The 68,462-nt window shown below is 47.4% G+C and overlaps 20 protein-coding genes across 20 annotated transcripts; 11 read left to right on the top strand and 9 right to left on the bottom strand.

Annotated features, from left to right (window-relative positions):
- Positions 1 to 9,524: 9,524 nt before the first annotated feature.
- Positions 9,525 to 10,118, top strand: N7481_001634 (uncharacterized protein; the record flags this gene model as incomplete). Its single annotated transcript, XM_057260853.1, has 2 exons — positions 9,525 to 9,668; positions 9,738 to 10,118. The coding sequence occupies 2 exons, from the start codon at positions 9,525 to 9,527 to the stop codon at positions 10,116 to 10,118; spliced, it is 525 nt and encodes a 174-aa protein (XP_057128685.1).
- Positions 10,119 to 11,867: 1,749 nt separating this feature from the next.
- N7481_001635 (Gti1/Pac2 family protein) lies at positions 11,868 to 12,854 on the bottom strand (the record flags this gene model as incomplete). Its single annotated transcript, XM_057260854.1, has 1 exon — positions 11,868 to 12,854. The coding sequence occupies one exon, from the start codon at positions 12,852 to 12,854 to the stop codon at positions 11,868 to 11,870; it is 987 nt and encodes a 328-aa protein (XP_057128686.1).
- A 3,446-nt stretch (positions 12,855 to 16,300) lies between these two features.
- N7481_001636 (guanine nucleotide-binding protein subunit alpha) lies at positions 16,301 to 17,641 on the bottom strand (the record flags this gene model as incomplete). Its single annotated transcript, XM_057260855.1, has 5 exons — positions 16,301 to 16,642; positions 16,702 to 16,960; positions 17,012 to 17,175; positions 17,240 to 17,424; positions 17,485 to 17,641. The coding sequence occupies 5 exons, from the start codon at positions 17,639 to 17,641 to the stop codon at positions 16,301 to 16,303; spliced, it is 1,107 nt and encodes a 368-aa protein (XP_057128687.1).
- A 918-nt stretch (positions 17,642 to 18,559) lies between these two features.
- Positions 18,560 to 19,811, bottom strand: N7481_001637 (uncharacterized protein; the record flags this gene model as incomplete). Its single annotated transcript, XM_057260856.1, has 4 exons — positions 18,560 to 18,926; positions 18,983 to 19,100; positions 19,168 to 19,543; positions 19,647 to 19,811. 4 exons carry the CDS (start codon positions 19,809 to 19,811, stop codon positions 18,560 to 18,562), a joined length of 1,026 nt encoding a protein of 341 aa, XP_057128688.1.
- Positions 19,812 to 29,333: 9,522 nt separating this feature from the next.
- On the top strand, positions 29,334 to 29,805 carry N7481_001638 (uncharacterized protein; the record flags this gene model as incomplete). The annotated part of the gene is made up of 3 exons (XM_057260857.1): positions 29,334 to 29,399; positions 29,459 to 29,648; positions 29,705 to 29,805. 3 exons carry the CDS (start codon positions 29,334 to 29,336, stop codon positions 29,803 to 29,805), a joined length of 357 nt encoding a protein of 118 aa, XP_057128689.1.
- Positions 29,806 to 30,218: 413 nt separating this feature from the next.
- N7481_001639 (uncharacterized protein) lies at positions 30,219 to 30,838 on the bottom strand (the record flags this gene model as incomplete). The annotated part of the gene is made up of 4 exons (XM_057260858.1): positions 30,219 to 30,338; positions 30,399 to 30,622; positions 30,670 to 30,769; positions 30,830 to 30,838. The coding sequence occupies 4 exons, from the start codon at positions 30,836 to 30,838 to the stop codon at positions 30,219 to 30,221; spliced, it is 453 nt and encodes a 150-aa protein (XP_057128690.1).
- A 34-nt stretch (positions 30,839 to 30,872) lies between these two features.
- On the bottom strand, positions 30,873 to 31,412 carry N7481_001640 (uncharacterized protein; the record flags this gene model as incomplete). Its single annotated transcript, XM_057260859.1, has 1 exon — positions 30,873 to 31,412. The coding sequence occupies one exon, from the start codon at positions 31,410 to 31,412 to the stop codon at positions 30,873 to 30,875; it is 540 nt and encodes a 179-aa protein (XP_057128691.1).
- A 242-nt stretch (positions 31,413 to 31,654) lies between these two features.
- On the top strand, positions 31,655 to 33,392 carry N7481_001641 (DUF3723 domain-containing protein; the record flags this gene model as incomplete). The annotated part of the gene is made up of 3 exons (XM_057260860.1): positions 31,655 to 32,072; positions 32,125 to 32,423; positions 32,487 to 33,392. The coding sequence occupies 3 exons, from the start codon at positions 31,655 to 31,657 to the stop codon at positions 33,390 to 33,392; spliced, it is 1,623 nt and encodes a 540-aa protein (XP_057128692.1).
- A 159-nt stretch (positions 33,393 to 33,551) lies between these two features.
- On the top strand, positions 33,552 to 34,670 carry N7481_001642 (uncharacterized protein; the record flags this gene model as incomplete). Its single annotated transcript, XM_057260861.1, has 1 exon — positions 33,552 to 34,670. One exon carries the CDS (start codon positions 33,552 to 33,554, stop codon positions 34,668 to 34,670), a length of 1,119 nt encoding a protein of 372 aa, XP_057128693.1.
- A 2,536-nt stretch (positions 34,671 to 37,206) lies between these two features.
- On the top strand, positions 37,207 to 37,533 carry N7481_001643 (reverse transcriptase; the record flags this gene model as incomplete). Its single annotated transcript, XM_057260862.1, has 1 exon — positions 37,207 to 37,533. One exon carries the CDS (start codon positions 37,207 to 37,209, stop codon positions 37,531 to 37,533), a length of 327 nt encoding a protein of 108 aa, XP_057128694.1.
- Positions 37,534 to 38,327: 794 nt separating this feature from the next.
- On the top strand, positions 38,328 to 38,810 carry N7481_001644 (ankyrin repeat domain-containing protein; the record flags this gene model as incomplete). The annotated part of the gene is made up of 1 exon (XM_057260863.1): positions 38,328 to 38,810. One exon carries the CDS (start codon positions 38,328 to 38,330, stop codon positions 38,808 to 38,810), a length of 483 nt encoding a protein of 160 aa, XP_057128695.1.
- An 8,337-nt stretch (positions 38,811 to 47,147) lies between these two features.
- Positions 47,148 to 47,780, bottom strand: N7481_001645 (uncharacterized protein; the record flags this gene model as incomplete). Its single annotated transcript, XM_057260864.1, has 3 exons — positions 47,148 to 47,277; positions 47,381 to 47,401; positions 47,479 to 47,780. 3 exons carry the CDS (start codon positions 47,778 to 47,780, stop codon positions 47,148 to 47,150), a joined length of 453 nt encoding a protein of 150 aa, XP_057128696.1.
- A 948-nt stretch (positions 47,781 to 48,728) lies between these two features.
- Positions 48,729 to 49,281, bottom strand: N7481_001646 (uncharacterized protein; the record flags this gene model as incomplete). Its single annotated transcript, XM_057260865.1, has 2 exons — positions 48,729 to 48,847; positions 48,900 to 49,281. The coding sequence occupies 2 exons, from the start codon at positions 49,279 to 49,281 to the stop codon at positions 48,729 to 48,731; spliced, it is 501 nt and encodes a 166-aa protein (XP_057128697.1).
- A 966-nt stretch (positions 49,282 to 50,247) lies between these two features.
- Positions 50,248 to 50,739, top strand: N7481_001647 (uncharacterized protein; the record flags this gene model as incomplete). Its single annotated transcript, XM_057260866.1, has 2 exons — positions 50,248 to 50,462; positions 50,589 to 50,739. The coding sequence occupies 2 exons, from the start codon at positions 50,248 to 50,250 to the stop codon at positions 50,737 to 50,739; spliced, it is 366 nt and encodes a 121-aa protein (XP_057128698.1).
- An 898-nt stretch (positions 50,740 to 51,637) lies between these two features.
- On the bottom strand, positions 51,638 to 52,498 carry N7481_001648 (uncharacterized protein; the record flags this gene model as incomplete). Its single annotated transcript, XM_057260867.1, has 2 exons — positions 51,638 to 52,216; positions 52,328 to 52,498. 2 exons carry the CDS (start codon positions 52,496 to 52,498, stop codon positions 51,638 to 51,640), a joined length of 750 nt encoding a protein of 249 aa, XP_057128699.1.
- Positions 52,499 to 54,501: 2,003 nt separating this feature from the next.
- On the top strand, positions 54,502 to 55,317 carry N7481_001649 (uncharacterized protein; the record flags this gene model as incomplete). Its single annotated transcript, XM_057260868.1, has 1 exon — positions 54,502 to 55,317. One exon carries the CDS (start codon positions 54,502 to 54,504, stop codon positions 55,315 to 55,317), a length of 816 nt encoding a protein of 271 aa, XP_057128700.1.
- Positions 55,318 to 56,541: 1,224 nt separating this feature from the next.
- N7481_001650 (uncharacterized protein) lies at positions 56,542 to 56,934 on the top strand (the record flags this gene model as incomplete). The annotated part of the gene is made up of 1 exon (XM_057260869.1): positions 56,542 to 56,934. One exon carries the CDS (start codon positions 56,542 to 56,544, stop codon positions 56,932 to 56,934), a length of 393 nt encoding a protein of 130 aa, XP_057128701.1.
- Positions 56,935 to 60,444: 3,510 nt separating this feature from the next.
- N7481_001651 (uncharacterized protein) lies at positions 60,445 to 60,849 on the top strand (the record flags this gene model as incomplete). Its single annotated transcript, XM_057260870.1, has 1 exon — positions 60,445 to 60,849. One exon carries the CDS (start codon positions 60,445 to 60,447, stop codon positions 60,847 to 60,849), a length of 405 nt encoding a protein of 134 aa, XP_057128702.1.
- A 327-nt stretch (positions 60,850 to 61,176) lies between these two features.
- Positions 61,177 to 61,897, bottom strand: N7481_001652 (SUR7/PalI family protein; the record flags this gene model as incomplete). Its single annotated transcript, XM_057260871.1, has 2 exons — positions 61,177 to 61,383; positions 61,436 to 61,897. Coding segments are annotated over 2 exons (669 nt in total), but the record flags the coding sequence as incomplete, so codon positions are not given.
- Positions 61,898 to 62,585: 688 nt separating this feature from the next.
- Positions 62,586 to 64,624, top strand: N7481_001653 (uncharacterized protein; the record flags this gene model as incomplete). The annotated part of the gene is made up of 3 exons (XM_057260872.1): positions 62,586 to 63,003; positions 63,067 to 63,404; positions 63,467 to 64,624. The coding sequence occupies 3 exons, from the start codon at positions 62,586 to 62,588 to the stop codon at positions 64,622 to 64,624; spliced, it is 1,914 nt and encodes a 637-aa protein (XP_057128704.1).
- Between the last annotated feature and the right edge of the window lie 3,838 nt (positions 64,625 to 68,462).

Below are 68,462 nucleotides of genomic sequence, written 5' to 3' on the forward strand. Positions count from 1 at the left end.
CTTGCCGACCTCCGACCCATAGCCTCGTCGGCAGCCATGGCCGGTCCCATACTAGGCCGAGTGAGCCATTGCAGCATTCGACGACATCAAAGAGAAGTCCAGTATCGACGGCCACCAAGAAAGACCATGGTTTCTTTTCTCCGAGTGTAAAATCAGCCAGCAATGAATCGAGCTTGAGGCCAGCTCTGCCTGATTGCAGCCTGGCGTGCGACAAGCCAGGTCGCAGCATTAGATTTATCCCAGATCTCTCCCCGTGAGAGCAGTCGCTTTCAGGTCAGCTACTACTTCGCCCCAGACCAAATACCATGAACCTCTCCTTCAGTGGAACTTTGCCCTGACAGGTCTGAAGGTTTACCTCCCACAAGAAAACAAAGACGAAACAGCTATGCATTGGCGGATATTGCCAACATTCATTTGCAGCGATACGGAGTGATCCTGGGCCCTCCAGATGTAATCGAGCTGAGCCCGCTACATCTCTGGTCGGCTTTCGCTGATCCCAAACTACATTAATGGCAAGTCTGTACCACCCTTAGCCACCAGAAGTCTTGCTGATATGGAGAAGCAGTGAAATGCAGTACTGCTTCGGCTGTTCCTTCAAGTCCGATCGGGATAGCGTATTGCGGCTGGTATTGAGATTCTCATATAGGCCGCGAGCACGGTCAGTAGCGAACACCCATCTTGCGCCAGTTGCTGACTATTGGTGCTAGATCTACTATCTCCAACGGCAATCTGTTTGTCTGTGGTCAATGCAGACGGCGATTCAAATATCCCCCCGTGTGGCCTATATCTAGAACTACGTTCTCACGGCTGGAGGTTTGTGACAACTGACCTTTTTTTGCCAAACCGCTGGTATGAAGATAACTTTCCCTTCCAAACGTGGCCGCAAGCCAATCGAATGCTCCACAGATGAAGTCTGGCAATCCTTATATCACGCATCATGACCGAGTTCGCTGGAAAGTTGCTGCCAGTAGAAGGTTGTTGCATGGCCGAAAACAGGAATCGACCTAGAGCTGGGCGGGAATGCATTGTAGGGCCGACGGGTGCGAGCCAAGGGAGTCACTCTGCCATACTCGAGGTTGCTTCATTCCCGGCAATAAATCGCAATTTTAGCATTCTTGTGCCCCGGGTCACCACCGAACGGCACAAATTCACCAGTGGACGCAGCCTCGCAAATTACGGCCGTTCGATTGCCGCAGCGGTTGCAATTGCTCAATTATTACTCGAAGGATGCCAGGCGAGTTTGTGATAGCTGTTGACCTCGGACGTAGCTGTGATGTTCTGCCATTGTGGGCCTGTCACATGTGCCCGACGCGAGACGCTGCGACGCGTCAGTGCACGGCCTTGTCGCCTGTAGTATACCGCTGGGTGCTGCCGTAGGTCGGTGTCAAGTGACGACAGAAAACACGAGGCCCAAGAGAAAAAACACGCGAGACGAACCGAAAACAAGCGGGTTGTGAACACGATGCCTGAGCGAGAACCGTCTTTCTGATGTGGTCATCCAGATGCGCCCTGCGGGAATCGAACCCGGTCCGTTAAGGAAGCCAACGTGGCATATTCGACTAGACCACGGGAGCAGATGCGCTGAACGCGCGAAATCTGCCTCACTATCCAGCATCTTCTTAGAAATATCATAGCCACCGTTAGTCTCGACCCGTACCCAGCTACATCACACCTTTGAGCCCCACGAGTGTCTCTCATTTGGCCATGCCAATGTAATATGATATTCGAAAAGAGGGCCAGAAGAATGGACTTGAATCGCTGACATTTTGATGGTTTTCCAATTCTACTGCTACCATGTACGTGCGCATCTGAGGATATATATTATGCACATGATGATCATTTATCGATAATACCTAAGAGCTGTGTATCACCAAAGAATATGCGACGAAGCTCGAGCCGCGTAGAAGAGCGACCCGAGTGAAATAATGATTCAATCTATCGTCAATAGATGTACATGGTGTACCCTTTAACATTTTTGAATTGAATTGGTAACCAAAGTTGGTTGCACCATCACACAACTGCAAGCCCATAGTCGAGTTTTTCAGAAAAGACTATTCGCAGATGACTACATTACGATCTGCTGTAATGACAGATTCTAGTTGACGAACTGCATCATGTTTCACCGTCTTTCATCTTTTACAGTACATCCTTGGTGAGCCAACGAAGATCCCACGGTAACGGCGATGGGTAGTCACCGTTGGCAGCCACTTCACCGCTCGGCAGTTACGCCGCGCCGCAAATCAATTTGTTGACCCACTGGTTCCCATCGATATGTCACCAACTCTCAACTGTCACTCACCTCCGGCCCTCATCGCCAGCCCTTACCATCAACGTATCCTCACCATCAACGTGTCCTCAACATTAACACGCCTTCATCAGCACGCCAACACTACCTACTCACTGTCGAAAGCCCGCATTTCACCACGTCGAGACAAATTCTGCCTCAAGACACGCATTCACAAATGGAGACTACTTTGGATTGCACGCGTCGCCCAGATCGGCCACCAAGCTATCATACACTGAGATCCCCATGGCCCGATGACTCAGTGTCCTACTTCGCACTACGTTGAAGAAATGCCCATAGTCGAAAGACAGGGCGTGATTCAAGGCTCCATAACAACTTTACGCGAACCAGGAACATGGCTATTGAACTCTACAAACAGGCTGAAGGGCATGACACAACGTATACTGGATGATTCTTGATTCTTTGGAGCAGGTCTTGGCTTCTTCGAGGACTCCCCCGAATACTAGTCTCTGACACCACGAAGAGGTGCCTGCAATCGCCAGAGGATCAGGACGAGGACCGCGGCGCCACGGGTCGCCTAATGAGCACAAATTTGATAACGCAGGGCTCAAGGCTGCATGGAAGCTCAAGATTATACAATCACAGGGCTCAGAGCTGTGAGGGAGAACTTGGTGTCGCAGCGGTCTCCTGCGGAGGTTCTTGGTAACGCAGGCGTCCCTGCGGGTCTCCCTTGGTTTCGCAGCGTCCCCCTGCGGAGACTCTTGATCTCGCAGATGTCCCTGCGGAGGCTCTTGATGTCGCAGATGTCCCTGCGGAGGCTCTTGATATCGCAGATGTCCCTGCGGAGCACATTTTTACAACGACAGGGCTCATTGGCTGCGAGGGAGCACGTTTTCACAGTCACAGGGCTCATTGGCTGCGAGGGAGCACATTTTCACAGTCACAGGGCTCATCGTCTGTGAGGGAGCACACTCTTACAATCGCAGGGCTCATTACTGCGAGGGAGAACTTGTTGACGCAGCGGTCTCCTGCGAGGCACACTTGTTGACGCGGAGCCCGTCCCGCGAGGCACACTTGATCACGCAGAGCCCGTCCTGCGAGGCACACTTGTTGACGCGGAGCCCGTCCCGCGAGGCACACTTGATCACGCAGAACCCGTCCTGCGAGGCACACTTGTTGACGCGGAGCCCGTCCCGCGAGGCACACTTGATCACGCGGAGCCCGTCCCGCGAAGAGTACTTGGTAACGCAGATCTTACCTGCAAAAGACACCCAAGGCTGCGTGGCCCGGAGTGTGAGGAGGAAAGTCCTGCTTTTCTTTTCGACGGGAAAAGAGCGTCTTTTATGCTATTCTGATTAGGGGTTTCGGCAGCGACCACTTGCGTACATTTTGCCGGACCCAGAGATTTGACTCGAAATTCGCAGCGGTCGACCCTAATTTTGCAGGGTGTTGAGGCGGTTTACCAACGTTGAAATAAGAAATTTCAAGAGTTTGGAGTGGAGAGCGGTGGAGTGGCTGGATCCACCTGGAGCCGTGGTCTGCATGATGCGATGCGTGACAAATCATTTGCCTCATCAACGGTGTTGACAATGGTGAAACGGCCTTTAGCGCAGTTTTGTATGAGGTGTAGACCGAAGTGGCATGCCATGGGCTATTCGCCGTGGCAGCTCAATTTCTTGTGGCTCCAGAAGTCTGCCAATATTCGCTCGCACCGTAGCCAATCGATTTGCGAATCATTGGTCTCAACATTGCTCAACGATGTGAAACGGTTTTCACGCTGCTAATATGTAGAGTCGTTCCATGGAAGACTCGCCTGGCAGATCGGTTGCCCGCCCGCGGAATTTTTCGCCTGCAAAATTTTCTGCTCTCGCCTCCGTGAGAGAAAAAATGATTTCCCTCAGCCTAGCTAACATATTTCCCGCCGCAATTCGGATTCACTGCATCGCCTCATGCCGCCAAACCCTTTTTTTTTTTCACTTGCCAGCACAGGATGACTAGGGTACTTCGTGTGCCCACGCCCACAAGCCGGCCGAGGTACCATCGATGAAGAGATGTCGACGCCGAGTCCGTCGTCGGAACATGATTTCGTCACGCGCCAATAGAGACTCCGCCACTGACCAGGATTCATCGTCTCTACAATCAATCGGCTACTGTACCCGTAAATTACCTCGCGGATTTTCGAAATTGGATAATTTCATGAATATGGAATCGGTGATTTCTCGTCGATCTAGTTGCTCCAGCTAGCTCGACAGTCAAAAGAATCTCATAGACACACTTAAATTGCTAGATGCGTTGTGACCATCTACGATATGAGGCTGAATTCGACGAGAGAACCTCGGTGGCGCCATTCATTATGGGAGAAACGGACAAAGACTTCCCGGACAACGGCCAGATGTCACTTATCGTTCCACAAACTGTGCCCTCTCTATGCACTGCTTGCCAAAGCCACCGTCATCGCCTCCAGCCTCTTACGAAGGAAAGGAGGTGCTAATCTTAAGTCTTAGAGAAATACTTTCACCAAACATTCTAATAAAGCATCAGCTGAAGCTTAACCAGAGCCTCGGCTGTTTTACTTGCGGTTGGAGACTACGACCTTCTTGGCCGTCCCTGGGAACGTTACACAAGCTATATGTCACCGGATTGCTGAAAATGTCCCGTTTGAAGAACGCTGATCCTGCATCGTTTGAGGATGTGTTTTCAAGACCGGATCAAATAGGATGCTAACGGATATTCGAAAGCAATAAGTGTTGCTATCGTTCCTTGAGAACAAAGCTTGGAGGAAGTCTACAAGAAGTGGTACTGCATAAGTCTGAGACCTTGACCTCGTGTGACTACTTTTTGTAAAATGCTAAACATTCCAAACGCTGACGCATGTGAGACGGAGAATAAGTCTTGCTTGATTTATCTTGAACCACCTTCTGGAAGCAAAGACTAGACATCGTGCATTTCCTCTCTTTCACTATTTACGTCTTCCAAACTACCTTGTCTCCGGAGGCGTCTATTTTCCGCCTTCAACCCATCGCACATCTTCTGGAGCTTCTCATTCTCATTCTCTGACTTTTCGCAACGATCATCCGAAGCTAAAGCGAGGGTTTCATTTCTTTGTATCCAATAGGGACACTGCAAATGACTCGATTCCAATTCATCATATTTTCCTTGAACTTTGGCAAGCTTTTCCCGGATTTCTACCAACTCGGATCTCAGCCTTATGTTCGAGTCGGTAGATGCTTCGATCAAATGGTCGCAAAGCTGGTGGTTTTCAATCGTGCCATCAGATTCCTAGTGGGATCAGTCAGTCTTCTGGAATGGCGAGCGGACGTATGTCTGGTGTCTCACTGAGAGTATAGTGTGGATCTCGTCCCGGAGACGTCTCCTCTCCACCGGTCGAGACAAGTCATCTGACTTCCGGTTGGATAGGTTTGAAGTTGGCATGGTGTCAAATCAGAGGGTATACGCAAGAGGAGAGAGTATAGTGAGGCGAATGCTCGTCGATTTCCACTCAAAGAGTACAAGGAATAGGTCTTTAAGTTGTGTCTTTGTAATATGCGTGACCTTGCTTTTTAAGTCCAACGGAGAATTTTGGCCCCCAACACACTTAGCCATTGAAGCCCTATCGGGATGCTATGAAGACCGCTAGCTCTCTATTTGATTCCGCCAAGCTACGCAAAGCTAGCCGGCGATTCTAGCCGAAGCAATCCTATCAACGAGCTACAATCATGATTTCACCCACTGTATTCCGACCCCGCCCTCATGACATGTGTTAATTCTCCGGAACTTTGGAGCTTGGTCTTTTTTTTTAACCTACTTCACCCTGTTCCACCAAATCTTTGGCAGACTACGGAGTGAATTTCCTAAATCAGCTTCATTAGTCTCACAGCATGATAAAAAAACACTCGATGCTCTCAAAGTACTGCCTCCTCATTCAAGACCCAAGTAAATTCGAGTCGTAGTGGTCTTTACTATTGTTAGGAGAACCATGGTAAATCTAAGCCATCCAATAATTTAGGCGATATGAGGGGCGCTCTTCCTGGAACCATCATTCGTACCAATGCAGCTTTGGGACTGCCGACCGTCTGGGTTTAGCGCATTCCCCAACCCTGGCACGAAGACAAAAGATTGCCAACCGACGACTTATGAGCCATTTTCTAAGCTAAGTAGTCAATCAGGGCGGTAAACGGGGATCTACCGACAACCTGCTTCCAAAGAAGCCTAGGTCAGGTGTATCTCAAGCTCACCTCATCTTATTTCTGATCGCCTTGAAGTCCGTCAATTCGAGAGAAAGCACTGTCCTCTAATTAGTCAGGTGTACAAGGGAGCCACATGATTCCTCGGTGTGTATTCTAGCAATGACAACGAGACTTTAAGCGTTGTTGGAGATTGAAGGATCACCAAAGCGGTCACACGCATTAGAAGACATAGCCCTCAATCTAGACCCCGGCCATGCTTGCACTTTTGACCCCTCTTTAATGATTAAAAACCATTCATACCTCCCTTCTGACCAGAAACGCACGGGTTATAGTGGGAACAGACAAGTTCTGGGTCGTCGGGAGAACCAGAAGTCGTGTTCTGTGATCCGCGAAGGTCGATCCAGCGGTGGAGCCTGCTCCAAGAGCCAGCCAATCCACTTCACAAGGGCCCGACGATCGTTAATTTCGAGGAGCCTGAGAAATGGATCTCCACTTTTTAGCCCCGAAACACGTACTTTGTTGTGACCCAGACCTCTGAAGGCCTCTTGGCCCCGCAGCTGAAGTCGGCAATGGCTAAATGCAAAAACTTATAGTCAACAGCGGCCAGAACACATGCAATGGAACATCATATCAAATTCCAACCATTTTAGCTTTCGAATTCAATTATTGAACATGACAGGACCTATCTAGCTCGAGAAAATCTGGAGACATTTGAAGACAGTTCAAGTAACAGCGCTAATAGCGCTAGTCTCTTGGCTAACAAAGGGGGCACTGATCTGGTTGGCTTGGTAGAGTCTCATTGGGAAAATCCAACGGCGCGTAAATGGCCGACGTAGATTGGTTTGGTTTTTCAGGAAATGTGGCCCGTGGCCAATTGCGGGAGATATACATATGCGCAATGATGACCGTCACATCCGCATGCACAATCTCATGCGCCGATCGTTTCCGTTTTTTCACCAACATCCTTTGGAGTTGGGCCTGTGGGAATGATTGTCATTTACTTCTTAGCGAATGCGGAAGAGACGCGAGGCTTTCAGAGCCAAATTCATACCAATATGAATGGCTAACCTAGACACTGTCTATCCGTATACCCCCCTCCCCCTCCAGGTTTTCTTCTGGAGTCTCTTCACACCTATAGTCTTTGTAACGAAACTCTGATCATTCTCAAAGGCTTCAACAGTGACCCGAAGATGCTAGCTCGGGAGTCATCGCAGCAGCCTCTACAGAGCGACGACGTGGTCCTACAAGACGGTTCGGATAGGCTTAATACTCAAGACCTGTAAGCTTCAAGACCAGAGTCTATATCTACCAAAGGCCCAAAGCCAACTGACACATTGGAAGCCATACTCCTGAGAGCTCCACATCCATGATTCTTTCACCACCGACGATCTCGCGAGCCTCTGGTCAACAACAAGCACCTACGTCAGACGTGACTCAAGACTTGATTTCCAGGGGAAAATGTTACATGGAAGTGATTCGTTTGTATAGTGACTCATTGCGCAAGCTCCATCGTAAAACCATGGAACTAAGAGCTCGACTTGATACGTTGACACTCCACGCTGGTCAAATGGAAACCGTAGTGAGGACCATGGAAGATTGTCTCGGCTATATGGAGCATCATATCGGCTATGCTGAGCAGAGCCTTGCCGAAATTGAGCGCCATATTGGGCCTATCAGGCTGAATTTGAAAGAGCAACACACACCGGGTGATCAGTCTAGAGCCAGACTCTAGATATTAACAATTGCCCAGCCAAGGTCGAAGATAATTTCGCTCTACGTCTCTCTCCAAAGTTATATTTCTGTTAGCATGAACTCGACATAGGGTGCTCGCGGGATGGCTGCTGTACTCTGCAGCAAGCCCGGGGTCTCGGCTGATAGCTCCGATTAATGCCAGCTATATCCTCAAATCAAGAAATTATTGGATGAATATGGCTCATCATTAAGTTACCCTCTACTATTATCTCCATGCTCAGATCGCAGAAAGAGATTTGCAAAGTTTATACAGCTACATCACAGAGACATGAAGGATGCTCGACTCTGGGGATGCATTGTTTAATTGTCCATCTCATAACAAACAATATAGTTTGGAATGCATTATCTTGGAAGACGGAGTCTTATTCTCTCAAAGAGCATTTTTCCACACTGTGGAGCTATGAATGCTCCTGATTTCTCATTGCAATTCTCACCCACACTGCCTCTGACAATTTCCCTCATGCTAGTCTAAATTGAGGATAAGAACTACGTAAAATCGATCATGCATCGCAGAGTAATCTCTGCGACCCTAAACCCTTTGTCGTCACCCATACATATCTTTTGTTGGACGACGACCTCGCCGATATGGCAGTTCCTGTCATTATAGAGGAGGACTGAAAAAATTCAGCTGTGAATCTACCACTAGAAAAATAGTGACATACCTGAGCACCCTCGGTCGACAAACTCTAAGCTGGTGGAATGAATAGTATGATTGCCGCGAAATGGCACACACTGACCAAATCGGCTACCGTATATACCTTCTTCACCCAAACTATTTCCAAAACAGTGGATATTGTTCCAAAGGCGAAGTTGCGCAATCGATGGTCCAGGCCGAGGCTTGCAGATATGCACGCAAAAACGAGTAACTTCAAAGCGAGAGGCAGGCGGAAAAGCATGTCGAAAAGTTCGTCTGAGAGAATATTCTGTGAATGTGAATTCTTAGGCAGAGCCTCCAATCTCATGGGGCCAATTGGCCCTCAAATATAGAAACAGATTGAAGGCTTGCTACGATCTTCACCGCAAAGAATAGTAAAAGGCCCTAGATCCTACCAACTTCTGTGGATCAACACTCAAATGTGCATATAAGGATGTGCCGAGTGCTGTTTATGGACCTATTATACTTTGATCAACAAACATGATGTAACCGGGATGCAAAAAGAGCTCTAACAAATCAAGGCTTGATGAAATGTTTCGCAAATCTCATTGTTGAACTATCAAAGCCGCACCAGCCAACCGCCTCAAGTTTACGCCCGGATTTTCTCACTTGTGTCTGATAAGCCGATAATAGAGATATCTACAGAAAGGGATCTCCAGATCATCAGCGAGATCTAACTTTCTTCATGGCCGACACGGATATCACAGAAGTCATTCAATTCGGACAAGACGCGGAGGAAAGCAAGCAGCCTGATTTCACGCCGGATCACAAGCCAGACTGTGGCAATCCTGCCAACCTGGATGCAACCCCCGAGCAAGTACCCCCTGTGGTAAGTGACTGTGGCTTCCCGATTATGTCGACTTTTTTGGCTAATGACCGTATGCCACACTCATTGTAGATAACGGACAAGCGAGAATTGTTAGTGAATGAGCCTTTTGAGCGGGACGATCCAAGCTTAGCCTTCCAAGGAGCGCGACTCTTGGGTCTCTATCGAAGCCTATGGAAGTCGTCCGTGTCCAAACAACTCAATGGCGAGAGCCTCGAAAAGAACAACGAAACATCGGGAGAGGCCAACATGGATCTCAAAAGTGAAAGAGATGGACTTCAACTCCTGTATGACGAGCAGCAGTCTCGGTTGCTTCTTTTGGATCGAGAGCTGGAGCTTTCTCGACAGCGATTGATCAGCATTCTCAATCACTGGAGCCAGTACTCTCGTGGCGAGCTGACGGGACTGGGGGGGTCTGCGATAAAATCCAGACATTTCGGGCATTCTTCGTGAACATCGCTCAGTCGGGACGGGCGATGTTCATAAGGTACAGGTTGAACATAGTGCTGGTTCCGAGCCGGTGAAGAATTGCTACCTCCAAAAAGTAATATTGGAACATATCTCAAGGTACGAGAAGCTCGCTACTAGTGTATAGAGCTTAAGCATTGCAATTCTGTTTTTACAATCCTGTCGTAGGCAGTCCCTCGAATATAACCCATTTACTGCAATGCGGGCATTTTGAGCATCCACCAACTGTTGAGCTGCCACCGAAGTTCTAGCGCCGTCCAACCGGGTGGCCAGGGGTTGCACGGATTCATTCACGCAAAAGCTAGTCAAAAGAACGCTTCTGCCTTGTTTTTGTTATCAGTGAGCTGCATTCTATACAGTTTCGACCAGTTTTAGATTTATCGGAATGGCTGATGTGGGAAAGAGGATGAGCTCGTCAATGATTTCATCCTGTATCTCGAAGAAGGCTGGAGCTTTTTAAACGAAGGCGCGAAAGGCACAATGCGCTAAGTATTTGTTCAATAGGCTGATTCTATCCAGCCGAAAGTATTAGCACGAGATCCTGCGACTTTGTTTTGAGTAACTTACTCTTAGCAAATCTTCTGCGTCCGCCCATGACAGTCGAATCAATTGGTTTACTTTTTCGTGACCCAGTATTTCATCGATCCAGGCGTCTACTGCGTTCAAGTCCCACTGATTCTCCGTAGATCGCAACCAAGGAATATCTTTCTTTATTGAGATAATTTTCCGCTTAATAGCGCTTGCTGTTCGATCATGTCCTCGGCGAAGTAATAGACAGCGCAACGCCTGTGGGCAAACCTCTCTGGACGAAAAGTAAACCGTAATGATAAATTCATCTTTGGACCAACTTGATCCTTGCATCACGCCGGGAAACGCTGCCGCGGGCCGGTCGGCTGCCCCTCAATGTGAAGATGGCATGCGGGAAGCGGATGAGGTTTCTGTCGGTAATTACGTGAGCATCCAGCTACAGAATAATTGTCAGAAGCGGTGAAAGGCAATAGAAGAGCATACGGAAAAAATAGGGGAAATCTGTGTTATTTTCATGTACCCTCCCACCACCAGCGCATGACATACCCCACGCTTCGTGGCACAGCGCTCTAGCTCGAAGGCATTCGTATACGAATTTGTTGACTGTGATATGTACCGAATCTTTTATTTTACAGCCCTTTGCCATAAATAAGTTTTAGCTAAAATTTATCGGGGTTTATTTTACGCGGCGCGCTGGCCATGTTGTTGTGATATGAGGCTGGTGCAGATCAGGAACCAAGCCGAATCATCGGAATTAATCCCGAGATATCTATACGAAGAACCAAGTTGATTTCCAATCAACTTGTTCTTCTCGCTGTATATATATAGCCTAATGTTTCCCTCTGAACAATAAGACAAGATAAACCTCTGAACTACAACACATGTGTCAATCGGGAAGGCAATAGCGCCGGAGCAGACACGGAGGAGTGATGTAAATGGGTCTTCGGGTGACAAGCTAATATTCACTATTGGGTATTAGTTCTTGGTTGGCCCGGTGTATTTCTTTCTATTTCCTCACCTCCCTTCACCATTCACCACCTCTCGAGGTCGGAATTTTCGGCAAGAAAGATAATACACGACACACCCAATTAAGATGAAGCACCTGGGCTATTCCCCGGCAGAAGGCTCCAGCATATTCAGGATCACTATTACCCCGCTTTTTGACGATCAAGGTGCATGACTGAGGCCCTGCAAATCCATACCGTTTCAGTAGAAATCTGCACAGAATATAGTGTGTTCTTCGACATTGGGTGCCATGTTGGCTGGGAGTGGGCATAAGGGGGTGGGGTCGAATGTTTGTCGGCTGGACATTGGAGGTACCATCGTGTTTTCAGACACCGGCCACATAGGCGCTGAAAAACTGTATGGGCCGATGTAGTTGGAGAGTTTGGCTAAAGGATAGAGCATGCTGGAATTTGGAGCTGCCATTGTCTGCGCCAGATTGTGACCAGGGAAAGTAGCTTGAGATGGGTGATCGGCGCTCTTTGTACTACCGGCATGGAGATAGTCGATGGGCCCACGGAACCTTTGTTCATGAATAAGGTCGAAGCGTGGTCGAATATGGCGCAAAGATTCAGCCAGGGAAGGTGCACTGAGATTTCCTCGCATTACGTCGTCGATTGTGTAGTATGAGACAAGGTGGTATGTGGCTCCCGATACAACGACGCTCATGGTCTTCTTGATAAGGCCAGATTCCTTGAAGTCGTAAGAATCAAAAAGCGATCCCACCAATGTCTGCCCAATTTCCGATTGCAATGGATGGCTCGCGGATGAACCTAGCGGCGAAAAGAAAGGGTAGCCAGAACCACTATCGGTGTATCCGGGATAAGGCTCGCCCGGCCGGGTGAAAGGGATAGGGGGAGCCAGTCGACGATTGCCCCTCTTTATGGCGCGCCTCTTCCCGATAGGTGAAGACTCCTCCAGTTCGCGATAGATGAGAAAATTACTTCGTATACGACTGGGGCTCCATGTGACACCGTCAGTCCACCGCCTGATGCCGGAGGACTGCTCCTTGTAGATGAAGATGTTACCGCTGCGCACAAGACGCGACCGTTCGCGAAAATAGGGGCGACGGGGAATAAGATGCAACGTGCCGATTAGACAGGCCTCAAACAGGATGAGTGCGTCCTGCGTGGAGGCCACATACCCACGGAACGTGGGCTCTAGCATGGGGGACGAGGTCTCATGCACCATAATGGATGAATGGCCGAAGTGGAGGTAGGCGTGAAGATGGTCATGATCACCGCGCGGGCGCCATATCAGGCTAAGGATTGCTGCGGCTAGTTGTGCGCCCGTCGATCTTCTAGGCCTGCTAGTCTCCGCTGGGCCCTTCGAATTGTTAAGTCACGCCACGGATAATTGGAGCTCCTAGGGCCGCTAACCGTCGTTCCCAGGAATGCAAGCTCGAAGAGATACATATCCGACTTCGGCCCTATCCAGATGTTTCTCGAACACGGCATCATGGTAAGCAATGGAACTACCGCCGGATGCTGCCTTGGGTCGGCATGTTCAAGTGACCCCGGAAAAGTGGTTCATAATCGCAAGGCGGCAAGAAACAAAAACATAAACGCGAGATGAACCGGAAAAATCATGCGGGCTGTGATTACGACGGCACAATGCGGACTCGAAGCCTTTCACCATTAAGGGAGAGACCGCTGAACCCAGAGACCATGTCAATATTATTAGCGTCATAATGGATACGCGACTCAAATACAAGGAGCATATCGCGAGGGCAGCATCCAAAGGGCTGGAAGCAGCAATGGAGCTGTGACGGCTTCGGGGTCAATCCCCAGCAACAGCGCGGCAGCTCTTCACATCGACCGTGGCCCCGGTGGTGGACTATACCTCCAATGTCAGGATGCACGCTTTCAAAAACAAGTTCATCGGGCCGATCAACCGAGTCCAAAGGGTAGGAGCGCAATTGATTTCCGGGACATTCCTCACAGTTGCGACCAGCGCAGCGGAAGCGGAGGCTCACTTGGCTACGGTGCAACACCGGCCCTGGAGACGAGCTGCGAGGATGTGGACAGACATGCACACCCTACCAGCAACCAATCCACTCTGCAAGAGTACAGCTCAGATCAAGAAATTCAGAAGGTACTACCGTTCGCCATTGTATCACATTGCAGACTGCGCTGAAGTGCATCGAGATGGAAACCCCGTAGACCATCAATCCATTCACATTGGCACTATGGGAGAAACGTGTACAGGGCGATGTCAGGATTTACCAGAGACACGGTCCGAAATGGGCGGGGTCATGCGGATCGCGATCAGCAGTTTGGCGCGGAATGAGATGGTAGGATTTGGCTAGGGCGATTGAGAAGCAGCCGCCTCAGTATCGAAAACTGAGGCTGAAAACCTCCTCCGTCACGCTGGGTGCAAGGATCGAGCAGAATCCATACTCAGGGGGATTGGCAGCAATGGCACACGCATTGAACACGCTACGAGGACTGAAACGGTGCAAATTCACGCTGCTCACGAGCAACAAAGCGGCGGCACTCACGCTGAAGAATCCTCGACAATAGTCCGGCCAGGAACACATCTGCCAGGTATACAAGTTGATTCAAAGACTACGAAGACACGAAAACCGGATGGACATCCGCTGGGTCCCAACCAGTGAGGAGAATCAATTGTTGGGCCAGGCGAAAGAGCAGGCCAGGGCCGCGACGCAAGACGACACTACCCCAGAAGCACAGGCCCCCCGAATGAAGTCGACCACCCTGAACATTGCACGATCCCAAGTCGCAGCAAGTCAATGCTTGCCGGAGAACGTAGGCAGACATTCCAAACGAGTAAATGCAGAACATCCAGGGAAACACACGCGGAAGCTGTCCGATCGATTATCGTGGAAAGAAGCGAGCGTGCTAGCTCAACTCCGGACTGGCATGGCGAGGCTCAATGGATACCTCTATCGGATCAACATCGCAGAGTCAGATCAGTGTGCATGTGGACAAGCTAGAGAGACCGTGGAACACTTCCTCTTTCGACGTCAGGGACCATACACCGGACGGAAATGCTGCAATGTACCCAAACTCACCGAGGCAACATATCTTTTTTTCCTAGGCGGAAAATCGCCTTTGGACGACCAAAACTGGAAGCCGAATTCGGACGCAGTGTGAGCCTCGATACGATTCGCAATCGCCACGGGCCGACTCGACGCCTCTTGACCGTGCCAACCAACAGATATCAATCATACCCCGCCCCAACCCCAATCTAACCCTCACAAACTGCCTTGTGCCGGAGACGGTAGACGCCCTTGAATTGCCGAGGATAGGATGTTGAACACTTCAAGAAGCGCCTTCAAGCCAGTCTACTATCTAAACGCTAATCCACAAGGAACCGCTAAGATATTGACATCCGAGATGACATACACCGAAAGGAATTTTGTAAGGGCTCCAAGGAGACACAGAATTAGCTAAGGCATGTATATTTAGATCAGTGATAGTTGCCCTTTCGGTTCAGCCGCCGGCCGATCATAAAATGTGTGTGTGTGTGTGTGTGTGTGTGTGTGTGTGTGTGTGTGTGTGTTAACATAGACATGCCACAGTTGGTTATCGACCTTCGACCTACACCAAACTTTGAGCTTCCACGACAACGACCACTGCGTGTCCGGCGTACTCGATATAGACACACATAATCTGGCAGATTGTCCAAACCTGAGAGATATTTGAAGGATATTACACGGAAATAGGGAACGTCGAGTTTCGAAGCGTGTCGAGCCTGCTGGGAGGCCTAACCGAAGGTAAGAAAGGGAAACCATTTACCTTCTCGCGAGCTAGGACGGTCAATGCCGTACAAGCCTTCGCCGAGGCGTTACAACGGGTTTGGAGTCGCGTGCCACGAGGGAAGTCTAACGTTGGAAATGGCAATTAGGCCACGATAGGCCTTGGCGAGACTCTAAGTTCGTTTTCAGGTAGTTTGTACACTAACTTGTACGTTCACGGATCAGTACATGTAGCTGAGGTAGCCTAGATATCACATTCATAGCCATTTATAAGCCTTAACCACCAGGCGAAGAACGGATTCGTTTTTGGTCTGGTGGTAAAAACTACATTTATTTGTGGGGGGGTCAGGGTAAATGAAATCCATCCATCCGACTGTTCCTCCACAAAACACACTGTCGGTTCAAATTCTTCTGCAATTGACAACCCCATTGTACAATATGCGCAAAGAGCTTGATGAAGACAGTGGTGTCCTACTGGCCCACCCAGTGGGCTTGACATGGCGGTGATCTATGAATGAGGCCCCAGGCCAATGCCAAAGCGGCCCTTGAGATTGCAGCGGAGTGTGGTAATACAAATTCCCCAATATAAGTAGCAATCTTGCAGATAGCGAGTGATATATGGTGCATTTCGCTGTCAAACTACCCATCTTGCATAAGAGCAGGCAAAAATGACTCAACAGTAGGCTGGTCGATTGACAAATCCAGCGTGGAGAGCCCAGGCAGTTCTGTTTCGACAAACACCCGAGGGCCGTAATTGTAGTCGCACACCATATAGAGCTGATCCACGGTCGGGACATATCTCCTCTTTATGCATCTTGCCTCAGTCGAAGGAGCTCTGTGTCACTTTAATCTTGAACTGTGACGTGAAAGATTAAAGTAGCAGAAGGAGCCCACGCACAAATTCGCAAAACAAGGTCTATAAATTCAAAGACCGAAGGTTTTTCTGAGAGATCATATCCTCGATGGAGGTCATGGTTGCTTTCAGCAAGGTGGTATCGGTGGCGTTGGTGTAGTGTACGTAGATTTCGCGATCGCAAATCCTGTTGATGCCTCGGAAAAGATCTGCAAAATACTTTGCGCCTGCACGCCAATCCGTACTTGAGCCTCTGAAACTCGAAAAGTATTCAGAAATGGGCGAGATGGCAACCTTCTTCTTAAAGATATCTATTTTGTTCAAGAAGAGAATGATAGGTTTAAGTTTGAACCAGTCACCATTTGCTAGTGTGTCAAAGAGCATCATTGCCTCTGACATTTGATTCTTTCATGAATATGGCATTAAAAATCCGACTAGATTACCATGCCGCGGAATGTACGTACCGAATTTTGATCTTCAGCCAAACATTGGTCGTAGCCCGAAAGCGCAACCACAAAAACAAGACATCCAACGTCCTCGAAGCAGTGGATCCACTTCCTTCGTTCTGATCGCTGACCGCCCACATCAATCATACGCCAGTTCATACTTCTTAATTCAAAGAAGGTTTCGGAAATTCCTGTTGTTCTCTGGCGAGCGTGTAGCATGTCTTGATCGTTGGGGAGCCAACCTTGGGAGGATATGCGATCAATGGAATCCAAAAAGCTAGAGCAACCTTTCAGCATCGCCGATGCTTGAAATGACAGATGTACTTACTAAAGAAGGTTATCGTGGAAAGCAAGGTTGCGACTCCGCGCAGCAGCCCTCTGGACCCCTCGGTCGGCCCACACGTCCTTCGCAGCATTGCAAGTCGCCATTGCCCATGCAGACCTATCGTTATCCGCCGCATGATCTGTTTTGAGAATAAATTTGGCCTGGCACTATGATTATCCAGGAGATCAACAAATTGTATCTAAGGGCAATACGCAGAGCTGGGGTGGTCACCTTATTGTTTTGGGTCTCGAAATCAATATTTTCCGTCCTCATGATATCGAACAGTGCCTTGAGGCCAGAAACAATACCAGAATATATAGCAGCTCGCGATTGTTGACGTTCATCCTCGGAGAAGCCATCTGAATAGATTAGACGCATCTGCTTCACGATTGTTGACTTCCCGGATTCACCCGCCCCTGAGTCTCATATTAGAAGTGTCTAAGGCTTCGATCGCAATTAATCGTCTATATACTCACCAAGCAAGAGCATTTTCATTGTTCTCGCCATCCCCTTCTTCTCAGTTTTGATGGTTTTGTCGATTTTAGCGTTACGCTGCAATGCTTCATTGTCTGCTGAGCTTACCGTTGGCTTGAAGATCAGGCAATCAACGATGCCGCGCTTGACAAAGCTCATATTGGAATGAGTATTTGAACTTCAAGTCGTCAATTGAACGGAAACCCACTGGCAGTGGGAGTCCCGTTTCTAAATGCAATAAGACCGCAAAAAAGCTTGGCTAAATATGGGGCAAAGTAATATTCTGAGAAAGTAGAGTGTACGTAATCGTAACGATCCGGCCCAGAGAGGACACGTGGGGCAAGACCCCCAACCAGCCAGTCAAGAATACTTCCTCACTAAGATCGGCAGATTTGGGGCAACTAGAAAATGAGCAGGCTCGGATGCTGGACTAGGGGAGGCTTAGAGGGTTCTTATTGGTTAGTCCTTGAGGAGGCTATTGAGTTTCACGGTTAGCACAAAAGCCCCGGCACAAAAGCCCCAATTTTCAGACCAAACATAATTAGGGAACTAATCATCACCAAGGGTACCTCGAAATAAAGTTCCACCACGAAATGTATTTGGCGGCATCGAGATTGGTGTTTAAGCTAGCAGATACACCGAACTCGAAGGTCATGGCCCCGAAATTTTCCCGATCTGGGCTTACGTTGCTCTGCCCGTTATCCGCAAGCTGTTACCCAGGTTCAAGCTACAAGACGCCCACAAATACATCACCGCTCCCTATTTTATCAACACCGGTGTCAATGCCTCCCAATTTGTCACGTCTAATTCCAAGTCCCGTAATTCTCCTATCTATATCTCCAGCGATAGTAGCATGTCTATTACCAAAAACAAATCCTATCTGGGTACCATGGATGTCTCCATTCGCAAAGACATCGACAGTCACATGGACAAGTCTTCAATTGAATCACATACTTGAATCCTGGCAATGAGCCCTGCCGGATGGCTCTCCCCAACGGACTGTGGTACTAGGGAACATGGTTTCATAACACTATATATTATTCGTATACCTGCAGATTAGACAAATATTGACTGCGTTCATGCGCCGGCCTTGGTTCTCTCATAATGACTTCCCATTCGCACAAAATCCTCGTTGCTGAAGTTATCTACCGAGACGTCGATCATTCTTTTCCCATCGATTGACGACTCTCGTCCTCTCCTCGATGTATGCAAGAAGCTGACCAAGTGACGCGGGCTCAGCTCATGTGTATTTCTACTATTCAGTTTTCTGCCGTCCATGGATCGGAAAAGGGACCGGATGGAAGGAATAGAAGTCGTCACGATGACCAAATATGTTTCAATAAATAGCCAACGGTCGTAGGTGACTGTAGCGATTGTTGGGTCACTGTCTGCGGCTGCGAGGACGCGAGTTTGTACTGTTTTAATAATTGCGGCAATCATAGCACTTAATTGGGTTTGGATTAATATATCAGTGAGCCCAAAGTACAAAGTTGTACTCACAAAATACCCAGTCCAAGCAAAGTCACCAGCCCCACTTTGACCCGTAGCCTCAGGTTCAAATTCCAGAAAGTATATGTTGAGAAGATAGCAAGAGACAAATCAGTAGTCGCATTGAAGGCTGTTTATACGCATGGTGTCAGGAGTATTATTGCATACTAGAAACGGGGACGACAGGTTTATCTCACCTCCTTGGAAGTACCCATAATATGCTTGCACGTGGACATCCCAGCATTTCCTTTTGCCGGAATAATCCCAGATTGCCGATTCATGACCTGGACATTGGACAAAAATGATGATTATAAATAAAGTGTTGACCACCACCTGCAGACCAACCAAGGTCCACAATGCGATTTTCTGCGATGACTTCTGCACAAGAAGCCCAATTATGAAGACAACAAAGGACACCCGGCCCATGGCACCGCCTGCAAGGCAAAATGTTTGAGTCAGGTAGTCGTGCATGATGACTTTTGAAACATTTGATGGATCAATAGCTGACAACTTTTGACCGAACCCCAGTTGAATGGCCAGGGTGATCATAATAGAGCCGACAAGAGCCGTGCACTAAGAGAAATCAGAGAAGTTAATTTTTTTTTCGAAATGTAACAAGTCTGACATTGTTTCACAATTTCAAACTTTAGTAGGTAAGAAAATAAGGCTTGCTAACCAATGCGAAGGCCATGAGGAGATCATCCGCGCCAAACTTCCCGATCCTCAACTTCGCAATAATCCTCAGAATCACAACTACGATGGCGACCGCTGTGAGGCCCCAGACATCTCTGAGCAATCGCGGACCGGAATCATATGACGAATCACTGGTTGAAAGAGGCATGGTAAATCAGATGCCCGGGCGCAAGGCATGGAAATTCAGGACCGCAGGTATCAGCACAGTCGGTCAGCAACAGAACGGTTTTAAACTGAAACTCATATCTTCGTTATCATGGAGGATGGGAAAAAGAACTATCCCCTCAGAGATCTTCATGGGAGCACTCATGTTCGATGCATTGACCTGGCCAGTTAGACTTCAAAGTGGTTGAATAGGGTTTGTCGGAGGTCTCCGCGTCGCCAGTTGGACACATAAACCTAGATAAGAGGCTCCCGGCACATCGCTTATTGGCCAGGGGTATGATAATGGTGCAGGTCGTGATTGGCCTCTGCTGAATCCTATACCACCCGATATGTGGTACGGCTGAAGCGATGGCAAGAGATCTATAGCAAAGGAAATAGAAGGTTGATCAATTATCCGCATTCTCCCAATATTAAGTGAGCTCCCGCTTCGTGCTGGTACAACTTTCCTCGCGGAGTATCACATGATACGCCGCCCCATCGAGACCATGCTTCCGAAACAGCTGTCTCGTTATCTTCCCAAGCAACCGCCAAGCCGCCCTTCGAGGGCGTTAAAGTGATCTGGTGTGGCATGTACCGGAGTAGACGTCGGATATGGCGCAGATACCTCATCTCAGCGGTCCGAGGGGTCTGAGAGTCTCCAAACACTGACGAGATGGAAAGGGATAAGAGTTCCTCAATGATGTGGCCGCAAAAGAAAGGTTCCCGCTTTCCGCTTTCTTTATTCGCACTACGAAGAATCCAGTGTCGGCACGACGTTCGCTGATGTGTATCGTCAAAGTCCAGCCATCGGCGGTGGACCTTCAGTGTCCTTTGCTGAGGATTATACACAACATCCGCCCTACTATCGAATCCTTCGACATAAACCGCTTGAATTCTCTGCATCGAATCCAGAAAAGCAAAACATGCTCTCAGTGCTTTCCGCACAGTTCTCGAGAAGGTGGTATCCGGGGGGGCTACAGACCTCGGTCTGGAAAAGCACCGAAAGCTCTTCTACAGTACTACGGATAGGTGTAGTTGATCGCAGAAGACGCCACAAATCTCGCGGTAGCCTCGCCGGCCTTTTCCAAAAGTCTCTCGTATCATCTTGACATCCTATATTAGCGTTGGCCCCTGTGACAACTGATGCGTATATTGGACTTCCGACAAACCTGGGCTCCGGATGTTTGGCAATAGAAGAAATCCTTGCCCTTGGACTCGTGTAGCAAATACATCCAGATGCGGGATATCGTCGATGGAAAGAGCAAATCAGCAGCCAGATCAACGTCCATCAGCGCTGGTGTTTTTCCGAGGAGGCTCACGTGTATCGGGAGAAGGACGTCCTCGTGCGTTTGAAGTGCGGACTCCCAGATCCGGCACACTCGCTCTGCCAGTCCATGTCGGTCCATTAGCCATCGCCGATCGCGAGTGAATTCCCCCTTTGTAAAGGTATAACCAAGTTTTAACGGGTAAGTCGAGTTTGTTCCAGAGATTAGCTCACCGTGGGCATAAATCCTACCGAGGAGATTTTGGTCAAAAAGCAGGTCCCCGTGGCTTGTCTCGACAACCGAGGACGGGTAGGAGAGGCCACGAATATCCAACGATATTTGCAGCCACTCAAGAAATTCTTCAGGTGCCACCGGCGGACCCTGGGTGGTGCGTCCAGGGCCGATGAGCACGGCAATATCTCGCTCGGGGTGGAAGCGCAGTCCGGCAATATCTTCGGCCCAGTCCGTCCGGGTGGACCCAGATTGGCGCGATGGGGTGATGGTGCAATGGAGGCGAGACCTGCATGGCTCCCGCAAATCAAAATTCCAGGAACACCGGCTTGCCCCCAGCTGCAGCCTATACCCATCCCGGGACAGAACCACGGCTGCCAGTTTGAGACCGTCGTCGTGGGAACCTGCCCATTGATCCTCTGCCCTTGGTAGCGAAGCCCAACTCGAGAGCCTCGACGGACAATTGCATACAGGCATTCGCTAAAGTGACCCGACTGGGCTTTTCATCATACTTGATGAACACCAGGGATCGGCGGCCCTCGGTGTCCGCGGGGTCTGGCGCCATGACGGCATAGTGATCGCAGGCGTCGACGAAGTATGGCCGGAAGGCCATTCGATCGATCTGGAACCGTTCCAAGATGGCGTCCTTCCTGTTTTCTGATTAAGCGTCATGATCAGACAAGATGACGGACACATACTAATTCTGATATAATTCCCGAAATGCATCGGCAGAGGTCCAGTGACTCACATAGTGAGGCGAGATCCCGAGCGAAATCATGCGTCGCGAGTGCACAATGGCCGGGGACGTGCTTTGCTGGCATTGAAGGAGCTTGCATTCTAGCTGCTGATTCGCCTCCTTCATCTCGCAGATCGTCGCTGGAGTAAACACCCGCACGGACGGCCATTTCTTTGCACAGGACGTGCCTCTAGGGATAATGGCTCTATCGGCTGTTTATATGCGGTCTACCACTATCTCTGGAGTATAATGCTGGAACAATAACGCATGGCCAAGTGGATAACGGTACCCAACGGCATCATTTTATGATAGAATTAAGCAAGGTTTTGATGTGGGAGTGATGCTCAGCCATCATCAACCGTACGGCTCATTGTGCCATCCCTTCTACCTGAATACATGGGGTTTCCCGGGCTTTGTTCCAAATCTGACCATCGTGGCTTGGTAACAAGAATGCTGTGCTGTTATCGATGGCATGAAGGCTGTTGTGATATGAGGCTGGTGCAGATCAGGAACCACGCCGAACCATCGGAATTAATCCCGAGATATCTATAGAAAGAACCAAGTTGATTGGAAATCAACTTGATCTTCTCGTTGTATATATATAGCCTAATGTTTCCCTTTGAAAAATAAGGCAATTGATACATCTGAACTACAACAGGTTATGAGCCCGGCAGCAACTCTCAGGTGCCGTCTCTACTCATCTGAGAATCATCTTGATAATCTTAACTATATATCTACCCCGCTTTCACAGCCATCACCATGTCTGCTCTGGTTCACGACTCGCCCGACCGAGCCGTCACAGCCATCGAGCCTCTGACAGGAAGTGACAACTTCGCGACGAAATCAACGAAGAGCTGAAAAGAGAAAACGCACGGTTGGAGAACGAAAAAGGGTTGCTGCTGGCTCATCATGGCGAGCACCTATCTCAATTTTATCATTTGAACCAAGCGCTGGAGGCGTCTCGAGAGTGACTGATCAGCATTCTCAATGACTGGGAGCATTCCTCGGAAGGCCAAGTGGCAGGGCTGATGACTTGCGAGAGAGTTCAGTGATTGCTTCCTTTTAAGATGACCTTCTGTTATCTCTATTAGAGAGACCTACATAGTTATAACGACTTGTATTTATCTTTCAATATTATATGCTACCTTTTTAAACTTCTTTCAAAATAGATCTCATGCATTCTCAGAAAAAGTCACCATGTGAATTGCGATTATTTGGAGAGCACCAGGACCATCGCATGGATTTGGAGCCATACAAGCTGCAAAGGCCATATCCAAAATATCTTGTGGCTTGCAAGAGCGGGCTAAGGCTGTTAATGTGATATCGAGAGCTCAAAGGCACAGCTAGATTGAGATGAAGAAGTATAGACCGATAGAAAGGCTTATCCTGGTTAAATAGATGCTAAAGTTTGGGGCCAACTAAGCTATCATGGAACATATCAAAGGTGGCGGTGATGGGGCTGTAGACCCTCACCCCCGAGCACATTTGTGGCTAAACCTTCATAGCGCTTTCGAGTGACATTGTTCCGTCCAAAGCAAAGGTGTGTCTAAAATTCCACGAGGTGCATTGTTCTACACATCAGGGTCTATCGATATGATAGTAGGGTGGATCGACGATTTGCAAGGCTGACATGACACTTCCATGCAATGCGCTCCAGGCATGTCTCTAATTCTCGAACTCCAGTGCCTGTCGGTTGCAACACACAAGGAGGTTATTATTCTCGTGTTCCAGCGATTCATTTGGCTCGTGTATCTGGCATCGCTCATCCTCAAGACGGATATACTCCGCCGATTTCACCACATAGCTTTCCCATAGACACAGATACAAATATAACAGTCTTAGCGCAGGAAAGGCAAGGTTGACATTACGGCGCAGGATTTGGTGTAGAGATCTGTATCACGCTGTCAAGTTTTGTTCACGTGGTCCTCGGAAGACACTTACCATTGGCCTCATGATGGTAGAACATGCGGTTGGTGCAGGATTTTCTGCTTCTGAGCCACTACCAGCGTCTTCGGAGAGACTTCGCTTTCTTTTTGCCGGTCGGACAGTCGATGAGGGGTATGCAGTGGGTGGGCTCATTGGTGAGGAGTAAGAGAGGATTGGGCAAGCACAACAGAGAGGACTTTCATAAGTCTTACATACGGTACACTACGTCGGAGATGCGGAATCTGCCATTGAATCAATCCGAGAGATGGCTCAGCTGGGTCGGAGGTCGGCAAGAGATTCATAGCTGTCGGAATATGGCAAGTTCTTGATAAACTGATTAATGGCCCTCGATCGGAAAGGGTAATGCTGAAGAGATGAAACACTTTGGAATGTTACCGTATGGCTGAGCAGATGGCATCAAGACTTTCTGAAACAGGCTCGCTAATTGCGCCAGGTGGATTGGCCATTTCAACCTCGGCTTCAGAAACGATCAAGGCGCAAGCGTAGTAATATTTCATGGCTTGGCCCATCAGATTGTTAAAGCTGGTTTGGTTTAGAAGATGAGGGGGACGAGGGGACATATCTCTGTCTGGTCGAAGTAATATTGACGCGTGCCCTATGACGAGAAAAAATCATCAGCGATATTTGCTGAGCAACGGAGAGCCAAGAACGGATAGCAATGGTAAGGAGATTGAAATGTAGTACGGGCACTAGCATGACTTACAAGACATTTAGTGACTCGCGATAGAAAATTTGCCAACCTATATAGAGGGTCATCAGCGCATGATATCTGCCTTGGAAATTGCGGAATGTTTTGAAACTTGCGTTCTCAGATATTGCTGTCCACTGCAGGGAGCTGTATAAAAGATGACGTCTATTTATCGTCAATCGTCAGTAGGCAGTCAATGAAGACAACTTGTAACTCACTGTGCTCGCAGCTTGGGCCATTTGGGATCCAGAAAGGTTCGCTCAATGGGTTATTTGTGGAGTAGCGGAAACGGGGCCGGCATCGAGCATCTTTCGAGTTAGCATGATTCTAAATGACTGGGAAACAACACTCAGTTGCTGTCTGAAGACTTAATTATTGAGAAAGACTAGGCCATTGCGATGAAAAAGGTCAGCTTATTTCAATGCATGATTTGGAGGTCAATCCATACCAACGAGTAGCCGCGAAGACGAACCACGATCGATATTCTTTGATCCAAAACCACAAAGGAATGCTTGCGAACGACTCTTCAGCGGGCGAGGGATTGGGTATATATAATTATACAGCCATGCATTCGATCTGCGTGAATGAGATCATCATCATCAACTGTGAGGGCTCAAACACAAACTACTCTGAAATTGCAGCCGGTTCAACATTTGGTTATTCATCTGACACAACAATTGAACACAACATTCGGAGACATCGCATTTTTCTGGCGACTCGATATATGCACTTCCTTTTATCACTGTTGGCACCGTTTAAACAGTGGTGAGCATGCCGCAGGAAAGCATCGATGATCCGTTTCAACATTCATTACCATGGGCTCGTAAGTTATTGCGATAAGTGAGAAGGTGACATATCACACCATTTAATTTCACCCACCAATGATGAGACCGATACCCTACCAAATGAACACCTCATCAAAGGCAGGCAAACACCATGCCATATTGTGACCCTTGATCACTACCATCCAAACGGCATGTTTCCTCATTGCCTATCTCGTATATCAGAGAAAAGAAAGCACACCTACCCAATATCAAGTAGATACAAGCTATGGTACGGCGCGGAGCCGATTCACACAGCCTCACAACAGAGTCCCTTGTATAGTGGGTCAGATATTAGGTCGATTACGTTTTCGTAGGACAAACCTCTGCGATCAGCCGCGTCTTTGCAAAGGCATTACCACATCAATCTCCTGGGAACGAAGTGGATGCGGGAGGGTGGGTACTACTATTCGGAAAGTTCTGCCAATTAGTGCCATCAATGGCTCACATGCGCGCAAGTCGACTATGAAATGATTGGTGGATATTTGGCCATGGCTCCCAGGAGCCTGTGGGCCGTAAATAGGGATGCAATTATTGGATACTAATAATAGATCGGAGGAAGAATGAGCCAATCGGTGCTATGAATGATCCACGTCTGCCACATAGTCCCTGTAGAAATGATTGGTCTAAATTTGGGCTGTGAGCTCCTGGGAGCCTGAGTCTACCATAACACCTCCCATAATTGGATAAGGATGAGTTAATCATGTCCACAATGTACCCACGTCTTCTCTCCTTTGAACCCGAGATAGAGACGACATTAAGAATTGGCCGTTGAAATTCAGGTGTAGTCTTTGTGGATATATTCAAAATACAAGAACTTTGAGTAGACCGGGTCACAGTATATCGTAATATTCATGGAAGATTCAATTGGAGTATAAGACACACAGCCGGGCCGGGTTTCTTACGAGAACCATACTAGAACTCGTGGTTCAGAAAATGTACTTTCCTGTATCAATTTCGACTGAAATTGGAATGAGATAGCATCTAGAGTTTCTGGTGACAGTGTCTCATGGTTATCAAATAGAGCATTGTTTACGGCGCGGGGAATAGTCCCTTGTCATCTGTGTCCAGATCACTGATGCAATCTGGCCTGCTCCAGCTCTACCATTCCCTTATTATACTCATGGTACAAGGTCCATCAATAATTGCGCAGACTTCCGAGTTCGGAAATAAGATTCTGTTGAGTATTTTCAAGTAGCGATACCCGCTCCTCAATTTGGCAAAATAAACGATAGATACGTGTTCTTGCTTGGTGTCCCCTTGGAGTTGCAAGAAAAGCTACTCATAATTAGTATGAATATTTTGATTGTCCACAGCAGACTCACGATAGCGCCTGGAACGGAGATCAGAAGCGAGGGCCGTGGATGACACATATCTGTTGGGGGTCATTTCGCAGGCGTCCTTTGCGGGTGTACGTCAGTCGGGAGTCTGATGGGTTACGATGGTCATAGAATTGATTGCACACTGGGTACTTATCTCTTGACCGAGGAGCCACAGGATAATTTATTTCTGCATACAGTACTTCTCATCCTACTCCCAAGATTCAAGTCACGCTTCCTTGAGCCCCGAGCCCGTTCCTATGGCAAAACAATCGCGAAGAGTTTTTTCAAGAGCAATGACGTAAAAGAGCAAGAGAAATTCATCTTTCTGTTCGTATGCTACCATATTATTTTCTCTCATCAATACTGAGCCATGAGCGGTACTCTTATGAAGTTAGACGCGAAATCCACACTCTTGTCTACGCCGAGACCAGAAACGTAGATGCAGACTGCAACTTTTCAGTCTAGAGCCATGCAATACATCCACAAGTGTTAATGTAGCCAGTAAAATGCATCAAATATGATTATGGAGTAAGGGGTATGAATTTTGCCGCTCAACTCGCACGTTTAGAAGTGCTAAGCCGAACCCCTATCTCCCCTTGAGCACACACAATGCGGAGTCTCTTCGTACATTCGTTGATTAACTGCACTCACCTTTTTAATTTATCGCTCTATTCAGGCTGCTTGTTACATATAGGTCTCTCAATGCTTCCGTGCAGCACCTTCGGTGCTAGCTAGGAATGGACCTCTCCTTATGGGAGATAAATTGCGCGCTCAGAATCGCCGAGAATCGCCAAAAAGCCCACAATATATCAAACGGGAGGAAGGAATAACCTCATTTTTATGGCTGTTCCACTCCATTATTCTCTTGACGATTCTGATTTGTTGATTCAGAGCGAGAAGGGATGTATTTGTGAGTCTTGAAAAGCCTTCATTATCTGACACAGTGTCTTCCCAGTACACTCAACGGCAGCTCATTCATTTTGATGTCTGCAGAAGCTGGGAAATTTGAGACCGAAAATACTTAGTCGAGGCTCTCTGAAGCATTCTGCTTCTTGTTCCTGATGCTTCCGCCTCCACTGCAAGATGTCGCTAATAGGGACATGACGATGTCGTAATTAATGGCTTTCATTTAAAGAGGTCCGTCCTCCCCTCATATGCCGTCCTCCAAGTTCCATTGTAAATGGAGCTCCCACTAAGGATGAATGTGTCATCGATTTATGCAATCGCTGCGGGAGGCTGCTTTTTAGCTCTTTTCCTCATCCAGACCCGAACTACGATGATTGGTTGCATCGAGTCCTGCTCTGTTCTGATCTCTCGGCACCTCACACTTCCTGCTCTCGTCCACAGGCATCGTATTTGGGGCCCTGGTCCCGGTTGAATGTTCTCATCTATTTTACCTACACTGTGGTTAATATCATGGTGGTATTCTTCCATACACACTCCGTCGCCCAAGCTGGCCGGAGAGCCGGAGAGCTGGCTCTCATCAACCTTATTTTTCCCCTCTCGGCCACTCACCTTGGGTACTTGGCTGACCTTCTGGGTATCACCTGGCACACGTGCTGTAAGATTCACCAGGCAACAGGTTGGATGTCTGTTGCTCTGCTTTCTTTTCACGTGGTTGCAGAATGCCAGAGCCGGGGATTTAGTTTTCCTCTTGGGGCAATATGTAACATATTTACCCTAAGCTTCCTTCTCGCTGTCATGTATTCAGGACTAACGCTGATAGGGGTCAATTTCCTTGGCCACACTTGCCCTCACCTCGCTCCCTTGGCTTCGTCGACGGTGCTATGAAGTCTTCCTCCGAAGCCACCAAGCCCTGACTGCTCTCTTTTTATATGGCACGTGGCAACATCTTCCAGACTAGAGTCACTTGCCAAGTTTGTACCTTTACGTGCCGCTGGTAATTTTGGCCCTGACTACAATCCTGGAGGTTGTCAACTTATGTTACACGAACGGGCTATTTTCGGGCCAGGGTGCTCCTCGGGCCTTTGTATCCTTCACCCCAGAAGGATCTCTGACACATCCTAGGCTAAGAAAAGCGGCCCACATTCGTCTGGCTCTGCCCAGACCTATCAAGATCGATGCGGGCCAGTATATCAATCTGTGGATGCCGTCAGTTGGACCTTGGTCGTGGCTTCAAACACACCCTTTCATAGTTACATCCTGGTCGCGCGGAAGACATGACACGATTGAGCTATTTGTGCAGGCCCGCGGTGGCATGACATCAGACCTACTGAGTCTTGCCGCTGGCGCTCCTGGCTGTCCTGTACCATTTCTGGCCATGTTTACAGGTCCACACGGTACTAGTGAGATTGTTGACGGGTTTGAAACCGTGCTACTGATTGCGAGTGGTTTCGGGATCGCTGCAACAATCCCCTATCTGAAGAAGATGATACATGGATATAATACCTGCACACTTCATGTCCGTCGGCTGCATTTGGTATGGCAGATAGAATCAATTGGAGAGAAGACCCTTCCGCTTTCAGTCCGACAGCACCAGCACTAACAAATTAGAAATGGTTAGCGCAGCCGAGGACCTGCTGAACCCCCTCCTGGAGGACGATATCATAGATAAAGGCTATGTAAGTCACTGGCTTCTAAATGGAAACTTTGTTGATTATTGACGGTAAAACGTCTACAGATTCTCAGCATTTCAATCTACGTCGAAAAAGGGCTTGCTCATGATAAGACGCCAATAGGAAAACATGAAAGAGCCTGCTTTTACCAAGGTGTACCCGATTATGACAAAATAGTCTCGCTCGAGGCATCGGGAGACCAAATCGAGAGGCTACCGAACATTCGCGATGAGCAAGGCCGGACCTTGGTGATGGGTGAGTGACCCAACCGCAGCCTGTCTCTATTCTATCGTATACTAAATTATCTCTAGTTTCAGCGGCAGGCAGGTATAGAGACCAGATCCGAAAAACCATCAAGGGCTTTTTGCATCATGGTGTGAGGCTTTCGGAGCTGGAATACCAGCCGGAGTAATTCAATGATAGGGAGTTCGCATGGAGCAAACGCAATGAGTAGTCCCGAGCATATGATGCTAGTTGGAGTTGCCTTCTGCGCACTTAAAGTAGTAAAAATGTGATGTTTGGGCAATTGAAATGCGATTACGACAGACAAACTTGCCGATTTGATCTCTGAATCTCCCTGGTCAACCAATTCAAATGAGCTACTTGGTCATTATAAATGACCGGGGCCAAGCATTACCCTGAAAAACAGCGGCTAGACCTTGATTGTTGACGCAATTAACACAACTCTTTTCTATCAAAATCAAAACGCGTATTATCTAATAGTAGACAGAACAAAAGCTTGAGCAATGAGGAACAGAAAGATCGTCGATTACCGTACCATGCATTGAATTTTTTTCATCGGTCATATTACTTTTGACTTCTGCTTTAATCGTTCTTCATGGGCCCTGGCGTGTATGAGTAGAATGTGCGAGCGGAGATCAACGCAAACCATGCAAGTCCGATGAGATTCCCTGGGCGGCATGGAATTTGCGTCAACAGTCGTTGCTAGATATTATTAGCACCGTTTGGAAAAACTGGTTTGGAAACAAATCGAGAGAAACAAACCTCTTTCAGTTCTTCAAAAGAGCCTGCCGAGGTCGTCGCGCAGAGAAATTCGATCGCAGCCGGGCAGGTTCTCCAGCGGTCGAGATTATCAATTCCTACTGCCCTATCTTCTTGGACATATTTTTGCATCAATTCCATCATAATTCTCGACACTGGCGCCAGGTCACTGGCATCGGCTCTACCTCTTTGCCGGAACACACAGCAATCGATCCGTGCTACCGTGCCTGATTAGGTGAGATTGACTGGGAAGGTAGAAATGGAATGAACTTACCAATTTTGATACGCCCATTCAAATTCACAAGGACGCTAGAACAGCCCAGAGATGTGTGATGGAAGTTGTTCACCACGAGATATAACAGCCCGTCAACGAGCTGTACATAATCAGCCATTTGGCCATCTGGCAGACAGGTGAGAGGAATTCAGGAACAAACCTGAGACATTATGGCTGCCAGCTCCTGCTCGTCTGGGAAGGCTTTACAAGCGACGATATGATCCAGAACGAGAGGGTCGAAATCCCCCCAGTGTGTACAGAAGCTCGGGAGTGCGGAAACACTCCCGAATGGAGGCCAGGTTCTCATGGCGCATGGAGCGGAGGATCCGCAGTATCTTGTCAGCGTCCTCAATCGGATACTGGCGCACCGCCCAGACACCGCGGTCTCCAGATGATCGAATGCATACCGCGACGGGGCCAGCTAGGTCACAATCGTAGTACTTTCTGAAAGTACCCCAAGGAGATTCGTCTCGGACTGTCAGGCCCGAACTGATAATGCTCTGCCACTGCATAGTCTCCTGGCGAGGCGGGCTTTGTGGCATCAATCGATTTTTCTTGCCGGTGTGCTCCGAAGTTAAGGAAGTGATGGACCTCTTTCCAGGCGCGGGTCCTAGATGGAGAGGTTGTGGGCCGGCTATGAGGTCCGTTACCGGTGATACTTCTGTTTGGGTTTGCGGCTGGGGGAGTAATGCGACCTGAGCGGCCCGGATTCTTGTCACTCTCTTTTCGCCGAGTTTTTGCATCATGGAAGCAGGATAGAATTTGGCTAATAGTTGAAAGCCGAAAAAGGAGCACGAAACAGAAAGGAAATCTTGCTCGATTTAAATGGGTATTTCGTGGAACACTAGGGTGTTGGATCTTCACCGGCAAAGAAACGCAGTGCCAACGTTGAGCCACCACAACGAGGGCGTCCAGATGTATTTATAAAGACATTCACGCCCGACAAAACCAAGCCAATCCTGAGCTCCATATTTATCCTGACACCATGACTCGACACGTCTTTACCGAACAAGAAGTGCGGCTCGCAGCAGAACGACGAATGAAATACATTGGTGTAGCTAAAGTCAGTATCTGCCAGATTCAATTCGAACCTCCCTTACCACGAGACCTGGACCCTAAGAATTTGGACCGGCTACGAAATATCTTCCGGAAGAATCGTTGTCGCCGCCTAGATGTCCAAAACCATGTTCCAGCGACCGTGTCTCGACATAATCTCGCAGACGCATTGCAGAAGGCGAATGTTCCCCAGGAAGCCTTGCTGACAACCGAAGGCCGGCAAATTCCTCGACTGGAATTTATGGCGGGGCAACTTCGGGGTCTCCATGGCCGCCATCGTGTACAAGCGGGTGTTGAGGTACTTCCTCCGGCGGATCGCTGGTGGACGGTTGATCTCTACACAGACGGTACGTGATATACCCGGGCGCTCCCATAGATTGATCCTGACTGTTCCAAAAGACATCGACCGAGAACTGAGAGCGGCGTTGGTGGATGAATATTCCAATCAGAAGAAGCCGACCGATGGGGAAGTCTATCGCAAGATCAGACAGTATGAGGGCGAGGGCAATGAAGCTTTTCGCGAGCGATGGTTCGTGAGACTATCGCCCAACAATCAAGAGCGCTTGGATCAACTTGACAATAAGAAGAATCGTCGTCTCCGACATGCATTTGACCGACTGCTAACGATTCCTGGACTTTGGCCTAGCGGAATGAGAATCAGCCTGCTTCATCGATTGATCGCTTCGGGCTGCATTGAGGTGAGTTTCAGCTCAGGTTACTGCTTTTTTTCTAGCTAATGAGGACTCTTCGTCTCTCAGGAGATAGCAACCTATTTGGACCACATTTTGGACTTCTGGTCCTCTCTGGTCGGATCACACCGCCGTCTGATGAAGAAAATCGATCAGGATACGGTTCACGCCCTGCAGTTACTGGCACCGGGTAAATCACGCACTGATGAAAAGACGGCGTGCGGGCTGGTTCTCAGTGGCCATTTGTTTGCCGAGTTCAGTGCTGATGAGCGAAACGCGATATGGGCCAAGATGAAAGACTTTGATGGTCTCATCCCGTCCTTATACACTTTCTTTGAGGATTTCAAGTACCTGGAGAGTTGTGCTCACTGTCTGAAGCGGCTCTTGGGTCCATCACCCCGATCTGTGAGGGAAGCCATGAGTTCGATCTTTGATCCAGACTCGGAGTCTGGGGAAAATCACCGAGAGAAAGGGAAGTGTATTATTCAGACCTCGGAGTCTACCTTCCGACGCCTTCATGCGTCCGAGACAGAATGCTTCGAGACAGGATACCAGCAACTATGGCTGTATGCTATGCGACATTATCCACTGATGCCGCCGGACCCCAAGAACTCTGATGATCTGTTGGCCAAACCGACTTGCGCTAAGCCGGACCCGCGCGCGATCTTCGACATGGCCCATCTAGCTCACCGGCTCGGCTTTAGGTCCCCAGAAATTGATGGGCTGCTGAACAGTTCTCCGGATCACCAGATTGCACGATCGGCCCTTCTCCAGGCCCGAAAGCCAAGCCGGTTTAGATACGATGACCAACACTTTGATAGTCTGGTGCGACGAATTGTAGATTGTTTTACTGAGGCTGTGCCTAATCAGCCCGGTCCCCGCAAGATCTTTTGGCAGACAGCACCGTCAAGGCGCACGCTCGCTCTGGGGTTCCGCAGACCCGCAACCATATTCAAGATGCCCCTTTGTTATTCTTAGATCGACTGCATGCTGATGTTGATGCCGCCGATACAATCACTAGCTTTTTTTGTCCGGCGTTGTCTCTTTTTCGCCTTTTGGGGGAAGTCGCCAACGGTTGATCCCATCAATAACAGAAGATGCGGCAATTTGAATACAGACCAAGGGTTTGAAGAGGGGATGGAATCGCCGTTGTTTGTTGAAAAGGAACATGCACCGGGCTTTGATACGTCTGCACGGCACAAGGGCGCATCAGGCAGGTCATCTCTTATCGGAAGAAGCAACGCTTCAACACGTCTGGTACTCTCCAGTGAGATCGACCATTCAGAAAATAGACCCGAGCCTATGGACTTAGATCCTCTCGAGCCAGCTCAAGATGAGGAAATCTTTGATCAGAGAAGTCCATCGGGTGGAGATCACTCTACTCCCCGATGGTCACTGAGCGATTCAGTGCTGGAAATGGTCCCTTCTCGCTGCTCGCCCGGGGCTGATCCAGAGCTTGGAGATTTTAAGAGTGAATGCACCCAGATCTCTCTGGAAACAGTCTCACTCGAATGGGACCAGGGCGAGCGAGCAACAGGAGAGGAACCCAGTCCAGACACTGGATCTGCCCTCGGAATTACTGCACAGACACCTATCGATTCTGCAGCACAGCGACGATCTTCGTCAGAAACGATAATATTGTCAGAAGAACGCCGTCCCTCCAGGTCTGAAGAGCTAGAGGCTTTCCTCAATGGCTTGAGGAGGGCCCAAGTGGAGCAGGAAGAATTGGAAAAAAGGATGGAGAGCGACCGGCTCAATGAAGAGCTCAATCTGCTCTATCATAATCAAGCTTCACCTAGAGATTTGCTTCAATCAGGTCAAACTCAGACTTTGTCACTATCGATCTCTGCTGACGAACAATCGGAAGCAATGTACAAAGAGACCAGGCACATCGCAACAAAACCTGTCGACCCCAATTGTCAAACGTCTACACAACCGCTTATCGAGATCAAGTTCTGGTCACTCGAGCGAGGTCAGTGGAACCAATCAGACTGTCTTCTCGTAGACCGGTTGGATCCCTCACCCATGGAGCGGCTCGCACGAAAGTACTCCTGCAAAGGATTTACACTCTACGATGTGAACCTCAAGAGCCTTCGTCCGGCCCATTGCTACCGCGCAGCAACAGCGGATGATACCAAAGCGATCTTCTTGATTTCGGCCCACGAAGAGAAAGCAATTGCGGCTACAGAAGGATTACGGAAGGAGGAAAAGCTGATTTCAATGGCTGCTCGCGTTGTGGGACGTGCACGATATTGATGAACCAATTTGCCCGGCGGTGCGCGGTACAACCAGGATCTTCATGTGAATCTTTGGCTCCTAAGAGTTTCTTCTTGGGGAGCAGATGAGCACAAGAAATTTCTTCTGAGAGGGCCATGTTTCTAGGCCAAGTCTCCTAGAAGGCCCTTGTTCTTGTGAAGCGCTGCCAACTAAGAGAACATCGACTAAGCATACAAATCTACTTGTATCTCGTAGTGCGGACAAGTTTGAAAAGAGGACCGCCTCTGGAATATAATGCTTTATGCAAACCAACAGCTTCAGAATAGCAACCCTCACAATAGCAAACAGCAGAATGCCAGACAGGAATTGATGCTAGTGGAAGCGGAAAAATAAAACATCTCAAAAACATGATATAAAAGTATATTGGTGGACAAGTGCACCTACCGATTCATCTATAGGATGATGGGTGTCAGATATTCATCACGATTGATCAATTATCATCGTTCATAACAAATTTTTCTGGTGACACAGTATATGATAAAGCTTTTGCCACCGTTGGCACCATATGAGCAGTCGTGCGAATGCCGCAGAAAAGCTTCGATCACGCGTTTCAACGTTCACCGCCAACCTTTAGCTAGGTACCATTCCTCTGAGACAAAATCTGGCTAACCTTCGTACAGGTAACTGTTGATCTTTAAATGTTGGGGCAGAGCTGTTGATCAACATGAAAAAGATGCGGCCGCATTAGAAAAAGACCCAAGATGGTTCATCACCGAGGAACACTGGTGTAGCCATGGGCAGCAGCACGAATTTGACCGTGCAGTATGCAACAGACCAAAATTTGAGGGCCAATTTCCTTGTCTTTCCCTCAACCACCGACGATTGCGAGTTAAGAGGCAGCTACGGATTTATAGATGAAATAAAGCTTTAGTCCCCAAGAGAGCTACTATCGTGACATCCTTTAATTATACTTGGGCCGAAAAATATCAGCCCTTGTCATCCTTACCGACTCTTTGTGCGCATACGATCGCAAACACAATATCATAATCAGCTACTGATTTATCCAGAGACGAAGCGATCTATACATCAATACGTCAACCTAGCTCTTAGCCTCTGCCAACATACTTTTGTTTCCGGTATCGAATGAAGCTGAACTCGTCTTTGAGATTGAAGCAAAAAGACGCACCAGCTCACTTGGCTTGGATGCGAAGAGTGCTACTGATAGGTCAGTATGTTGATGCCCAGCAACTTCAAACTATGCTTACAAACGCCCTGGATAGAAATTCTGCATTTCCTGTCCCCCAAAATTCAGGCGAAAAGCCTATCTCTCTTTCTCGCTATCCCTGAATTTGATTGTCATGGCTCAATATTTGAGCGAGCACAAAGGAATCAGACGGCTTGTCTCAATCGAAAATCTCATTGGTAAGTAATCTAGTACCAAGAAACTCGTGATCCTAATCTAATTGCGTTGTTAGATTTCTCGGAAAGATTTCTCGTTACCCTCTGGTCTCCTCTAGCGAAGGATAGCCCCAAAACTTCAACGGGGTTTCGGGTTTATCTGAAAAATATCCTTCGGAGATCTCATGCAACATATCATACACTCATCGCGACATTTTACTATCTAGCTCTCTTGCGGTTCACGATTAAGCAAAAGTTTCCCACTAAGCCCTTTCAAGTGCCCCAGGAGCTTCAGCCTCTACAGTGTCAGCGGCGGATGTTTCTCGCAGCTCTCATGCTGGGTTGGAAGTTCACTCAGGATTATGGGCACTCGACGCGACGCTGGGCATCCTTCTCGGGTCTAAGTGATAAGGAGCTAAATAGAAACGAAGGATTGTTTCTTTCCGTGATTGATTGGCGCCTCTTTATATCACATGGAATGTTTTCTCACTGGAAGTCAGAGGTACTTTACTATATTCAAAACCCTGATGTTGCTTTACCAGATTTTATCTTTGCTCAGTGAAAAAACACTAGACTAATTATAGTCATGTGGATGGAAACCAAGGAAACTCGGCTTATGGCACTTTCTTTTATCTCTAAAAGTGATAGGTTTGGATCTGAAAACTGATATCATCTTTGCCTAAAGCCCTGGCTGCTATGTATTTAAATGAAGACTTTTTTCACCGACCACGAGTCTGCGTCCTGAGAAGTAATTTCAAAATGCCAAATTAAGTATAGTCGATTTCCGCGACACATTACAGTTGTGAGAATTTTGTACACAATGGTGTTTAATCTCGGCTTCAGAGTCTTAGAGCTTGGGGTCTAGCCCAAGCTTGAGCAATGGCAAGCAGCCTTGAAGCCCTGTTGGCTTGCGCAAAACTGGAATGTATAAGAGAAATTGTGTAACTAGACGGTGTGGAAACTAATATCTAAGGCGCGACCGACGCTTAGATAGCATGTGTGTTTGGTGATGCTAGGTGTACGGTAAAGTGACTGGTTTTGAGACCATTCCCTGCAGCCGGTATTGTGAATCGAGAACTGGGACCGTAAACCGCTCTTTCCCCTTCTCGGAGCGCCTACATGGTTCAGCTGCTGGTATATCGGTTACTTGTCTGGATCGATTTTGAATAATGGCGGGATGGACCGCGACGCGAACCCTGAACCGCCCGACCGCGACGAACACGACGAACGCGAAGATTCACCGCCACAATTGTCGAGACCGAGACGCACCACCAGACCGCCGAATAATTATGCTCGGGAGCAAGAGATCGACAACGAGCAGACAAAGGCACGCTCCCAACAGAGGCAAAGAATCCAGGACAAGCCAGGGACCCAATGTGACGCAGCAATTTCCGACGAGTCGGCGACAGAGAGCGACGACCCAAGTGCCGCCAATAAACTCTGGCAAGAGATCAGACGACCGGATGATTTACAAAGAAAAGAGCTCCGGAATGTCGGAAAATAATTCCAGAAAGTCAAGGAAAATTTGGTGCCGCCCTCGCAGAATTCGACATGAGCTGCAGACCCTGACACATGGAATTGAATCAGCTTGAAGTTTTTTTAGTGACCTCGCACGTCAACACCACAACGTAAAGCCTCTCTTCGGCATTTCAACCACCTATGCAGTGATTGGGTTTTATGGGCGAAGCCGAGCGATGTCAACTTAATTGCTGCAAGGTATCCCTTATGTTTAGCTCAAAATTGTCTACCCATATGCCATTTCCTCTGAAAATAATCTGAATTTTCAGTTAGACATCTACAGTACTGGGGATGTCTCTCTCCTTCTATAAAAAATGACTATCCCCCGAAGATCAATTAAGAGAGACTCGTCTTTCGTAGGCGATGTTCTTCCACGTTGGTCAATTTGACATTTCTACTATTATTCCGGCCTCCGAAAGCTTTGGTTTTTGAATGGATTGTCGGGGGACAAGCTTTTTGTCGTTGATAAAGACCTGCTGCAAATAAGTCGTGAAACTCAGGTCTTTGATTAGAGAGGCATTTCAACATCCCAGAATCAGGCACCATTTTAGAAAGGAAGAAGGTTGATTGAGGTTTATTGACAGGCACAGAAGTGCAAAAAGGTGATGACGAATGTTAACATCAGAATCTGGGTACCAATCATATTAAGACATAAAATTAAGACATATAGATGATTGATCTTAGCTTCAGCGCCGTCTAGCATACTGTACAGTATCATTCTTGCCGTCAGTACCGACTCCTTTAAAACTTGAAACAAATCACATGTCTTCCCACATTACCATGGAGATTATTGACAAGGAATTCGAGCTCATGAAAAGGCTTTCGGAGAACAAATTAAACAATGACATCAGTATTTACCTTGATGAAACACACAGCAAGATCCAATTAAGGGGCATATATAACCCCAGAGGCCCGTATAAGAGGTCCCTCGCTCATTTCGCTGCGATGGGAGATTGCGTCACGCTTCTTGAAAGGCTGCTGGACCTCGGTACTCCGGTTGATGATCTTGACCAGAACAAGCGCACACCACTCTCTTGGGCCGCAGAGTATGGCTCTCTTAGAGCCGCCAAAGCTTTGCTGAAGAAAAGAGCTAAGATCAACTCTCTCGATGACATGTACAGGTCACCCCTTACCTGGTTGGAATATGCCGGCAGCACTGAATGCAAGGATCTAGAAGCTACCAGGTCATACCTCAAAGAGAATGGGGCAACCATGAGGGGTGCAAAACGCGCATGGATATTTAAGAAATTGCGAATACTCTGAGGAGAGAGGGGATACTGATTGGTTTTCTTGTGCAGTAGGGTGGGATTTGAAGCTACCCCTGTCATTTTTGGTCTCTGAATTTTAGAAGTGCAAATAGCTGAAAAGAGCATTTTCTGATGTTCAAGGTTGTCAGAACTTGTGATCCAAGATAGACTTGCACCGTAGTAGCTACGGGGGAAGTTTCTGGTACAAGCGCCCTATGGCCACAAACAGGGCTTTTTCTTCTGCACAAAAAGTAGTTTTCTCACCATCAGCGTTCATATCGTTGCTACTTTCTGGCCTAGTTTAGCTCTTCGATCGCCTTTACGCCGTCACAAGACAAAACTTGATCCTGGGAGCAAGTTATAGAAGCACGCCGAACCACAATGCCCAGCAATTCGTCAACCAAAGTATGAATACTCAAGGTACATTCGAATCCGTGGCAATTATAACCCATTTGACAACTGAGTAGAGTTGAGCTGCAAAGGAATCCTGCGAAATAACCACAATTAGAAAAGCCTCATCCACAGCACCCGTTTCTGATCGTCATTCCGGGCACTATAGTGAGTCCACTGTGCATCATCACGACATTCTTACTAAGTCTGAATAGCTTTGCCTGACGATCGAAGAGGGTACCGAGAGAGGGCACGTTTCTATCATTTATTTTGCCAAATCAAGGAGCAGATATCGCTGCTTGAAAAAGATAGGAAAACTCTCATTTCGGAACTCGAATGTCTGCGCAGTTACTCATGGACCTTGTACTATGCGTACGATAGGACGATGGAAGAGCTAGATCAGGCCAAAAAGCAGCAGGGGTCCGGACGCTGATGGTGAATGAACTATTTGCGCAGGAAATAACATCTTATTTGATGAGCATGAGACACTGTCACCAGAAACTCTAGATACTAACTACAGTATCTCATTTCAATTTCATTCGTAATTGATACAGTAAAGTAAACTTTCTGAACCACAAGTTCTAGTATGGTTCTCGTAAGAAACCCGATCCGGCTGTGTGTCTTATACTCCGATTGAATCTTCCATGAATATTACGATATACTGTGACCTGGTCTACTCAAAGTTCTTGTATTTTGAATATATTCGCAAAGACTACGCCTGAGTTTCAACGGCCAATTCTTAATGTCGTCTCTGTCTCGGGTTCAAAGGAGAGAAGACGTGGGTACATTGTGGACATAATTGTATCAGCCTTATCCAATTATGGGAGGTGCTATGGTAGGCTCAGGCTCCCAGGAGCTCACAGCCAAATTTGGGCCAATCATTTCTACGGGGGCTTTGTGGCAGACGTGGGTCATTAATAGCACTGATTGGCTCATTCTTCCTCCGATCTATTATTAGTATCTAATGATCGCATCGATATTTACGACCCACGGGCTCCTGGGAGCCATGGCCGAGTATCCACCAATCATTTCATAGTCAACTTGCGCGCATGTGAGCCATTGATAGCACTAATTGGCTTATAATTCCTTGTTGTAGTACTCACTTTCCCCCATCCACTTTGTTCCTAGGAGATTGGAGTGGGTAATGCCTTTGCAAAGATGCGGGTGATCGCAGAGGGTGTTTACGAAAACCTAATCGACCTAATATCTGACCCACTATACAAGGGACTCTGTTGTGAGGTGGGGCTGTGTGAATCAGTCCCGCGCCGTACTATAGCTTGCATCTGCTTGATATTGTGTAGGTGTGCTTCCTTTTCTCCGATATACGAGGTAGGCAATAACTAACCCTCCCCTTTGGCTGGAGATCCAGGGCCGCAATATGGCACGGTTTTTGTCTGCCTTTGATGAGGTGTTCATTGGGTAGGGTATTGTGGTCATCATTGGTGGGTGAGATTGAATGGTGTGATATGTAATCGTCTCACCTATCGCAATAACTTACGAGCCCATGGTGGTGAATGTTGAAATGGATCATCGATGCTTTCCTGCGGCATGCTCACCACTGTTGAAACTGTGCCAACAGTGATAAAAGGACTTGCATATATCGAGTCGCCAGGAAAAGTGGATGTCTCCGAATTTTGTGTTCGAATGTTGTGCCAGATGAATAACCAAACGTTGAACTGGCTGCAATTTAAGAGTAGTTTGTGTTTAAGCCCTCACAATTCACAATGGTGATCTCATTGACGCAGACTGAATGCCTGGCTGGATAATTATAAATACCCGATCCCTCGCCGGCTGAAGAGTCGTTCGCAAGCATTCCTTTGTGATTTTAAATCAAAGAATGTCGATCGTGATTCGTCTTCGCGGCTACTCTGGTATGGATTGACCTCCAAATCATGCAGTGAAATAAGCTGGCCTTTTATATCGCAATGGCCTAGTCTTTCTCATCAATAGAGTCTTCAGACAGCAAGTGAGTGTTGTTTCCCAGTCATTTAGAATCATGCTAAGTCGGAAGATGCTCGATACCAGCCCCGTTTCCGCTTCTCCTCGAATAACCCATTGAGCGAACCTTTCTGGATCCCGAATAGCCCAAGCTGCGAGCACAGTGAGTTATAAGTTGTCTTCATGAACTGCCTACTGATTATTTTGAGAAATAGTTGCCATCCTTCATACAGTCACCTGTAGAGGACAGCAATATCTGAGAACGTGAGTTTCGAACTTTGCAGCAAATTTCAAAGCAGATGTCATGTGCTGACAACCCTCTATATAGGTTGGCAAACTTTCTATCGCGGGTCACTTGGTGTCTTGTAAGTCATGCTATTGCTTTGCCCCTGCCCATTCCCAACAGCCAGTACTACTTTTCAATCTCCGTACGAATGCTATCCGTTGGTGGCTCTTTGTTCTTCCGAAATTATCGCTGATTGTTCTTCTTCTTCATAGGACGCATGTCAATATTACGGCCGACCTGACAGAGATATATCCCCCTCCTCGTCTTCAAAACTAGACCAGCTTGAACAACTGATGGGCCAAGCCATCAGTTTTACTACGCTTGCGCCTTTGTTGTTTCTGAAGTCGTGGTTAAAAGGCCAACTCGCCTGGCGCATCTGCTTAGTCATACGGTAAGTCTCCAAGGTGTTTTCGTCTCGTCGACATTACCCTTTCCGATTGAGGGCCATTTATCAGTTTATTAAGAACTTTTTCATATTCCGACAGCTTTTAATCTCTTGCCGACCTCCGATTCGGAGCCTCGTCGGCAGCCATAGCCCGGTTCCATGCTAGGCTGAGTGAGCCATCGCAGCAATCGACGACATCGAAGAGAAGTCCAGCATCGACGGCCACCGAAAAAGATCATGGTCTCTCCAGGTATAACATAATCCAGCAATGAATCGGGCTTTAGGTCACAGGCTGAGGGCCGGCTCTACCAAGCCCTGATTGCAGCTCAGCAACCGACAAGCCAGGTCGCGGCAGTGAATCTATCCCATGTCTCTCCCCATGAGAACAGACGCTTTCAGGTCAGCTACTACTTCATTCCAACCCAAAACCCATGATCCTCTCCTTCAGCGGAACATTGTCCTGACAGGTCTGAAGATTCACCTCCCACACGAAAACCAAAGACGAAACAGCTATGCATTGGCAGATATTGCCAACATTCATTTGCAGCGATACGGAGTGATCCTGGGCCCTCCAGATGTAATCGAAATGAGCCCGCTACATCTCTGGTTGGCTTTCGCTGATCCCAAACTACATCAACGGCAAGTCTGTACCACCCTTAGCCACCAGAAGACTTGCTGATATGGAGAAGTAGTGAAACGTAGCACTGCTTCGGCTGTTCCTACAAGTCCGATCGGGATAGTGTATTGCGGCTAGTATTGGGATTCTCTCTAGGCCACGAGCACGGTCAGTGGCGGTCAGTTGCGAACACCCATCTTGCGCCAATTGCTGACAATTGGTGCTAGAACGAGTATATACAACGGCAACCTGTTTGCCTGTGGCCACGCTTCCCCCGTGGCCTATACGATGAACAAAGGAAAGGCGTACGTTCTCAAGGCTGGAAGGTTTGGGAGAATTGTCCTTTTTGCCAAATCACTGACATGAAGATACCTTTTCCCTCCCAAGCGTGGCCAAAGCCAATCGAATGCTCTCCCCATGATGCCATCCCCGAACGGCACAAATTCACCAGCGGAAGAGCGTCGTTAATTACGGTCGTTCGACTGCCGCAGCGGTTGCAACTGCTCAATTATTACTCGAAGGGTGCTATGTCGGTGGTAACTAGTAAAAAAGTCGTACTTATTGACCTCGGATGTAGTTGACGGAGCTGTGATGTTCTGCCATTGTGGGCCTGTCACTTGTGCCCGACGCGAGACGCTGCGACGCGTCAGTGCACGGCCTTGTCGCCTTTAGTGTACCGCCGGGTGATGCCTTAGGTCGGTATCAAGGGATGACAGAAAACACGAGGCCCACGAGAAAAAATACGCGAGACGAACCGGAAACAAGCGGGTTGTGAACACGATGCATGAGCGAGAACCGTCTTTCTGACAAATGGTCATTCAAATGCACCCTGCGGGAATCGAACCCGGTTCGTTAAGGAAGCAAACGTGGCATATTCGACTAGACCACGCGAGCAGATACGCTGGCGGCGCGAGATTTGCCTCACTATATCCAGCATCTTCTTAGAATATCATAGCCACCGTAGTCTTGACCAGTACTCAGCTACATCATCCCTTTGAGCTCCATAAGAGTCTCTCATTTGGCCATGCCAATGGAATATGATATTCGAAAAGAGGACCAGAATACAGGGCTTGAATTGCTGACATTCTGATGGTTTGTTTCTATTTATACTGCTACCATGAACGTGCGCGCCTGAGGATATATATTACGTACATGATGATCATTTATCGACATTACCTAAGAGCTGTGTACTGTATCACCAAAGAATATGCGACGAAGCTCAAGCCACTTAGAAGAGCGACCCGAGTGAAATAACGATTCAATCTATCGCCAATAGATGTACATGGTGTACATACCCTTTAGTTAACATTTCTGAACTGGTAAGCAATGTTGATTGCACCATCATGAACTCCAAGCCCATAGTCGAGTTTTTCAAAAAAGACTATCCGCAGATAATTAAATTGCGTTCTGCTATAATGACAGATTCTAGTTGACGAACTGCATCATGTTTCACCGTCTTTCATCTTTTACATCATTGGTGAGCTAAACGAAGATCCAACTGTAACGGCGATGGGTAGTCACCGTTGGCAGCCACTTCACCGCTCGGCAGTTACGCCGCGCCGCAAATCAACATGTTGACTCACTGGTCCATCGATCATGATTATCACCAATCCTCAACTGTCACTCACCTCCGGCCCTCATCTCCAGGCCTCGCCATCAACGTGTCCTCACCACCAAGACGCCTTCATCAGCACGCCAACACTACCTACTCACTGTCGAAAGCCTGCATTTCACCACGTCAAGACAAATTCAGCCCCTTTGGTAGCCAGCAAAGACACGCATTCACACAAATGGAGACTACTTTGGATTGCGCGCGTCGCCCAGATCGGCCACCAGGCTATCATACACTGAGATCCCTACTGGCCCGATGAGTCAGTGCCCTACTTCGCACTACGTTGAAGAAATGCCCATTGTCAAAAGACAGGGCGTGATTCAAGGCTCCATAACAACTTTAGGCGAACCAGGAACACGTCTATTGAACTCTACAAACAGGCTGAAGGGCATGACACAAAGTATACTGGATGATTCTTGATTCTATTGATTCTTTGGAGCAGGTCTTGGCTTCTTCGAGGACTCCCCCCGAATACTAGTCTCTGACACCACGAAGAGGTGCCTGCAATCGCCAGAGGATCAGGACGAGGACCGCGGCGCCACGGGTCGCCTAATGAGCGCAAATTTGATAACGCAGGGCTCAAGGCTGCATGGAAGCTCAAGATTATACAATCACAGGGCTCAGGGCTGTGAGGGAGAACTTGGTGACGCAGCGGTCTCCTGCGGAGGTTCTTGGTAACGCAGGCGTCCCTGCGGAGCACAGGTTTACAACGCAGGGCTCATTGCTGCGAGGGAGCGCGTTTTTACAATCACAGGGCTCATGGGCTTGGGCTGTGAGGGAGCACGTTTTTACAGTCACAGGGCTCATGGGCTGTGAGGGAGCACGTTTTTACAGTCACAGGGCTCATGGGCTGTGAGGGAGCACGTTTTTACAATCACAGGGCTCATGGGCTGTGAGGGAGCACGTTTTTACAGTCACAGGGCTCATGGGCTGTGAGGGAGCGCGTTTTTACAATCACAGGGCTCATGGGCTGTGAGGGAGAACTTGGTGACGCAGCGGTCTCCTGCGGGTCTCCCTTGGTTTCGCAGCGTCCCACTGCGGAGGCTCTTGATGTCGCGGAGGTCCCCGCGGAGCACATTTGTACAACACAGGGCTCATTGGCTGTGAGGGAGCACATTTATACAACACAGGGCTCATTGGCTGTGAGGGAGCACATTTGTACAACACAGGGCTCATTGGCTGTGAGGGAGCACATTTATACAACACAGGGCTCATTGGCTGTGAGGGAGCGCATTTATACAACACAGGGCTCATTGGCTGTGAGGGAGCACATTTATACAACACAGGGCTCATTGGCTGTGAGGGAGCACATTTATACAACACAGGGCTCATTGGCTGTGAGGGAGCGCATTTATACAACACAGGGCTCATTGGCTGTGAGGGAGCGCACTCTTACAATCGCAGGGCTCATTGCTGCGAGGGAGAACTTGTTGACGCAGCACTCTCCTGCGGAGAACTTGGTGACGCAGCGGTCTCCTGCTGGTCTCCCTTGGTATCGCAGCGTCCCCCTGCGAGGCAAACTTGATCACGCAGAGCCCGTCCTGCGAAGAGTACTTGGTAACGCAGATCTTACCTGCAAAAGACACCCAAGGCTGCGAGGCCCGGAGTGTGAGGGAGGAAAGTCCTGCTTTTCTTTTCGACGGGAAAAGAGCGTCTTTTATGCTATTCGGATTAGGGGTTTCGGCAGCGACCACTTGCGTACATTTTACCGGACCCAGAGATTTTGACTTCAAATTCGCAGCGGGCGACCCTAATTTCGTGGGTGTTGAGGCGGTTTATCAACGTTGAAATAAGAAATTTCAAGAGTTCGGGTTGGAGAGCGGGTGGAGTGGCTGGATCCACCTGCAGCCGTGGTCGGCATGATGCGATGCGTGACAAATCATTTGCCTCATCAACGTTGTTGACAATGGTGAAACGGCCTTTAGCGCAGTTTTGTATGAGGTGTAGACCGAAGTGGCATGCCATGGGCTACTCGCCGTAGCAGCTTAATTTCTTGTGACTCCAGAAGTCTGCCAATATTCGCTCACACCGTAGCCAATCAATTCGCAAATCATTGGTCTCAACATTGCTCAACGATGTGAAACGGTTTTCACGCAGCTAATATGTAGAGTCGTTTCATGGAAGAACCGCCTTGGCAGATCGCTTGCCCATCCGCGGAACTCTTCGCCCGCAAAAACCTTTGTTCTCGCCTCCGTGAGAGAAAAATGCATTCCCTCCGCCTAGCTGACACATTTCCCCCGCAAGCCGCAGTCACTGCAATGCCTCATGCCGCTCAAATCTTTATTTCACTTATTTCACTTGCCAGCACAGGACGACCGGGGTACTAACCCACAAGCCGGCCGAGGTACCATCGATGAAGAGGTGTCGACGCCGACTTCGTCGTCGGAACATGATTTCGTCGCGCCCAGCATTCATGGTCTCCATAGTCAATCAGCAACTGGTTCACACCTCGCAATCCTCTCGAAATCGAAGAATCAATGATTAGGTCCTAAAACTCTTTCTAAAACAAACCCTGAGACTGCATCCAGGGACTGAAAGCCAGGGTAAGCTAAAGTAAGAGACTACAGCGCCTTCGCTACATATGTAATACGCTGATCAGTTATTTTCTCAACAGCTGGCGTACTGGAATTCAAAGTATGTATACGTATTCAGTCTTCCGCTGCCATTGAAATCGCATGTGCATCGTTATCTGCCAGGCTGTTGCATCTCCCAGAGGCTGGTAATCCTGACGGCAAGGGAGCCCAGAAACACCATCAAAATACTTGTTCAAAAAGCGTTGCATATGTTTCGGAAACATTGGTCAACGATAAAAATTTCTATGCATCGACTAAGATTACTTCAGAAAATTATGGCCTTCTGATTTCTGTTACGCCAACCATACAATGAGGTATAGGAAATGCGGAGGAGGTGCCTATGCACCACCAGAGTTGATACATCACCTCGCTTACCTGCTTGCATACGCACGCAGGCATCCCTCAAAAGGAGGAGCTGGATCCTCTTAGAAGGACCAGCGATTAGTCTGAATATCATCATACCCATATCAGGCATATCTCACATTCTTCACTCGTATCCTTATCGTATCAGGACGCCCTCCGGGGATTGTCCTAACAATTTCCCGGGTATAATTCACTGCATATTCTCCAGCGTTTGCTTCATCTTCTCCATATCCCTTTTTAGGGTTCCGATCTGTCGAGCTAGAATTCTCACATCACCAGCAAGGGTTTCCGGACAACTCATGTCGGATTTGCTATCCGAACTTTCGAGTCAACCATTAGCGCCTTTCTACCTTAAAGACTCTTTGACTGTGGTATCCAAGAAGTTTCACGGAAAATGAGCTGAGGCTGGCCACGAGTACTTACTTTGCTGCTTTGCTCACGCTACTGTAGAGACACTGGTTAGATATCATATGGGACACTACAGACAGAGCACCACAATATTCTGAGACGTAGTGACTTACCGCTTAGCCGAAGAATGAAAATCATCAGACTGACAGGGTAAAGAGCCATCGACAGATCCATTTTCCGGAACCCCTTCGAATCGGACCTTGCGGTCGCGCTTTGCGTCATTTCGACGCTTCTTAATTCTCTCCATGTCGTTGTCTCGAACGCGAAAGGGGCCTTGTGGCTTTTTTCCAGAAGGCATCTCTTCATTTCTTTTCTTCTTCGATCGGTCCTCGTTGTGGTTCGCGTTCACGCGGGCGACATGTGCGTGCAATTTGTTCATCCAGTAACTGGATACGGGGTTGGCTTGGTCGCTCATGATAGATTAGCAGTGGGAGACAGTCCAGGAAGCAACAGCAGAGTGTTGTCAGAGATTTAGAAATAGGAAACATTGAATATATCTAAGAGCATGCCATTTGAGAGGAGCTTCAGATTTTATGTGTCAGAATTATCTATCGTGTGTGTTTCTTGGCCTCAGGATCCATGGAACAAAACCCAATGGACTGTGATCAGGGAAGGAATTCCGTTTTCATTCGAAGGTACATGTAACGTAACAACTCTGGAAATAGTCTAGGCTCTCAAAAAAGTCAAAACGTGTTCAGAAAAACAGAACTCTATCTCTAATCCAGCCCAGAGGTTAACTGAGAAACTCAAACACAAGGACAAAGGTTTCTTTTATTCTTGTTTCAAGAAATCTTCCTCTACTGTATAAGGAACGTGATCAGGACTGGAAACTCAACACGGTTGCAAGTGTGGGTCGAAATGGCATTCTGATAAATGGACCTGGGGAGATTCTTCAGTCTTCGAATGGTAGTGTCTCTTTGAATTCTGGCGAAGTCACCTTTTTTCAACCCCTGCCTTGCGCTTCCTCTGGCTGAAATGGATGAAAACTGTTCGAGGAATCATGTCTCTCTTCGCAAAAATCTCACTCGGTAGTGACACGCTTCCAAGGGACCATTCCTAGCTTCTTAGAAAGCCTCATATGAATATTGAAGTACTAGATCGCCTGCTCCGGATCAAAACTCTACGATAGACATGGAAGAGAAAAAATGAGCTCATATAGTAATTTAATGTGTATTCGAACAACAATATCTAGCAGAAAACTATGCAGAGGTTTCATAAACTCGCATAACAATTAGATTCTGCAAGAACACTCATCAAATATTGTGTCCAAAGTAACTGGCACATCAAAGCGCTCTGATAGGTATCTTTATGTACCAATAAAACTGTCGCTTCGAAATTCACCCGCAATTCCACCCCCCAATTGTTACACCCGGTGAAGATGTAGCCCATTGGTTCCGCAGACACGGTGTACATAGTCCCAAAGCCAGGACCTGGACTGAAATTTTTGCGGTTGAAGATCATGTGGAGCCGGTGTGGTATAAACTAAATCACAGACAAATTAGCATGAGCAACCAACGAAGAGATGTCCGCGTACCGGATTGTGACTTTTCTGTGGCGGAACTGTTCTCTGAAGCAGTGGATTCTGCTGAAGGTATTCTCTGAAGCCACTGGTCGATATTTTGAGCCTTGGTATCTGTGAACGCTGGGAATCTCTTCCTGGCACCCCCAAGCCGTCGAATACGTCTTTGGCGTTTTGGAACTGAGCGCTGCCTAGATACCTTGGCACGATTGAGACGACGTTTTCGAAGAATGTGATATTTCTTCCCCCGTAGTGATTCGACTGTTCGATTAGTCTCATTTTGCTCATTATAAGCGGCAGCACGAGCTTCCCAAGACAGAGCTCGGTTTGCATCTAGCCAAGGGAGAAGATTATCCTCCTCCCATTCTGACCAGCGGAACGAGCTGTGTTGAGACATCTTAGGGCCAAAAAAGCGGTGGTGAATAAGAAGCTGACTTGTGAGAATTCTGCAGGAATTTAGAACGTACAGAAAGTGGACGTGGTGAGCTTTAAACTTTTGGCTGAAATGATTGTCACAAAGCGACAGATTCTAGAGGCAACCCTACCCAAAATACTTGACTGATTCCTGGGAGTTACTGGTTATGCCTGGAAATTGCCGGTGATGTGATAATCCAATGTAACCATTGAGAAACATGGTCAGACTGAGGTGATCCGTGGTTCTGTTCTACTACCGTGAATCCTCATTTATTTACGGCATTTTTGATGTTATCCAACGATGCTCAACTAAAAGGCATGGTTTGTTTCCCGAAAAGCTCACCGAAAAAGCGAATGCAACATGTTGAGAGCTTGAAAAAATGTCTTTGGATCACACAAAGCCATTCTTCGCTCATAACGCCACTTGGCGTCACGACTAAGCATTGAGATTCACCTTTCATGCTATGGCGATTAGCTCCTTTCTTGGTCAGCGTCTGCCAATTCCCCTATAGTATCTGTTCATCGATACGAGTGAATTGTAGACTGGTCCAGCCTACGTGACTCCATTGTCGCAGATGTGTTAATTCCAATACAATAACTGGAAACTGGTTGCCAGTGAGAGGCTAAAATGGTAGAGGCTAATTCGATCAGATCTCCGGATATGGAGACCAGTGGGGCAGGATCTCTCCGCCACTTCAGATCGTCCGTCCGCTCCGGGCTCGGTCGTGTATTTAGCATGCCCTTAACTTTTCAGATTCCTTCCTCTATTTAAAATTCCGATCCAACCGAAAAAATAAGAATAAGTTGGAATATCCAAACTCCAAATATGCCTTCTCGTCGAAGACTGTCACTTGTCGATGGACCGCACACCTTCCGAAGCAGACTAAAACGTGCATTATCTCTGTCATGTTCCGAATCGAGCAACGAAGCCAGGAGCCAAAGACCAAAAATGAATCATTCCGCCGGGCATGCGTTGTATTCCGAAAATAATGGAGCTATCGGACGCAGAAAAGTTGGAATTGAGGCCGACAATCGGGAGAGTTACCATTGGCGACCGTGGGAGATGAAATCTGAGAACGAGATGAGTCGCCCCAAGACTGCATCAGAGGGCGAGCCCGAAGAGTCCACACAACATAGCATTATTGCACTGAAATGTTTATCAGAGTGAGTACGGAAACTGAAATAGTTGTTCTTTTACTAATATGTTGATCAAGTCTGGATAGCCGAATGAAGTCAGTAGTACATTATACGATAAAGAGGGTGGAAACAATGCTGATTTTTACTCTACAGATCCTTAGCAGATTCTGTTAACCGACAGGTTGCTTGGAATGAGACGATCCGGCATGATCTGGAAGGTGCCCTGAGCCGGCTGGCCACCATGGAGACTCGAATGAAAGATACGATGGTCCAGAAAAAGTCTGCAGTGTCGAGAATAGATTAGCCAATACTAAGATAATACCTTTTGAGCAACCATCAAGTCCCAAGTCTTCAGAATGTGTATAATGCTTAAGGCGCTTTGATTTCGTGATACTCATCTTCAGTGGCCGACCATGCCATCAAAGAGGAAGACGTCATGTTCGGCTGGCTACCAGGGGGAAGACTTCTTCATTCCCGAAGTCTATTACTGCTTGCTAGAGTCTAGATATGTTCGCAATCGACATAGTGTAATTGCCCCGATCTCGGACGTGATATCATTCCTTATCCCTCCGACTATTGGACCGTCCCCTGTAGCATCTTGATAGGTTATGGGCTTTGGTTAAATGAAAATCCTATAGGTCTCACCGTGGAATGTTCTAGAATCGAAAACACGCACAAGCCCATTCAATTGTATCCTTGACAATGCGACACGTTCTAGAACAATATGTATTTTCGGAATGGAATACGAAATTCGGAGAGAAAAAGATCTTGGTTCCACGATTAGATCGATCCAATAAGACTGAAGTGGGAACTTAAATCGCGGTCTACTAGCTTTGTGTGGTTTAATGGAATGATTCATAGTGTCATGCAAAAAGAATTTAAGACAGGGAAGCTGAGAGACGGACGGAGAGGGGTGTCCCGGGAAACGAAAGGTCACGCCCGAACCGTATGAAGCTACAGAGCCATGGAATTGAGGTAGGACAAAAGTACCACTTAGAGTGCCTTCCACTCGGCGCTATTCGGTAGTGGAAAAAGACGCAGTTCGACTTTTTCGGCAGAATGGACCTGATATTATCGCTCATACTGTGGTAGTGATGAGGCCGCAGCAGATGGTTGAAGAATCTCACTTCTGAAAAGACACGGGGAGACTTTTTTGCATAGATACGATATCCTACCCCGGAAGATCGTCGGTCTCGTCGATCTTAGGCAAATGGCCCATACTCATTGGTCGAGGTTAGGGCTTGTGGGTCAAACAGCGGCGGGTTGCTTGATCCGGAAAAGCCGGGAAGCGCGCTAGGGTCGGTGGGTTCCGAAGGACCAGCGGTGGTGGCCCAATTGCCATGGAACACCTCGGTGCTAGGCAAGAAGGATGCCAATCGTTTGTTCTGAAGACTATCGATCAAATTCCCGAAACGAGACGCAGCGGAGATCAGTTCTCCGTGTGTCTGGTGCAAGACTGGCTGAATATCGTCCCATGCCACCTGGTCCTGCAACGTGGTGTTTGTAGACTCCAGCTCCTGCCGCAGCTGCGAAGTCTCCTTCTCAAGCCGCTCAAATTCAGCGACTGCAGAGTCCTTTTCGGCAATGGCTTTGTGTACATTGGACATCTCTCGAGCCTTCTCAGTGTGAAGCTCTTGAATGAGCCGGGAAGTAGCTATTCTGCTATCTTCTCTCTCGGCGAGAATTCTTTCAACCTGCTCCTCATAATCGTCTAGAACTTTAAAACACTCCCGATGGGAAGACTTCCGACGTCGCCTCACAGAGCATTTCATGGAATGTTTCTAACATTGTGTTAGTCTAAGGCCAATCATGGGTGCAAAACAGCATGTGATGATAGGGATTGCCATGGTATATGCCAGGAACGAGAACTGAAATGACAGAGTTTAGCTTACGTCGGACATCTTGCTTGTTGCTGGGCTTAACGAGCCAGAGTCAGTGTCAGATCCCGAGACTTTCGACCGGATCGAGCGATTCGACGAGTTTCCGGATCTGCAGGCGCGCGATTTCGGCCGACTCGCATGTTGCTCAGTGCGACTTCGGGAAAGTCTGGGAACATTTGCCATTGCGAGTATATCTTTGTTCGTTGGAAAGTGATTGAGAATAGAAAGGAGGAGAATCTTAGATTTTGTGGGATGTCATGTTATAAAGGTCTGGGTGGAGCCTAGGAAAGCCGGCGCAAAATAGTGCGAAACGCAGAATATTGCCCTTTGAGATGATTTTGATGGCACTCAAAACAGTATCATGAGTATTTAATACGCACCAGGATCTGCGGGCTGTACATAAGTGGAGACGTAGGAAAGGGAAATAATTGCCTTAGCTGTGGGGTTTTGACATGATCGCCAGACCCACACATCTTAGATCTGTGATTGACTACCCAGTTCCCACTCAATTATCTGTCTTTATTGTTCTCAACTAAGGAACCGCATTCAGAGATTGAAAATTTATCTCTAACATCCCACTCGCAACCTTTGCCAATGAAGAGTCTGTTTCGAGACGGTTTTTAAACTAGATCATGAAGTTTCAAAACAGCGTGACTGAATATCTCTAGTTACCATGGAAACGTCGCCGACATATTGACCGGCCGAAGAAGCTGAAATGAGGGCACAAAGAGGGCTGATTTCCTCAGCAACGATACAATAGGTTCTCCGCCCATGGGGATCTAGTCCATAGAGGCCCAGAACCCTACAATGGCTTTGCCACTGAGCACAGTGGAACGACAGGGGCGGTCACCCATTGATTTTTGAAACACCGCGGTGTGAATTCTAGGGTTAGCTTGTTTGACACAACCAATAAGCCCTTGTCGGTACTTTAAGCTGGATGAAGCAGGATCCATAGTGGCCTTGGTACAATCCATTCACAGAGGCTGATGCACAGGGTAACATCCAGATGAATACAACGTGAAATATTGGTAATGTGTGAAAATGGGCTCTGAAGTCTAAATGATCAGTCTTGACAAATACTAACATTTAACAGTGAGTAGATCTGTTTGACAAGATTCAAGGAGTACCAAGTTCTCGGTGAAAGTGAATATACACCGATCGAAATTCCAGGGTAGGCTATGCTGTAGGCATGCTACGTAAAATTTTTCCGTATATATATAGTATTCATCACTAGCCGCCCTGGTTGACTCTGTTCTACTGCCAGTGCCTAACTAGAGGGCTGATTCAGTGACTGGATGGAAATCGACACGCAACTGAGTCAACGCCCTAGACCACTGTTTGGCTCTCTTTACGTAATAAGGTAAATATAGTATCGTCAGACCTATGGGCCATATTTGCAAAAGTACCTCGACACTCGCTGTTTTCAGCGTATAGCTTTGAGGAGCCTGACGAAAGCCAAGATTTGATATCCGGGCTCTGTCTTCGGCTGGAACCATGGTTCCCGGACCCTTGCTCATCCCAGGCTTTATTCTGCAGTATTTTGACCGCGTAGATTTTAGCACAGGGGGTTGTTGAAAGAGTGCAGAGGAATTGATTTTTCTCAGGAAAGTATGATGGATGCTGGGGCTTGAGAAATACTGTATTCATATCCAAAAACATTCGCTAATAGAAATCAACTCTCAAGGACTAATAGAAAAAGCCCCTCGCTTGTGGATGATCAATAGACATATGAAATGTGTATATCAAACCTACGGAGATTATTTTAGGCCATAGATGTCAGATAACAATAGAAGATCTGCGCTTGCTCTCATTCTGTCTCCGCAATGTTTACTTTAGCCAATTGACTTAATATGAAAGATGGTTCAGGTGGGTATCGGAAACTTTCTTTCTTGGCTCCTGAATACCTATCATAGGGTAGAAATCGCGAATTTACAGTATTTGCTCACTCACATATTATAAAAATGTCGGCCGACCCATTTTCTCCCAGGAAACCAACCCATTGTTCGGGACTAGTAGAGTCCATATCGTTCTAGAGCTGTCTTGATGCTGGAACTTCCGACACTATGATATCACGATATAACTACCCACTCCTATCTTGGCGTTTGGCATATCTTTTTAAAAGCCGGCGTCCTGCCACGCCTCATCATGAACATCTTCTTCCCATAGAGTCATAACCTTATTACACCATGGACACAACCGTTGCTAGCCTACCTCCCGCAGTGGGAGATCTGCTCATGAAGAACATCGGCATAATACAGATAGTGTCGATGTATTCTATTGGTGCTTACAGTGCGCTGGAAACCGGCTTTTTCACTTTCTTTTTCTTCAAAAAATATTGTGGCTTGTTATTTTGGAGTATGCAAGCCGCTTCCTGGGGAATCATTGTACATGCCCTTCCAGCCATGACCCGATTCATTTCTCAATCATCCAATCTGCCGACATCAATTCCATTCATACTTGGCTGGTATGCCATGGTGACCGGCCAAGCTGTTGTGTTGTATTCACGGGTACATCTGCTCGCCCCCATCGAATGCAAAACACGATGGATGTTGTGGATGATTGTCGTGAACGCTTTCATTCTTCATATCCCAATGACAGTGTTGTTCTTCGGCCTCAACAGCGGAGTGGCGGGGTTTGCTCGTCCTGCTGCAATATTTGATCGAATCCAGTTGATTGGTTTCTGCATTCAAGATCTCGTCATCTGCAGTATCTACATCTATCACACAGTTTTGTTGTTGAAAGACAGTCGTAATTTGCACCGAACTGGGAGCCGCAAAGTGCTCGTCAATTTACTCTGTGTCAACATCCTGGTTGTGCTCATGAATATTTTGCTCCTCGTCACGGAATTCAAACTCCACTACATCCAAGTCAGTTTCAAGACGGTGGCTTACAGTATCAAGCTGAAGCTGGAGTTCTCTGTGTTGAATGAAGTCCGCTCCTTTTTTTTCCAATTCGATCTACCTTGGCGCTTCAGAGGTCGACAAGAAGCCTCACCAAGATGATACAAGTTCATCCACCGTGAGATTGAACCGTTCAAATGCCGGGTCGGGTGAGGTGCGACAAATGTCTCGAAGATCGAGCGGGGCTCAGGCACAGCTAGAGTATGAAGGGTCTCTGCATGAAACACGGAGTGATGACCACCAGTCAGTGAATGTCATTTCACCCCGGCCAAGTCCCTCAGAGGACAACTCAGAACAAACGCTCCGTGACCGGCCGGGATTTTCGAGCGTGCTCGAGCTATCGTTGTCGCAAATTTCGGCAAAGTCTGATGTATGAGTTTTTCGAGCCGCCAGTCCAAATCTGCGGTTAAATCAAAATTGAGAGCAAGGGGAAAGGGTCGGAATAAAGAGAGCTTCAGTTGTTAAAGAAGATAGATTTAAGACTGCAGAAATAGCAGCGAATTTTCCACTTTCATCATATTGAGATAGGTTTAGTAGCATTCTCAAATTCCAGCGGCTACAACCGCCAACCTAGGTCTTCAGTCAAGAAAGCGACGCAAGCGTCTCATCTTAAGGCCTTTATGAGCGTGGTATGGTAGTAACGGCTCACCTATTACGGCGGTGTAGATCGTGGCATCAGATAGAGCCCGTTCGTGCTCCCTTGTAGGGAGGCAGTGTCCATCTTGTGCGGTAGTGGTTTCGACGTATATGTAGATGAAAAATGAGAGGGGCAGAAAGTGGGGAGTGACGAGCTTACTCACAGAGGCAAGTAGCTGACTCTTGTGAAGCATAGAAGACGCCCTTAGCAATTGCCAATGTCGTTCTAGACATCACGTGAGTACGGGCATCGTGAGGCAACCCAAAGCCGCCCCCCTTATACAGCATTTTGCCAACACGATTGATGAACATTCCAGGTTGCATTTATGCTGAAGTTGTTGAAAGAAATAACCTGAGAGTCATTCGTGAACAAAAACTGCTAACAAGGTATGGAAAGCTGGAAAGAGCCGCCATTAGAAATAACACATCCGGAAATCTACGGCCAACCCTGGCCAGGCAAGAACTGACTCATATATATTAAAATCATTATAATTCAAGATTTCTGAGGTTAGATGCCATTATGACATGAAGCAGGGAGGAAGCGCTATATGAGAAAATCTCCACCTCATGTTTCAGCTGTTTGGCACCTCATTAGCCTAATGATACTGCCAACGGAGTATAAGTACGTTTGGAAATCCTTGGGGTTTACTTGACTCATTGCGCATCCATTATTTCCATTATTCCACCAAAATGGCTCCTTACACTCGCCAGTCTCGCCGTACTGGAGGCAGAATCAAGTCAGACACAGCTCTTTCAAGACGTGCTCATTTGATGTCTCCGCGGACATTCAATTCAAAGGAGAAATCACCTTTCACTGCCAACAAAAGTGATGGAAGTGTCGTCGGCTTCAAATTCGTCGAGCAGCCAAAGACAATTCTACGAATCAGGCTCCGGAAGAGTGCGCATGAACCAAGCGTGTCGCTAGCGACCAACTCAGTCAACCCCAACAAATCAACCTGCCCGGGTAAAAAAATTAAAAGCAAGAGAGGCTCCCTAGAGAACCGCACCGATCGGCTCATTTGGTTGCAACGACTTCGCTCTACGCCCCGCCGAAAAGCTGAACTTGTGGAATCTCATAATTAGTGCCGGAAATGGAAGGTGGAATCAGAGGACAGGATTGGTTATCGCAGTTTTTTTATCAGATGCTATATTAATTGTGGGTCAGAATGAGAAAAAAAATAAAGCCACTGAAGTGTGATCATACAATACAGTAGAAGCCTCGCGCATGGCTCGATGGCTTCTTTGTCAGTACAGAATCTGCAGGATTATAAACCCACAGGCAAATAATTCAATGATTCAAAATTTGGCTATTGCATCTAGCACATGGGTTTACTTGAATTTTCTTATCGCATAACCGCAATGTAGAAGTACGGATGCAATCAGTCCAAACCTTTGAGGATTCTCTTAAATCATGTCTCACTCCATTAATTTCCAAAGTATCGCCTTTCAGTCTAATTGGGTTGGAGCACGTGTAGTAAAGAAATGCAAGGAGATCGCGCACGCAGAACTCAGTACCAGCTGGATCTGCAATCTATCAGTTTAGTTTCAAAAGGCTCATTTTCGAAGTGATTACCTCAAGGGCTATGCTCCATAGCTCTGACACTGTGCCTAGAATAGCAACAGCAAGCAGTAGAACAGATAAACAGGAAAAACAAGCAATAATCCCGCGCAGAAGTGTTTTTGTTTGCGTTGCAAGCCTTCCTAGCCACAAATACCAAGCTGTGATGCCCAAGTAGTCAAGGAAAATTGAGAAAAGGATCAAATAGTGAGTATTGTCTAGAAGAAATGCTCCGAAAAATGTACTCATTATCTTCAGAGTTGTAGAGATGAAGAAATAGACAAGAAATAACCGTTCTGCAACTTGCGGTACAAGTGGGTTATTCTGCTGCTGACAGTTGACACGGAGGAACTTGGCGGAGATTAGCTCAATAGTAAGCTCTGTCCTGAGAGTTCAGACCTACTTCATGTGACGACGGGAGCGCCGAAGCAACCCCGAGAAATATTTGACGCCCTAGTGGAAGCCTATGGCTCCAGAAAAGACATACTAAAGTGGCCGATAAAGTCACATTTGAGAAACCTAAAGCCAAGTGAGTCTTTTGATTGGCAAAACTGAAGTTGAAATTCCACAGAAATGATATCCTTAAAATCGATAGGAACAAGAGCAGAATAATGAGGAGTGACTGAAAAAGATATTCGGAAATCATGCTTGAGACAAAATTGTTACCAGTACAAAAGGAAAATGATAATTTATATATGAGGATAGTGCCTGGCAACTTCCTAGGAAAGCTTTCCAGAGTCCCTGGGAAAGATTGAATGCCTTGAATGACGAATTAGTTTTTTGATGCCTTCCGTGCGCCGGTCAAAAACTAGGTTCCGTAATCAGCCTTTAACTCGTGTTACGTATACTCGTTTGCATTCCTAGGATAACGAGTGTGATTTACGCAGATGGATACCATGTCAAAGAGTGCAAGCCTACCTATCCCCGCGGCAGAATGAGAAGTAGACGCAGAAATATAGTGCCAGCTCTGTCTTGAAGAGTCTTCAAAAGAGGGAAGAGGTTTGCACCCGCACGTAGTAGCACAGGCATATTCTCAAAAGAGTTTTATCTCATGATTGCCATATGAGGGGGGTTTTTGACTAGTAGGTTTTTGACTATGATAGACGATTCTCAGTAGGCTGCATATTGACACCGTTTCTTGGAAGGCATGATTCAGAATGAAAGCTTGATTTTGTTTTTTTCGCAAACTGATTAATGGGGATAGACTTGCCAATTTGTGCACATAGATGGAGACAAAGTCGAGATTTTGTAATGATAATGAGTTTTCAAAGAGACATCTGGGGAGTTCGCTTGAACGTACCAATCAGGATTTAGTTTGCCCATTATAAGAAGCTCTGTGTGAAGGGATAGAAATCTGCTTACTATACATGCGCGGCCATAGCGGCCCGGCAAGGAGAATTTGGCCGAGCCTATTTTCAGTCAAGTCGGAATTCATTGACACCTTCTGCTTTACCTTTCATTCTTCCCAGATCAAGGGAGAGAAAACAATCAAGTATGCGTAAATTATCTTAGATTTCACATAATCACCAGACACGATCCGCCAGTCAAAACAAGGTCCAAATCTTTCTATCGCACTTTGGTTTAAAAGTCTTGATGCCACCTTCAAGTCTTTTATCCAATATTATGCTTGGATCTGTGCCACCTAAATGGTAAAGAAATTTACTTTGTAGAAATATATTACCAAGTCTCAATCCATCAATTTATTTCATTGTTCTTTGGCAGTATGTTTTTGATAATTGCTGACAATGAAAAGCATAGAATCACTCAGAACAAAGTTGAAAAGCCATGTTGAGATGTCCGTTTGATTGAATATTTGAATATGAGAAAGGCCTTGCTCTCCTGGAAAAAAAACTTCGAAAGATTACCTAGATTGAATGCCGAACGCATTGCATTGCACTTCCCCCTATGGTAGGGCCAGAGCAGTCTCACAGCAGGTTGCTCCAGTGTTCGAGTGAGCTCGGATCAGAGAATAGCCAAACATTCATCGTAGACAAGAATCAGTGTCAATGGGGGGATCGCTGCTTGCAGCACCGCGTTGGAGAATGACACGAGACTATAAGTCCAAATTAGATGCATTCCATGCAGGCACGGGTGCCAATTCTGAGCAACTCCCATTCTTTCCAGAGGCCGAAGAAGATACAAACTTCTGCCAAGAAGACCCCCAATCATCAATTCGCCAAAAGAAATTGCGAGTTGCAACTGGTGTTGTGTGAAGATAGGTTTCGCAAGTGCATGGATAGTCGGCATTAATGCAACCAGGCTGACAGATGCCATATGAGGTGAGAAATCAGTCGAAGGGGCGTCATCGTCATCAGTCTGCCCAAGAGACAGGTAGCGAGGTAAGTTTCCCACTGTGATACCCGTCAAAGATGATGTATACCAAATCTGTAGCAATGGCTGGCCTGAGAATAAGAATGAAATTGTTGGAAGTGTGACAACCCAGAGAAGAAAAGACGACCAAGCTGGGGTGAATCCTGCTCATCCTTGGTACCCTCATATTCGAACACACGAATCACGTGGTGATAGATGAGATTCAAATACCAAAGGGCAGTCCCAATCCCAAATCCTGTCACGGACAAGGCGACAATGATTTCTCCCGGGGTGGAGGGGAAATGGAAAATGAAGAATTGCAGCGCATAGATTAAAAAGTATGAGAAGCCGAAGATCCCTATCGAGGCCCCCAGGGCACAGTCGCGGACATTCTGGCGATTGGAAAACATATTTTCGTGGAGAAAATGTTTTCAGTGTACTGTAATGAATGGACAAAGCGTGCGGGAGCTGGCAATTTTATATTCTAGTGAGGTGCTGACTCTAGCATTCCGCTTTTTCTCAGACAAGATTGAAAAATGGTGGCAGCCGTAAACTGCTGAACGGTGGTCACCGCAACATGTTACAAAAATCGAAGATCAACATTCTGATCATTCTGAAGGTTTTTCTGATCAGTTCTCACCTTACCGTCAACGCTAGAAAAGAGGTTTGCGAGATAAGTAGATAGGACCAATGGACCGAGACACAAACCCTTTGTATGTCACGTCATGGATACAATCGATGAGATTGCGCAACTTGAGCGCGAGTTGGGCCAGCAGCGTGTCGAGAATGCCTATTACCGCGACTGCTACGCACTTTTCAAGCTGTTGCAAGATCTCGCAGAAAACACATCTCATGATCTGCAACGTCTTTACAACTCCGACTCACCGAATGATCCGCGCAGTTCTGGCCACGAAATCCTATGGTCCCTGCAAAATACGATATTTAGTATGATTGAAAAAGCATGCGAGTCCGAAAAAAGATGGAATGTTCTCTGTCGCATCGACCAATCCTACTCAGCTCGGGTTACTTTGGACTCAATCAGGACCAGGTATGCCGATGCAGAGGCATCTTATGGGGTACACCCACCAACAAAGGATATCGGCCTCAAGCCTTGGCAATCTCGAAAATAATGAAAATTGTGCCAAGTGGTTGTGAAATGATTCTCGCGGTTTCTGAAATATATACTCAATCAAATCTCCTTCGAGGAACTACATGAAGTGTAAGACTCTTAAGGACACACACGGGCCAGACAAGATAGAAAAAGTCGACTCAGTTCGAAATATTGGAAGATACTTCATCTAGCGTACTTGAAATCAAACAATATCTATAATCTTCTGGTGTGCGTAGTACATTCAGGTAAGCTCTGCCACCCATGTCCATTCAACTAAAGCGCCGATTTTTCTCGAATCTTCCGCTTCAAACGTAAATGACCTAGTCATCTTCGCATGGGTGTGGCATCAAATACAGCAACAAAAGAGCTGTATCAACCAAATGATCGATGATCCGATAGATAGGAGAACTGCCAGCCATGCGGCCCCAAAAAGTCGTGAGCCAAGGATGGCCTTGACACCTATATCACTTAATTTAGCTTTTACTTCGGTGACAAATAGTCCGTACATCACAGTCACCCCAACCGTCGCGGTCGTGATAAAAAGCGCAGAGAGCTAGCATTGTCAGCCGCGTCTATTCGTCAGATTCATATGGAGTCCCACATACCGGGCTAAGGATGGACAAAAGTCTGTCCCCTCTGTCAAAGAAAGTCTTTTGAATGCCAAGGGCGGTTACTAGCGTATTTCCAACAAGGCTAGATATGTATAGGTAGATAATGGCGTGAGAGATCTGGCTATAACCCGATCTTGTCGACTCGCCTACCGGCCGGAGCACCTTTTCCATTTTTGCCACAGTAGAACTAAGCGTGGAAGACAGATTAAAAGCAAAATTCAAGCTAGGGTCCGAACAGGTGGACTCAGAGTTGTGTCCAGATGTGCAATAGCTCCAAAGACCCACTGAGTAGTGTTGTGGAATGTGTGATTTCAGCTTATCAGCGTCCGATTGGATGGTATGATGAGTCGCCGAAGTTGTTTTTGAAGATGCTTCATCTGCACTCTCCCGGGCAGTCGAGGGCACATTGTTGACCGCATTTGCTCCGTCATGAACAATAGCCGAGGAACCCACATCCTCAATCCCAATCGACCCGCGGGGCAACAGATGATCGACATTGGGAAAGTCTGTTAGATCTACCTATGCTTTAAATTAGCCTTTGGTCAGAAGAGTGTTTGAAAACCGTCCTACCTTGAGAAAATAAAGCTCGCGGGATGTGGAGGGCGAGGAGCAGCTGACAAATATCACGATCAGACAGGGGAAGACCGCGATTGAAAGCGACAAGGCAGCAGCTGAGACGAGCCGATCTAGCCTTGGTATCGTTCGGAGCTTCATTGTTCTAGGATTTATTTCATATACTAGAGATGGTCGAGATGATGTATATCTGATAATTTGATGGAGAATATATTTATACTTTGGAGATCTCAAAAGTTCTCATATTTCCTATCATGGGCGGAATTAATGTGAGGTAAGTTTCTGAATGTCTCTTTGTCGACATTTTATGAGTCTAGTGTCGCAGTATTGACTGTTTACAGCACAATATTGTACTTCCAGCGATAAGGAGATGGTCGTCATCAGAAAGTTAGAATGTCAGTTTTATACTTGAAGGTATGTGCCAACTTTGTGCCAAATCTAAGAGGTCGAAAGTTTTGCTACATACCCAATATATCACACGATATAAAGCTCCAAAAGAACACCAAGTATCTCCAACTTCGGGTCTTCCCGAAGCGCACTCCTCCAGTTCTGCTCTCTGAAAGTACTCTACATGGCCTCTCCCACTCAGTCTGAAGCGGAGGACCTGGAGTGTAGACTCTATGCATATGCTAAGAGTCGCTTCAAGCTATCGGCCAGGGTGCATATATCCAATCTCGTCTTTGAAACGGGATTTAAGCGACGTATGGATCAGCGTCGGAATGTTCGCCGTCTCGAACGAATCTTGAAAATACAAGGTTGCCATCGTTTGATGAAGGATAATCATGTGTCCATCATAGTGCCCCAGGCAGGCTGGCAACATCGGGTGCATCTGCGGTCGGACAACGGGATTCTTCCTAGCTTGGATGTGGATTGGGATTACGGATTACGAGCGCTAGACCACGAGAATTTAATTGTTGCTGCTAGAAATACACTCGCATTCAACAACCAGTGGTGGATAGTGGATGTCTATGTGACTGATGAAGAATCGGGTATGAAGCGTTTTGCTTGTCTCAAAGCTTGATCTCCTCTGACTAATGACTACCTTTTTTCAGATAACCTCAATGCAACTGCCCACGAGCTCCAGGCAAGGCTCCTCCAATCATTACGAGAACAATTCTCAAACGAGCATCGGCCATCAGATGGGCTGATATATGAGCGCATCAATTACTACGAGGGCCGTCTTGACGGGCCCGAGAATCAACGGGCAGCGGAAAGCTGGTGGGCGGCCCTAGAGTCAGTCGCAGGAAGCAAGAAAGGACAGTATCTGAGATTATTCTTCAAGAACCAGTTCCTGACCCGTCAGTTGAACTCGCTACTTGCCATTCCAGGGCTTTGGGATGGAATGCAGATTGGAAACCTGCACAAAGTTACCGCTATGCACTGTGACGAGGTACGTTAGACTTCCGGTGCCAGATTTCGGTGGACCAGAGGCTAATACAACTGGCATACCAGGCAATCTCGTGCTATTGGAGAACTATTTTGACCACATTCCTAGGGATTGTTGGAGGCCATATCCAGAGCTTACAATTAATTGACGGTGTTAGTGTCAACCTCATCGAGTCCCGAGTCCCTAAAGTCTCCAAAAAGGACAAAGAATTCTTGCAGAAGAAGTTTGACGAAGGCGTGCTTTTCCCCAGTTTTTCGGAAAATGATCGACGGGAGATCTGGAACCGATTGAAAGAGATTGACTCTCCAGTTCCATCGTTAAAGACATTTTTCAGAGACCGTCTCTATCTGGAAGTACCACAGAGTGTCATGAAGCAGCTATTTCTCCAACCAAATAGTACTGATGATAAACTGACAATCGACAATGGTATTCATGGATTATGGGAAATTGGATCAGCGCTCGACCCAGCAGCCCGAAAGGCCAGGTTTCGAAGTTACATTCTGGAGCTCTGGCGCTTCAGCTTCCAGTACGGATTCGAAATGACCGATTGGAGGCGGCTCAAATCATCAAGTAGTTCGGCATTCGGAACAGCGTCTAGCCAGCAGCACTTGAATCTGCCCAACCGTACAGATATCTGGAACCATTTTCACATGAAAATGATGACCATGGGTCTCCGAACACCCAACACTGTCGACCTTCCTGCCTCGCCAGCCGTATTACCAACCGAGATGCCTTGCGACTACCCCGAAGATGCATCAGAAGAAGTGGATGTCAAGAAAAGGTGTGGTAAACCCTCGGTGGATACTGTGGAAGCCGACCGATACGCTCTATCAGTGATGTCGCTGAAGGAAAGAAGGATAGAAGCCCGTGTCACGTCGAGATTTCTCCGTATATCGGTGTTCAAGAAGTTCTTCGGTTATTTAATGGACCATGATGCCATGAGTGGCCAGCTGTTGTGGCCCGAGCTTCTGGAAGACAGCACTCCGCATATTAGCGAGAATAACGATGAGGAAACGCCGACTCTCTATACACCGGGATTGGATAGTTCGAGCTGGACCAATGCCAGTTCTGGAGTCCATGGGTCGGAATTTCATGTGTATCATAGCACACCCTACACGAATCCACCAGATGATCCTGAAAGCAGCTTCGAGTCCGCCCCGTTTCCTCCTCCTTCAATTTCGATGAGCGCGGCTTCATTCCCATATCCCGATCCCTCCATTTAATGGTATACAGCATTATGTTATGAGTATGTGCAGAATGCTTCTCTGAGGGGCTAGAACTTTAATCCTGGTTCACATCGCTAAATGGTCATGGCATGTCCACTGTAACAGTCCGTGTGCACAAGCGAAGAGAAATTGAATGTGAATCATATTGGAATGACAAAATTTTTGGAGCGGAGAAATCAATTGCTTTCCAGTAGCCTAGCAACAGTATCTGCTTTAGGAATGACTGCATCAAATTCAGTTGATTACACTATCTTCTAGTTGCCATATTTCAAGTCTAAGTTTGAAATATAGCTACTGGTCTGCGGTCCAAGTCTCGCCTTGAAAATTTGGCAGCTAGAGTAGCACATGGAGACACCAGGTAATCTGAGATGACAAAATATAAAAGATGTTATTCTGGAGCGTATTTGTTGATAGCTAGAGCAAGTAAATCTAAGAAATCTGTCTCTCCATCCACCGTGTCCTTCGCAGAACCCCCGGCAAGGTATCTCAGTATGAAAGATCCAAAGAAGTAGACCTGGCTTGGTAGTGGTTGCGATAATAACACGTCTTGCCTACAATTTACTGCGCTGGCAAAGACTTTTAGGACACGGTACCAGCTATCTGATCCAGGCCGTGATCTCCGGGGGTATGAAAGGCGAAGTGACCGGGAGATGCGTTGTGAGCGACGGGTAATCGCCTGGCCCAGTCGCTGCATTTTGGGCCCACCCCTTATTCCAAGGCCGCGGCACGCAATCAGGATTGAGTGGATATCTATACAGAGCGGAACATTTGGCCCAGGCGGATCTGTAGGCCTTGAAGTTGTAGGTCTTGAAATACTCTTCAATATAGTATGATGCGAGAGCGCCGGGTCGGCCACTCGTGAAGATTCCTGGCGAGGCGAAGGCAGGCGGTGTAAAATTACGGGCCGTTCTCTTCGCTCCAGGGGTTGGAGTTGTGGCGTAGATACGTGCGACAGCATCCACAAAAACATGACAATAAACCTGACAAATGATTCACTCAAATCGAGGTTGAGGCTTTGAGTGGCATTGAATGAATTATCACTGGAAGGCTTTTGAATCACATTATTTTCCTTGGAAACTGCGCTGGTTGTAGCTGATGGGTATGCCATGAGATTTGGTAGCCCGAATTTCAATTTGATGTATTTTCTCTCACGGGTCGGGCCTAGACATTATAAATAATATTGGCTTGTGTCTTCTAGGAAGGGAGTCACGTTTGAAACGGCCATGATAGTTTTAATTGAGGTGAGAATCGAGATGAGTCATCAGTCACATGACTAACATGGCAGATTCTTGGAATTGGGGGGCGGGCTGGCAAAATGAGGGTGTTGAGTCACCACTCTCACCACTTTCGATGCCCTTCCCGCCTTCACCACCGGATTTTCAGGTCGGTGATCACCTTCGGTAAAGCTAGCCGCAGGAATTACCCTAAAAATCTATTTGTTTTCTGTATCAACGCATTCTCAATCCAACTTTTGATATATTTGATCACCTCTCACCATTTATCCTTCATCGGTTTAAATCTTTGGCGGTTCACATCTCACCGGTTTACTTTTCAACAGTCGACTTCACTCGCCTACATTTGAACATCTTAGCTTCATCAGTTCCAGTTCACCGTTTAATTTTCCCCGTTTACTCCTCACCAATTACTGTTCACCTGTTTACTTCTCACCATTTGACTTTTCACCAGTTCAAACTTCACCAGTTGGTTTTCGGTCTCAACAGTTAAAAGTTCAACGGTTCACCAGTTTACTTGTCACCAGCCTATAGTTCACCAGTCACTCTTCACCAGTCACTCTTCACCAGTCACTCTTCACCAGTCACTCTTCACCAGTCACTCTTCACCAGTTACTCTTCACCAGTCGCTCTTTACCAGTCCGAATTTCACTAGTGCTTCTTAATAATCCAGATTTAAATGACCTACTTTTCACCGTTCACATCTCACCGGTTCATATCTCACCACTTCAATTCGCCGGAATAGGCAACTTCCCGACGTTGTCGGTATCTTTTCCAGTAACGGTACATACATTACCGGTATTTCAATTGCATTACGATTTATTTCTCGGGGACGCTGTTTTGAATTGTGACACTGTATATCCGTTTTCCCGGTGCCATCAACTCGTGTTTTCAAAAAGCTGTATCGACATATTCTATAGGGCCCTTGTTGTGAGATACCCATCATGCCCATACATATATTTTACATGACCTTTTACATAAAATCAATCAATATGCGTTTAAGAATCAATTGAGAAATGCGAAACTTCCGCTAAATCTGAAATACGTGTGCTAGACTCCTCTCTAGAAAAGCTATTCGCCAGCGAGACGGGAGAAAGGTATCTGGATCGCTCATTTTTCTTTTGGATAGAGCGAGAGACGAGACGGTGTAGAAGCACTAGACCTACAAATGCCAGGCTTCCTCCAACTACGCTCATGACAATCAGTTCCACACCCTGTTTGGAGACTCGCATTGACCAATTGATACGACTGGATGTTGGATCGTACATCCATCGGGCTGAAGTCATGATGGCAGATGTAGATATACCGTCTTTCGTGCTCGTTTGTCCTAGCGTGGCTGTATCTATCGATGTTGAAGACTGAGCGGAGTGGCCTCCATGCTGTTTGGATATAGATACGCTTCTCCAGACCCCGTCATTCAACCCAGCTGTATGGGGTAGCCCCGTATCTGATAAGCTGCCTTTCAAGCCTTCTTTGTCCCAAAACACTACGCCTCCAGAATCCCCAGTCATCTTACTGTACAGTATGGGCATTGGCAAAGAAAGTGAGTCCGGCTCAGGTTCCGACAAAAATTCCAAAGTAGATGGTTGAAGAGTATCCAAAGCTTGTTGCTCCTGGTGGTTGTGGGAAGTCAATGAGAGCACGTGTTTCCCATTGGTCTCAGGTATGTAGTGCTTGAGGCCATGAGCTGAATGCGCGAAACCGTGTACATCTGCAGAGGTGGGTACCTCACTCTCATATGATGAAGTGGCGGTCGTAGAGTACAGTATCTCGGTTGGCGTCCCTCGTGGAAAGTCACCTTCTCGTGGTGAGGGATGTCAGTAAGTTAGACTGCAAGGTCTGACCGAAGCTGAGAACTTTCCAAGTCGAAACTCCGGCGGAAACTCCTTTATTGGTTGTGACGGCGCGGCGGGAAGCTTTCAAAAGAACACGTCGACAACTTCGCAACGTCGACGAGCCTTCGAACAACCGACCTGCCTACCCATTTTCAACCTATACTCACCGGGTTTTATTCACAATAACTCACCTGCCCTACCGGTTCGATCGCATGTCGATTCGTCAGTCCTTCGTCTGCTATCTGGTGTTGCCGCCAGCGAGGCAGTCAGCTACTTCGGGCGTTAATATGAGAAGTACTCTCGGTAAATCGCTACTCAGGGAAGAGGTTCACGAAACTACATCGAGAATGGACACGTGGGGGGGTCCGGTGTCACAGAGGGATGGGTTATTGCTTTTGGGGAGAGGATATGACGACAACAACAACAACAACAACAACAACAACAACAACAAGAAGAAATCGTTAAGGACATACCCGTATGGGCTAGAGGGGTTTTTGGCAGCTGGTTCAGCTTTTCCTCTCGAAAATGAGACTATGACAAAATGTATGCAGTGGAAAGATCAAATAGCGTATAGGTGCCCTCTAGGCTTGATACCTCCGGGCGTAATGAATTGTGTGTGTGTGTGTGTGTGTATCTCGGTTGGCCCCCAGTGAGCTCGCACTGGGCAGCAGTCCTAGCCAGGCTGCTGGGACAATGGATTCATACCTTCTCGTGGTGTCCGGTGTTAATCCCCGTTGCGGGAGACCAAAGTGAATCCGCCGTGGTTGT

The sequence above is a fragment of the Penicillium waksmanii genome (assembly GCF_028829765.1).
Source record: "Penicillium waksmanii strain IBT 27052 chromosome Unknown utg000001l:1.0-4852451.0:1.0-4856178.0, whole genome shotgun sequence".
NCBI lineage: Eukaryota > Fungi > Ascomycota > Eurotiomycetes > Eurotiales > Aspergillaceae > Penicillium > Penicillium waksmanii.